This window comes from Diceros bicornis, chromosome 18 (assembly GCF_020826845.1).
Source record: "Diceros bicornis minor isolate mBicDic1 chromosome 18, mDicBic1.mat.cur, whole genome shotgun sequence".
Taxonomy (NCBI): Eukaryota; Metazoa; Chordata; class Mammalia; order Perissodactyla; family Rhinocerotidae; genus Diceros; species Diceros bicornis.
The window spans coordinates 2249257-2321345 of NC_080757.1; the positions used below are offsets into that span (position 1 = coordinate 2249257).

General features: G+C 41.2%; 1 protein-coding gene across 4 annotated transcripts; it reads left to right on the top strand.

Annotated features, from left to right (window-relative positions):
* Positions 1-24323: 24323 nt before the first annotated feature.
* Positions 24324-53397, top strand: ZNF287 (zinc finger protein 287). Of its 4 annotated transcripts, none has more exons than XM_058559586.1 (6): positions 24324-24558; positions 25555-26155; positions 26820-26920; positions 28495-28621; positions 29087-29173; positions 45323-53397. In XM_058559586.1, exons 2-6 carry the CDS (start codon positions 25753-25755, stop codon positions 46891-46893), a joined length of 2289 nt encoding a protein of 762 aa, XP_058415569.1. In that variant the 5' UTR covers positions 24324-24558; positions 25555-25752; the 3' UTR covers positions 46894-53397. The 4 variants fall into 4 exon arrangements, with proteins under 4 accessions (XP_058415569.1, XP_058415572.1, XP_058415570.1 ...); XM_058559589.1 differs by lacking the exon at positions 45323-53397 and adding an exon at positions 32019-32232; XM_058559587.1 differs by lacking the exon at positions 24324-24558 and adding an exon at positions 24575-24666.
* The last annotated feature ends 18692 nt before the right edge of the window (positions 53398-72089 follow it).

The following is a 72089-nucleotide window of genomic DNA, read 5'->3' on the forward strand; positions in this document are numbered from 1 at the left end:
ACTTATTCAATGCATTGCTTACAATCCAATCCAAACTTCCCGAGGTTAACTGATTAACTGTTTAAATTTGTACCATGAGCTTGTTATACATTAATTTGTTTTCTGAAATTTTTAGTAGCCTTCCTTTTCTATGATGCATTCTGTGCCCTTTGTCACTTCCTGAAGTTAGTCCTGTTTTAGTGGTAAGGATGCATGGCTCCTTAAATACTTTCATGGGTCTTAATTTGAGTTTTCCTCTCTTCCCCGTATGGAATATTCCCTTTCTCTTCACTGCAGGCTACCCATACCATCCTGGGAGCCTGGCCACCTGGGCAGCTCTCTCCAGGCTGCGGGCTCCTGCTGGCAGCTCTGCTTCCAGGCTTCGCCCCCTGGCAGGGCTTCCCCACACCACCCAAAGGCCACGTCGGCAGCCTGATCACGGATCCAACTTGATATTGCAAATGGACGTGGAGGATCACTGAGCCTGTGGTGTTGGAGGAGGGGAACTTCATTCACAGATACCAGGCCAGGTTGAAGACGGCCATCGGCATACAGGAGAGCCCTTTGCAGAAGAGCCCAAGGGAGCCAGGGACTGCAGCAAGGCCAAGGGCCTGATGGCCGAGTCTACCACTGAGGAGGGACCCAGCTGGCCCACCCACCTGTGTCTGGAGCCCAGAGTCGCTGCAGGACCCAAGGACCCTGCTGATGGCCCGGACGGGAGGCCTGGGCCCTAAGTGAGCCCTGGCATATGATCTGGAATTAGCTTATTAAAATTGAACTATTTACATTACTTTTGACATAGAAGGGGCATAAATAAAGCATTCATAGCACACAAAAGGTTTTTTTAAATTTTATTCGTTATATACTTTGGATATAACGAATCTTGTTTGATTTTACAGATGAGACCTAAATAGTGATCCCTTAAAATGATATTATTGGAGTGACAGGGAAGATGGTAGAGAAGGAAGCACAAGGAATCTTTTTCCCCACCTAGACAACAATTGCACTGGCAGCATCTGTCTAATGTAACTAGTATGGAACTCTGGAGTCTATTGAAGGCTTGCAACATCTAGGGGAAGGCTTGGACAGTAAATTGAGCAAAGTGCCAGCCACCCATCACCCACCCCAGCCCTGATGGCAGGCAGGGATGCACTTGTTCCTTGAGCAGCAAGCTCACAGCCTGCAGGAGCCAGGGTGGGCATACGGACCTGACCCCCAAATCTCAGGGATCTGTGTTCTGATCCCTGATTCCTGCTTCTGATCATGGAGCTGCAGACAGAGGCAGGCAGCCATTGTTGCAATTCTCACCATCATTGTTGCAAACCCCTCCCCCTCCAGGTAAAGTGACTTCTAGGAAATTTAAAGGTCCAGAGCCTGTTTGTTTCTTTTCATTTTTCCCTCTTTTCCCTTTTGGAACATAGATATTTAAGGACTAGGACATTCAAAAGCAATCACATACACAGGGGAATTCAAAAAATTACCATGCATGATGAGGGAAAGGTGTAGGATAAGAAGAGACCTCAGAAGACCTTAAGTTTACACCTCAGGCTGATCCCTGACAGAGAGAAACCCTACAAAAATGAGAAAAAAAACCCAGCAAAGAAAAGGAAGACTCTGAGTCTTGGAGTCACCACATTATAATATTCAAATGTCAAGTTTTCAATAAAATAATCACAAGGCCACAATAAAGAAAGGAAAGTATGGCCATTAAAAGGAAAAAAATAAATCAAAAGAAACCATTCCTGAGAAAGACCAGATGGAGAACTTACTAGCCAAAGACTTTAAAACAACTGTCTTAAAGATGCTCAAAGTGCTAAAAGAAGATACAAAATCAAGGAAACAATGTATGAACAAAATGGAAATATCAATAAAGAAACAGAAAATATAAAAAGGAACCAAAAAGACATTCAGGAGATGAAAAGGACAACAACTGAAATGAAAATTTCACTAGAGGAATTCAAAAGCACATTTGAGCAGGCAGAAGAAAGAATCGTTGAATTTGAAGATAGGACAATTAAAATAATCAAATGTAAGGAGCAGAAAGAAAAAAAGATCAAAGAAAAGTAGTGAACAGAGCCTGAGTGACCCATGGACACCTTCAAGGGGACCAATATATGCACTGTGGGAGTCCCAGAAGGAGAAGACAGAGGGAGAGGGGCAGAGAGATTATATGAAGGAAAAAACAGTTGAAAACCTTCCAAAATTGATGAAAGACATGAATATAAACATTCAAGAAGCTCAGTAAACTCCAAGTAGGAAAACTGAAAGAGACCCAAGACACGTTACAATCAAACTAGGAAAAGCCAGAGACAAAGACAGACTATTGAAAGCAGCAAGAGAGAAATGACTTGTCACATAACAGGGATCCTCAATAAGATTTCAAGCAGATTTCTCATCAGAAACCTTGCAGGCCAAGAAGGCAGTGGATTGATATAGTCAAAGTGCCAAAGGGAAAAACTGTCAACCAACAATCCTATGTCTGGCAAAGCTGTGCTTTAAAGGTGTGGGAAATTAAGGCATTCACAAATAAACAAAATCTGAGGGATTTTGTTTCCTCTAGACCTGCCCTGAAAGAAATGATGAAGGGAGTCCTTTGGGTTGAAATGAAAATACACTAGACAGTAACTTGAAGCCATGTGAAGAAATAAAGATGTCTGGTAAAAGGTAAATACATGGACAACTATATTAATATTATTGTAACTAGTATTACTGTATTATTGTAAGTTAGTATTATTGTATTGTATTATTGTAAGCTAGTATTATTGTAACTTTTGTCCATAGCTCCACTTTTTGTTTTCTACATGATTTAAGAGACTACTACATAAAAAATTACTATTCTTTGTTTTTGTACACAAAAATCATAAAGATGTAATTTTCTGACATGAATAACTGAAAGATGGTGGGGAAAGAAATGTTTAGGAGCAGAAATGTTGTAGGCTATTGAAATTAAGCTGGTATAAATTAAAATTATACCTTTAGGATGTTAAATGTAGTCCTCAGTGTGACCACACAGAAAAGAGCTACAGAATATAATCAAAAGGAGAAAGGAATTGAAATGTTTCACTACAAAAAATCAACTAAACACAAAACGAGACACTAATACAGGAAATAAGGGACAAAAAAGGTATAGAGCACAAAGAAAAAAAATAGCCAAATGGCAGAAATAAGTCCCTCATTATTAGTAATGATCTTAAATGCACACGGGTTATAATCTCCAATCAAAAGACAGAGATCAGCATAATGGGTTAAAAAAAAAAAAACATGTCCGACTAGATACTCTCTACAAGAGACTCACTTTACACCCAAAGACACAAATAGGCTGAAAGTGAAAGGATGGAAAAAGATATTCCACGCAAGTAGTAACTAGAACAGAGCAGGGGTATAGAAGAGATTTAGTTGCCCACATCATTGTCAACACTTAGTATGGGAAGTCTTTTTAATTTTAGCCATTCTAGTGGATGCATAGTGGTATCTCATTAGTTTTTTGTGTTTTCCTAAAGAAAAATGTAAGTAGTTTTTCATGAGTTTATTGGCCATTTAAAAAAATTTTCATTTATCAACTGTCTATTCAATATTTTGCCCATTTTTTTATTGGATTGTTATTCTTTTTACTACTGAGTTGTAGGAGTTCATATATACTGGATACAATGAATTTGTCAGTTATATATGTGAATATTTTCTCCTAGTCTGTGGCTCACCTATTCAACTTATTAATGGTACTTTTTAATGGAAAGATAGTTTAAATTTGATGTTGTCTAATTTATTACTCTTTATGGTTAAACCATTCTGACCACAGAATGCTTTTCCTATCCATAAGTCAAAAAGATATCCTGCAATTTGAAACTTCATAAATTTGACTGCTATTTTTAGGTCTATGAGCCATCGCAAATTAATATTTATGTGGTATGAGGCAGGGACCATGGATTTTCTTCCATACGGATATCTAGTTATTTCAGCACTTGTTGTTAATAAGACTTTCCTTCTCTGTTGAATTATTTTGGCACCATTGTGAAAAATCAAATGTAACAGGTTCCCTTCATTCTCTGTCCTCTTCTTATTTTTCCTTTTCTTATTGTCCCTTTCTCTTCCCTCTCCTTCTGAACAATTTTCTAAAGCCATTAGGTAGAGCTGACCCCACTTAACTCTTGAATATCCTCAAATCACAAACTCCACAGATCCTCAATCTCCAACCCTGTAAGATCCCCACCCTAGAGCCCCATACTTGGCCCCCAGAACCCAAATTAATCTCTTGCCCAGATCCCTTAGTCCCTCTACTTCACAGAGCCATGTCACAGAAGCCAACAGGTCCTCTAATATCTCAATCGGCAGTAAAAAAGACAGGAAGTCACGGTCAGGAATACTGCATTCTAATGGGTGGCAAACTAGATATAAGGAAATAAATTTAAAATGACATGGAGTCAATTGTAAGTGCTGTGAAAGAATATGAATGGAGAGAGACGGAAGTGGGATACAGTGAAGCCGCTTTGGATATTTGGTGAATTAATAAATGAGTGTTAACAGACTCACCCACAGAGACCAGGTGACTGATGTTGTCCACGATCACGTCTCTGTACAGCTTCCTTTGTCCAGCCAGGCCCACTCTTCCTAGGGGAAGTCCACAGTTACATCCTCCAGGGTCACAGACATTCTGATTCAGACGGGGCTGAAAGTTTCCTTGTGTCTTTTTTGTTTGTTTGTTTTGTTAAAAATACTTGCCATGAGATCCACCCTCTTACTAAATTTTTAAGTGCACAATACCATGTTGTTAACTACAGGCACTATTGTACAGCAGATCTCTAGAAATTACTCATGTTGCATAACTGAAATTTTGTACCCATTGAACAACAACTCCCCATTTCCCCTTCCCCGAAGCCCCTGGCAGCCACCATTCTATTCTCTGTTTCTATGAGTTCAACTATTTAAGATACCTCATATGAGTGGACTCATATAATATTTGTCTTTCTGAGATTGGCTTATTTCACTTTGCATAATGTCTTCCAGGTTCATCCATGTTGTCACAAATGGTAGGATTTCCTTCTTTTTTAAGGCTGAATAATATTCCACTGTAGGTATACACCTTTTTTCCTTTATCCATTCATCTGTCAACGGACATTTGGGTTGTTTCCATATCTTGGCTATCATGAATAGATAACTAACCTCTTTCTCAACAATGTGCAACCAAAATTGTTTCTGTTTTCAAATTTGAATAAATGTTTACATACATAGGGGAAAAGAGTTGTTTCAGATGTGGTGCTGAGGGGAATTTTATTTATCTTTTTTTCTTTTGGAGATTTCAAAAGGTTCAAGTATATTCTATCAAAACTTTAATAAATTTAAAATGGAAAAAGAAACAATTCACCATTGCCCTGTCTGGCCCCACCCTACATATTTGCTGCTCTCCCTGACTCTACAGAGGACTCACCTTGGCACCTGACACTGGTCTGATTGGCTCACCAGCTGGAAGGTCACCTCCCCACCTAGACCTCTCCCTCACCCCAATGTCCTGTGTGCACCACATTCCTAAGCCCATTGCAGCCACTAACTTGGTTTCATAGGGGAGTTTTCCCCGCCAAACTTGGTCTGGGGTGGGGGAAAGACAACACTCTAACATTCCCTCTGTTCAAGACAGCCTTAACAGAGCTTGAAACAAATCAGAGTAAGCGTTGGGAAGAAGACTAGTTTTTGGTCAATCTGTAACCCAGTACATGTCAGAGAGCCTTTGGAAATTTAATGAAGCTCAACTCCTTGAACACCACTAGGGTCCACTTTGAAGGCCAGGAGGAGAAACTTGCCCATCTTCAGCAACAGAGGTGTCATTTTTTTTCCTTAAACCAGTATATTTTTTTCCTCCCCAAAGCCCCAGTACATAGTTGTATACTCTAGTTGTAAGTCCTTCTTGTTCTTCTATGTGAGCCGCTGCCACAGCATGGCTACTGACAGACGAGTGGTGTGGTTCTACACCCAGGAACTGAACCCTGGCCACTGAAGCGGAAAGCACAGAACTTTAACCGCTAGGCCATCAGGGCTGGCTCCAGAGGTGTCAATTTAGGAGAAAGAACAGGTCTCTACTCACCTGGGGATTCACTGTCAGAAACTCAGCCACCACCCCTCTTCCTCTGTATTCTCACTCAGAAACCGTCTGAGCACTAAGCAGGCAAAGCTGGGCAAGGAGAAGCAGCCAGGAGATTCCAGTCGCATCCACAACTCCCAGACACACCAGTCAGGAATCCCCAAACCTTCACCTAGGGGTGATCCCCTGCCCAACCACAGGCGCATGCAGAGTGCTCTAAGAAATACAGGGAGCCTCCCCTTCCAGAGTCAAAACGCAGAAGGCTTTGACTACTGCTGCTCATAGGAATATATGAATATCCCCTTCTTACAGATAAGAAAATGAAAATTATAGTTTCATGCTTTAATTTGCCCTGTTCTTCAGAGGTGTTATTCAATTCCCTCCATGACCTCAAATTCTAGGAGACTCTGACAGATGTCTCATAGATACTGGCTTCCAGATGGGAGAAACCACGCCCTCATTTCTCACATTTAACTGTTCCTGGTGTGGTGCACAGGCACTGGCTCTCTAACACCCATCCCAGGACTCGGGAGCCTCACCTCCACCCGCTCTGCTGCTCCAACCCTCTGAGCATGACTGACCCCATCATCTTGGCTCCTCCACATGAGGGACGTCAGTCCCTCAGTCCTGACTCCCAGCTCTGTGCCCCATGGGTTCAGATTTCGGCCCAGGAACACTGGAATCTATTCCAGGATGAGGTGGGATCATTCAAGGACTGTCCCATGTTGCCCAATTCAGTAACTCCCACCGTGCAAGCCCAGCTCTAGAACCCCGTGCACAGGACAGTAGCAGGTGCACCCAGGTCACAATGCTACTGTTGTGTTCCACAACCTCCAAAGGGCAGCCAGCTCATAAAACACAGAGTGAAGGGGTCGGGAGAAATTTAGTTGGCTCCATCTGATATCCTAGTGAAGCAGTAGATGAAATCCTGCCCTATATCAACAACCATTATTAGCAGTAACATCCTGCATTTCACAGTTCATCTATGTGAGGTATTTGTAAACTGCAGTCCCTCCTAATACACTGTTAATAATTACGTGCACCGGCCGGCCCCGTGGCTTAGCGGTTAAGTGCACATGCTCCACTACTGGCGGCCCGGGTTCAGATCCCGGGCGCGCACCGACGCACTGCTTCTCCAGCCATGCTGAGGCAGTGTCCCACATACAGCAACTAGAAGGATGTGCAACTATGACATACAACTATCTACTGGGGCTTTGGGGGGAAAAAAAAAAGGAGGAGGATTGGCAATAGATGTTAGCTCAGAGCCGGTCTTCCTCAGCAAAAAGAGGAGGATTAGCATGGATGTTAGCTCAGGGCTGATCTTCCTCGCAAAAAAAATAATAATAATAATAATAATTACATGCACTGCATCCATGAATGATGATGATGTGCCATAAGCACATCAAGCAGAATTAACTCACCCCTTTGAACCTGAGGTGCACCAAAGAGGGGGAAAAAAACCCCAAAAACTGTATTAATTGAGACTATGTTCACGGAGATTTTACATACATATGCTTATTTAATCCTCAGGGTAAACCTGCTATGTAGGGGTTAGCTACCCAATCACAAATGAGGAGAACAGTTCAGAGAGTTTTAGGAACATAACAGAATTACATGCTAAACTACGACATGGCCAGAATTAGCATCTCACTCTGCCTTGTTCTGAAGCTCAAATTCCTAAGCATGTTCATCTTCAAGAGTTCACATCAGCCCTAGGTTTTACCTGGACTGTCAGCTCTCAGATCAATTACCTGAGGTCCCTCCCTCATGGTAACATCCTTCTGCCTTATTCACACAATCACTGCCCATGCCCAGGTCTCTCACCACATGGGAATTCCCAGGGTATTGAATCCTCTTCTCGTGTATGAGCCCCATCTCTGCTCATTTTTACTGCCCAGTTGAGTCCACAGTTACTCGTTTTAACATAAATACACCAAGGCCAACAATTCTCACGTCCCTCCCACCTTTCACCACATCCGCTGATCACAACCCCAATCCCAGTGACTCCCAGTGCTGCCTATTGCCCGGCTGCACCCCACAGAGCACAGGGCTGGGATATTGGTCTGGTCTGAACAGTCACAAATCTCTAAATGTCTTACAAACACTTCCGGCAATCCTACTAAGTCGAGCTTCTTAAGTCAACAGGCTCCATGAATATTTCAAACATTCTCCATGCATTTTGAGTTTCATACATTCTCATCTTCCCCTTAACTTTCCCACTGCAAAGATGAAATGGATAATTTGACAAGTATCTCAGTTCACTGTCACAAAATCTACAAATACCCATGCATTCTGGCTTTGTTTACTTCTTGTCTCCTCATTAAAAGTGAAGAGTCATGTCTGCCCCTAGCTGAGTCCAATTTTTCCAATTTGGATCTAACTTCCTCAGAACTTTATATTATTGATTACAAATTAAGTCTTTATCGGCAACCTCTCCATCACTCCTCTGTCTGTCCTCTCATTTTTAAACTGATTAAGTATCTATCTTTGATCTTGAAAAGAAACTCCTCTGCTCTTCTTTCTAAGCTCCAGCCCCATCTCTTTCTTCTGCTTTCCTTGCATCTCCAACCTCTGACTTCCTAGTCTCACCAATCGTCTCCTCACACGTAAATCTTGCTGTGATCACCACCCGTCATTCCATAGATACACCCAATGAGTGTTTCTCTGCCTTCCTCTTACTTGGAAACAGAATAATTGGACTGTGACCTCCTTCCAAGACTGTTCTTTTTCCCAGGGTCTTCTGACTCTCAGGCTCCTGTCTTCAAAATACTGTAAACACTTCTTGCCAGCGCCCTTTGCAGGGTCCTCCTCAAAAGCCCTCGTGGAAACATCCCAAGACCGGGTGCACCCCGGGCTGTGCCTGACTCTGCGCTGCCTTGGAAATCTCACGCGTTTCTCCCAGTGCTTCAGTTTCTTCCGCTGTTGTCTCCATGGAGACAACGTCTAAAAGCTCACGTCTGCACGCCACCCCTGCAGTACAGTCTCTGCTTGCATGTGTTGCAGGAAGATAAAATAAAATATACCCCAAACTGAGGCCCTCAAATTCCTCCTCAAATAAAAATTACTTTCCCCTTGTCTCCAGTCTCAAACAACGGCCCCACTAGGTATCCAGTAATTAATCATGGACTAACTTTTCAAACTACACAAATACAATCAAGCATTGCTGTTATCTCTACACACGCCAACACCCACACAGTCTCCCACCCCATACTCAAAATGCTCTAGCCTCACTTTAAATGTCAATTCCTCAGATAACGCAGTCGTTAGTGTCAAAATTTAAAAGATAATGTTTCCGGGCATGCCTGGCGGCATAGTGGTTAAGTGCTCTCCACTTCAGGGGCCCAGGGTTCGCAGGTTCGGATCCCAGGTGTGGACCGGTGCACCACTCATCAAGCCATGCTGTGGCGGAGTCCCACATAAAGTAGAGGAGGATGAGCATGAATGTCAGCCCAGGGCCAATCTTCCTCAGCAAACAAAAAGAAAAAAAAAAAAGAGGATTGGCAATGGATGTTAGCTCAGGGCTAATCTTCCTCACCAAAAATACAAAAAAGTAAAAAAATAGATAATGTTTCAATCTCTAAAAAGTGATTAACAAATTTTGCTGAGTTCTTTTCCACATTAGGAAGTGGACTTGATATATAATTTTTACCACCACCACTCACAATGGGGTCCTGCAAGAAAGAAAGCTGAAATTAAGGAACAATTATGTCAGATTGTCACCGGGTCATGAGAAATTTCAAATATGTCAAGTATGTCAAGTGAAAATGAGATAAGGTAGGGTGCATATTTTTAAAATATTATCAACAAGTTTGCTTCCATCAAAGTCAGGAGAGTAAATTTATAATAAATTTTCTCTGCTTAACTTAAAATAATGTGATTTTTAACATCCCTACATTACAATTTTTCAATATGTTTTCACCTACTTGAACGGTATAGGAAAAATGAAACCTTAAAATTCTAAGAAAATCATGCCACGGGAGCACTCATTTCCCCGTTCACTTTGGCTCCTTTCGGACTGGAAGGAACTGATATTTCGTCCATTCTTTTCACCACTGTCTGCGTTTCTTCCTTCTCTGAATTTTACAAAATACTCCCTCACGTTATCATTACGACGTTCAATGAGTGGCTATTGTTGTCAAGTAAGTCTTGATAAAACATTACATGAGAAACTAAAGAATAAAACATACAGGAACATTCCAGAAAATGAAGGCTTCTGCACTCGCCATTCAACAAAAATCTCCCGGGAGAGGCTGGGGACAAAGGTGCATCCTCAGCCATCAGCCGCGGACACGACTCTTCCTCCCCGGGCACACGATGCTCAAGTGGGCCACCAGAACACGCATGCGCTCTACGCAAATCAGAAAGGACCGGTTCGCGCGCCCTCTTGTGGCCTTCCAGACGCAGCGCAGGGAGTTTTGCTCTCACTGTGGCGGCCGTGTGCCCCCTGCCGGACGCCTTCGGAATCACTGGAGTTGAATTTTTCATTGCATCTAGATTAACAATTCGTGGGCGTTCATTGTTCACAGTATTCTCTTCGGATCTCTTTTCTTTATGTAAGGTCTATAGCAATGTCTCCACTTTCAATTCTTACTACTTTGAGTCTTCTCTCTTTTCTTTCTTGGTCAGTCAAGGGGAAGTTTTGTCAATTTTGTTGATCTTTTCAAACTTTTTTTTTTTGAGGAAGATTGCCCCTGAGCTAACGTCTGTTGCCAACCTTCCTCCTTTTTTCCTTTTTTCTTCCCCCAAAGCCCCAGTAGACAGTTGTATGTCATACTTGTACATCCTTCCAGCTGCACCATGTGGGGTATCTACTGTTTTTCTGTTTACATTTCCTATTTCCTGTTTTACATCCACTTTAATCTTTATTATTTCCATCTTTTTCTAACTTCGGGTTTAGTTCTTCCTTTTCTAGTTCCTTGATGTGTAAATTAAGATATTGATTTGAGAGCTTTCTTGAAGGGGATATGCGGAGACCAATCAGCAAATGGAAAGATGTTCAACATCATTAGCCACTAGAGAAACACAAATTAAAACCCCAATAAGATATCACTGTACATCCATTAGAATGGCTAAAATTAAAAAGCCACCACACCAAAAACTGACGAGGAGACAGAGAAACTGTATCACTCACACATTGCTGGTGGGAGTGGAAAACAGCACAGCCACTGTGGAAATCAGTTCGGCAGTTTCTCAAAAATGAAACATGCAACTACCATTTAGTGCAACAATGACACTTCTGGGAATTTATTCAGAGAAAAGAAGATATTATTGTTCACACAAAAAACTTTTACTCAATTTTTTATACCAGTTTTATTTGTAATAGTCAAGAACTGGAAACAACCCCAATGTCCATTTGTAGGTGAGTGGACAAACTGTGATACATCCATACCATGAAAAACCACTCAGCAATGAAAAATGATACAAGCAACAGCCTGGGTGGATCTCCAGAGAACTAGCCCAAGTGGAAAAAGCCAATCACAAAAGATTACGTACAGTATAATCCAGTTTATATAGAATTCATGAAATGACAAAAACATAGAAATGGGAGAACAAGTAAGCAGTTGCCAGGGGTTAAGCTGGGGTTGGAGGCAGGAGGGAAGCGAGTGTGGCTATAAAAGGACAAATCTGGGTTACTTGCAGTGAGGTTAATGTTCTGGATCCTGACTGTATCAATGTCGTTCTCCTCTCCAGATTGTCTCATTGAACTATGTATAGTTTTGTAGGATGTTACCACTGGGGAAAACCGGGTAAAGGGTACTCAAGGTCTCTCCATTATTTTTTACAACTGGATGTGAAATACAATGTTTACTTAAAAACAGAAACACACAAATATCTAACAGTAGGGTAATTGCTTATTTATGGTACCTCCTAAGTAAGATGTGTGTTCTTGAGCATATACTTGAAAAATTCTAAAGGAAAATACATAAAAATAGAGTGGTATGACTATAGGTGATTTCTATTTTTTATTTCACTTTTAAAATTATGACCCAGGCAAGTTTAACTCATTTTATGTAATGCAAATAGCCTTTACTCACTGTGATTCCGCAAAAACAATAAGAAAATGCTGAAAATACAACAGCTAGAATTAAGAATCCTCACCAGAGGAGCTGGATAGCCCATACACTGTTGGTGGCAATGCAAAATGATACAACCCCTTTGGGAAACAGTTTGACAGTGTCATAAAAAGTTGAACATACACCTACTATATGATCTGGCTATTCCAGACCTAGGTATTAACCAAGGGAAATGAAAGTGTGTGTCCATACAATGACTTTTCCAGGAATGTCTATAGCAACTGTTAAAAAACAAAGTTCAACTGAGTAAATTTAAAGATCTAATTGTCTTTATTAAGTGATTCATGAATCAGGCACCATCCCTTCTAGCAAGTAGAGAGATACTCCAAGGAATTATACAAGATGGAAGGTTTTTATAGGAAGGAGGGTGGGGCAAGGAAGTTACTAGCAAAACAAAAGAAAGGATTATTTTGAGCAAGCATGTCTTCTCTTTGGGGGAAGGGAATGGTAGATTGCCTCTTCTTCCTCTAGGGGACCGAGGTGGCCCATGTGACAGATTACCTCATTGGTACTGACCAGAAACTTCCAGACTGGTTGATTAAGATTCCATTTCTGAGGCCAGCCCTGGTAGCCTAGTGGTTAAGTCTGGCTCACTCCACTTCGGAGGCCCTGGTTCAGTTCCCAGGCATGGACTTACACCCCTCTGTTAGCGGCCATGCTGTGCTGGCACCCCACATATTAAAAAAAAATAGAGGAAGATTGGCACAGATGTTAGCTCAGGGTGAATATTCCTCAACAAAAAAAAAACATTACATTTCTGGGGAAGGTCAAAACTGCACTTTGGTAAGGTTTTAAATCTAGGTTTGGCATTGTGGCTTTAGCACAGGTGATGCCATTTTGGGCCTGTGGTTTTCTCTTTAACGCAACTTTATTTCAAACATACAGAAATTGGAAATACTGCAGATGTCCACCCGCAGGTGAATGCATGAACAATTGTAACATATCTACGCAATGCTGTGCTAGGCCGAACTATTGACATAGGAACAAATAGATAAATCTCAAAATAATTATGCTGAATGAAAGAGGCTGGACAGAAAATAGTACATACTATATGGTGATGCCTATTTTTTAAAATTCTAGAAAATGCAAACTAATCAAGAGTGACAGAAAGCAGATGAGTGGTTGCTTGGGGAAGGGGGTGCTATGGAACCAAGAGGAGTTTGCTTACTCGTGAGTTAAAATCAAACTCTCCACCAGAAATAGTTGTCACACAAAGTAGAGTTTATTTGAAGCAAATAGGAGAACATGTGGAATCATTTCCAAAGTTGTGTCTCCCCAAACAAAGAGAAGCAGGTCCTTTTATTTTGGGTGGGGAGTGAACATGGAAAGGGAAGTTTTGTCATCATGTGTAGAGGCGGGAATTAGCTGGCGCAGGTGCAGTCTGAAGACATGCTCTCACACATGTTGCATGTTCTGCTAATAAGGCCTAGGCTCCTCCTAGGGTGGAGATTTTAGAGTAAGATGAAGTAAAGGGCATTTCTTGGTCATTTCCAGGCCGTCTGCATAAGCACTGCCCTTGCAGTGGGGCTCAATCTTGTTCAGGCCAGTTGACGCTGGTATCTCATCCTAACAAAGCTCTGAAAAACAGCCTTGAGGAAGCGTTAAGCACCTTGAAACTTCCTTCGAGCTGCTTAGGGCATACACCAGTGACAGGACCCAGAGTTCAAGGCCCAGCTCTGCCCCTACTCACTGGTGGTCTTCGCTAAGTCGTGTTATCTCTCTGAGGTTCCGTTTCCTTATCCATAAATGTGACCAATGCTCTCAACCTATAACATGGAAGAAAACACGTGGATTGAATCAATCTCATTACTGTGTGGGACCTCACACCAGCACAGGCTGGGAAACAGTTTGTGCCCGTGTATCCTCACCTCCCTGGTCTCTCACTTCCCCTCTGGGAGGTGGCCTTGGGCCCTGGTGCTACTGGGAGTTGGGCTGAGGCTGCCTCTATTTCTCCCCAGACCTCCATCGAATTTCATCCTGTGAAGTCTCCACTGAAGTACATGCACATAATCCCTGAAGACAAGCGGCCACAGAGTGAGGGGACTGAAGACATCTTACTGGAGAAACATTGCCCTGTCCTAACTTAAAACCTTCTATTCACAGCCATTGTGTGAGGATGGGGAGATTTGGATTATAATTTTTTGTATTGTTTTGATGCACTAAAGGGCTCATTAAAATGTTTACCATACAAGCTTTTCTTTCCATTATTAGATAATCTTTAATGTTTTTCAAAATCATTGTCTAATTTTCTCTACAAAGTATTTGCACAGATGGTATCTTATTCATGTGTTCCTAGGTTCCTATTTTTGTTTTCATTCTTTTACTTTTTCTTTGGATATAAGATTGAAATTCTTTCCTAGGAAAAGTTAAAGAATGAAAAAAAGACTTGAAGTATCTGGTAATGCATTAACACGATATTATGCAGCGTAAAGTTTGCAAGAATAAGGACACTACAAAGAATACTAATATAATCTTTACCAAGATTCACTTATTTTCAATATTTTTCTCCATTTTCCATATTATTTGTGCCTGCTTAATTTCTTCCTCAGGACGTAGATACCCACGAACACACATAATATTTTTCCCTAAACTATTTGAGGTAAAGTTACATATGGCATCGCCATTTATCCCTAAATACTTCCAAGAGTTTTTCCTGAGAATTAAGATACCCTCTTATATAACCACAGTACTGTTATCAACTTCTGCAACTTTAATCTCAATAAATACTTCCATCTATTCTGCTGTCCCTCGTGTAATTTTTCAAATGACTCACATGTCCCTTTTGCCCCTCAGTTACAGGATCTAGTCTATAGCCAGTTATGCCATTTAATTACAGAGTATCTTTACTTTCCTTTAATCTGGAAGATTTTTACGGTCTTTCTTTGCGGTTTATGATCTTGGCATTTTGCTAGTATAGATTCCCCACACTCCTCATTTTGTAAAAGAACATTCCACAGTTATCTATCATTTTCTCATGATGAGATTCAGGTTATTCTCTCTCTGCTGAAATACTAGATGATCCTGTATCTTGTTCAGGGTTTCATATTTGGAGGCACAGAATGTCCATCCCGCTCCCAGTGAATGTCAGTTTTGATCACCTAATCAAAGTTTTATCTGACTTCTAGAACATATAATCGCCATCTCCTTCCCTGTAACTAATAAGCTATCTATGGGGAAATACACACAGCGAGAGGAAGGTAGTCTATGAACCAGGAAGCCGGTCCTCAATAGACACCAAATCTGCCTTTGCCTTTATCTTGGACTTCCAGACTCCAGAACTATAAGAAATAAATGTCTATTGCTTACAAGCCACTCAGTGCTAGAGTCGGAAAACCACCATTTTTCCACCATCATAGTAAAGATATTCTTGCTTGACCTATCTTTGCTATGACAATGGTTTTCCAATTCGTGCACTCTCTGTGCCATAGCTACTTGACTCCAGAATCCCATTTAATCCTCCTAAAAGACCTATGAGATTAAGCAGTTTGAATAATATTTTTCTCTTCATTTTACAATTTAGAAAATGAGAGCTTTGGGGGGTTGAGTGACTCACTTGAAATCACATGAGGAGCCTAAGGCAGAATTGGGACTCAAATCCTGGTCTTTCCCTTGTTTAGGGCACTCCATATTGGCCTCTTTACACTCTCCACGTAATAGGCGTGTTACAAGGGACCCTAGGTTGGAACACTTGAAGAGAACCCCGAAGACAGGAAAGATAAACTCAAACCCCAAACACGTGTCCATTCCAGTCAAGATCAATTTCTCACCTTTCCATGATGAGAAAGGATAGAAGCATCCTATGTTATTAACTTGCCACCAAGTGGCTTGATGGGCTCCTCAAGGGATGGAGATATAGCGGGTGGTCAGCACTGCTCTCTCTTGTTGGTAGGTTGGATGTTCAAAGCAGCAATAGTTAGCTCAGCCTTGGTGAATGGGAACTCTTGGAGATACAACCGTGTATAGCCTCCATTCCTGCTTCCATGGGTACTCTGTTCATGAATGCATTGTACCAGCACTGGGGTGGCAATAACAGAGATTTGCTGATGACAACTGGACAAGTCTTCCTGTCTTACTTGGTGGTTCACTGCCTCTTCTGTAGTAGATCCTCTCTGGTGAACGTTAATACATGATACAAAGATTGTCACACTCCATGACTCCTCCAATGGATCCATCCACGTGCCTCTTCCCCCAGACCTCCTTGTCTGCCATCTTTCAATCTTATGGGCCCTTGACTAACCATCCAAGCAAGTCATCATCACCCATGAGCCCAGGTATATCCTTACCTCTGTCCACTTCTCTTTCCATGCAAAATGGATGACCAAGTGTACCACCAGAAACTCTGTCCACTGGAGCAATATCCTCTCATCAATGTCCTCCAAGGCCACTCCTACTTGGGGCATAAGGCAGAAGCAGTCTATTTGCAGCTAGCACCTACATCTCAAACCAACTCATCCATAAACAAAGTTTGGGCTTTTTTTTCCTTCATTAGTTAGAAATAAGTCCCCCACCATCACATGGGCCAAGCACTGAGGGAGGTGTGTCTGTGCATCACTGTTGGATGACATGAAGATCTGGACCACCTGCCTGCAAAGCTTACTCGTGCCCTTTGGTCCTACTTGTGCCCTGTATCAACTATGTCTTTTATTATCTGTGTTCTGATGCTTTGACATCTGGGGCCTTGCTGATCCTGGAGGGACCATCCCTCCCAGGGTTAGCCAATCCTAGAGATAGTGAACAACATGCTTTTCAAATGCTAACCAATTAGCCCCCAACTACCTTCTTTATCTCCTGGCAGCTATCCACCTGCCCTAATCGCCCCAGGGCGAGCCACCAGACAACTAGAGACAGCTCCTATGACCAAGAGGCCACCTAAATTATTCAAACTAGCCAATCCTAAATAATCTTACCCTGCGTCACCCGTTCCTTCCCAAGGAAACCACAATAAAGGCTCTCGCACACAGCTCCCCCTCTCTCTCGGGCTCCTAACCGTCTCTGGCACTTCTGTATGTGGCCCTTGTGGCGTAGCATGACCCCTTTCACTTGGGATCTGTGAGTATTACAAACTGTCTTTTCACTGGCAATCATTCTCTAATCCATTGGGCTTACCATACCTAAATAATAATAAAATCTGTACTAAAGCATTGCCAAACTCAGATATAACACTTTCATCTTTTCTATGGGTTACTGCTACACCCACCAAACGTTACAACTTGGAGAGTCTGACAAATCCCAGCTCATAATGAGCAGTTCACACAATGTCTCATGGTCAAATGTTCAATCTTGACCAGACCTGATGACATGCCAGTAGCTGATTTTTGAATGTGTATAATTCTATGCTAAAGATGACAAGATCTTGTTCTATAATCTAGAGGTCTGTTGTGATTCTCACAGTGTGGCTTGCCATAATGCCACATGGTCTCTTTTTCAGCCCAGATACCTCTAATACTATAAGGTCTACTGGGTCATCTGGCCCAAGTGGCAGGCTGCTTGTACTGCAGCCTAGACCTGTTGCTGAGCCTTTTACCGTTTCATGCGCCACTCAGAGCTGACAGGCTTTGATGTCACGTAGTGTATGGGTTGGAACAGCGTGCCAAGTTGGAATATTCGCTTTCAGAACCCAAAGAGTTCTATTAAGTATCGTGCTTCCTTCTTAGGAGGTGGGAGTGCCAGATACAATAACTTGTCCTCTACATTGGAGGGAATTCCTGACATGCCCCATACCACTGGACCCCTAAAAATTTTACTGCTGTGGCAGTCCCCTGAAACTTTGTAGGATTTACCTCTACCTTCTGTGGTGCTTGTGTTTTACCAGGGCCTCCAACATGCCTGCCACTTCTTGCTCCTCTGGTAGATGAACACATTTGCCAGATCAATGGCAAAGCACTTGAAGCTGTCTTAATCTGTTCTAGCAAAACAATTGGAGTGACTTCTTCTTCGATTTTTATAGTAAGTCACTGTCATCCTCCAAGATCCATCTGGTTTTTGGAGGGGCCTAATTGTTGAATTAAATGGGGATATGATGAGGACCATCACCCTGTACTCCTTGGGTCCTTAAGAATCTCTGCCATTCCCTCTGGGATGTGGTGCTCTTTTTGGTTTCCACCTTAGACAGGGATGGGGTAGAGAGGCAGTTTCAGAGTATTCCACTTGGCCTTCCCCATTTTGATAGCTCTTACCCTACAGGCCAAGGAACCAGTTTGACTTGTCAACTATAAGTACATTTATTTCAATTGTGCATTCAAGGTCTTGGGAAACTACCACTGGATGGGACAGTGAATCCTGTGGACCTGCCATAAGACAGACCTCCATTTATCACCTGGTTCCCACATTCCTCCATTCTAACAGAGATCATCGTGATGCTTCAGGTCCCTAAGTATAGCCTTGAAACTTGTCAGTACACCTCTTTTCTCAGTGTATCTGAGTAAATAGCCATCTGTCCCTCTTGGGGGAAGTGCTGGGAAAATCATTACCATGTATACTTGATGTGGTGTTGCAGGGTCCTTCCTTCTGGAAATGTGGCTTCTTCAGTCAACGGGTTCTGGGTCTGAAAGTGACCAGGGTCTGGAAATGGGGCAAAAGATTGTAACATTTTCTTAACGTCAGCCTCTTGATCATCTATTCTTTATTTGATTTGATTGTATAGAGTTGAGCACTACTGCCTGTTGTCTGCCCATGCATCTTGTGTCCACAGAGACACCATGTTCTATTAATTGTCTCCATGACTCTCGGGAGATAAAGCACTCCCTCCAACTCTCCCTCTCCCTGCTTCCACTTTAATCTTACTGCTCATTACGCTCATCCAGCTCGCCTAGTTTCTGAAGGTCAAGTGCCACCCTCAGGGAGCCCAGTTCTGTAACAAATCCTCTACTGTCAGCCTCAGCCTGCAGAGGACAGCCAGCCACCAATGAGCTTCTCAGTGATGCTGGTGCCCTTGCCAGCACATTCTTTATCTCAACACAGGGTCTTCCAGGCTTTCCAGTGAAGCGCTATCAGCTGGCACATTTTCCAGCCTGACATAAACTCTTCCTCCACCTTTCGCCAAGCAGTTCTGGTATTTCTGCTCAGGGTGAAGCCATCTGTTTCTCCTACCCTCCAAAAGTCCTTCCAGCAGTGTGTTAGCACCATTAGCACCATCTCCTGGCATCCTTGCCAGAGTGTTTAAATCCCGTATCACAGGATTATTGCACAGCAGTAATCCATAACAAAGCAGCATTTTATTTTTTTAATTGACGTATGACATTATATTAGTTTCAGATGTACAACACAATGATTCGATATTTGTATATATTGTGAAATGATCACCACAATAAGTCTAGTTAACATCCATCACATCACATAGTTACAAATTTTTTTTCTTGTGGTGAGAACTTTTAAGATCTATTCTCTTAGCAACTTTCAAATATGCAGTACAGTATTATTAGCTATAGTCATCACGCTGTACATTACATCCCAGGACTTATTATCTTAAAACTAGAAGTTTGTACCTTTTGACTACCTTCACCCATTTCCCTCACCCTCTGCCCGCCCCCCCATCCCCCATCCCCTGCCTCTGGCAATCACCAATCTGTTCTCTGTATCTATGAACTCAGTTTTGGTGGGGTGTTTTAGATTCTACATATAAGTGAGATCATACAGTATTTGTCTTTCTCTGTCCGACTTATTTCACTTAGCATAACACCCTCAAAGTCCATCCACCCATGCTGTCGCCAACGACAAGATTCCATTCTTTTTTATGGCTGAATAATATTCCATTGTGTGTATTTAACCACATCTTTTTACCCATGCATCCATCGATGGAAACTTAGGTTCCTTCCATATCTTGGCTATTGTAAATAACGCTGCCATGAATACGGGAGTGCACATCTTTTTGAGTCAGTGTTTTTTTCCTTTGGATAAACACCCAGAAGTGGAATTGCTGGATCATATGGTAGTTCTATTTTTAATTTTTTGAGAAATCTCCATACTGTTTTCCACAGTGGCTGCACCAATTAACATTCCCACCAACAGCGTGCTAGGTGTTCTACATTCTCCATAGCCTCGTCAACAGTTATCTCTTGTCTTTTTTATAATAGCCATTCTAACAGGTGTGAGGTGATATCTCGTGGTTTTGATTTGCAGTTCCTTGATGATTAGTGATGTCGAACACATTTTCATGTTGGCCATTTGAACGTCTTCTTTGGAAAAATGACTATTCAGATTCTTTTCTTGTTTTTTAATTGGGTTATTTATTTTTCTGATGTTGAGTTGTATGAGTTCCCTGTATATTTTGGATATTAATTGCTTATCAGATGTGTGGTTTGCAAATATTTCCTCTCATTCCATAAATTGCCTTTTCATTTTGTTGATGGTTACCTTTGCTGTGCAGAAGTTTTTAGTTTGCTGTAGTCCCACTTGTTTATTTTTGCTTTTGTTGCCTTTGCTTTTGGCGTCAGATTCAAAAAATCATTGCAAAGACCTATGTCAAGGAGCTTATTGCCTATGTTTTCTTCTAGGAGTTTTATGGTTTCAGGCCTTATGTTCAAGTCTTTAATCCATTTTCAGTTAAGTTTTGTGTATGGTATAATATAGTGGTCCAGTTTCATTCTTTTGCATGTGGCTGTCCAGTTTTCCCAACACCATTTACTGAAGTCCTTTCCCCATTGTACATTCTTGGCTCCTTTGTTGAAAATTAATTGACCACATATTAATGACCATAAACTCTCCAGTGCTCACTATATGATCCACCCTCCTTGATGCAGCATCCTCAGGATCCAGACCCATACAGTCTCCTGGTTCCCGCAGATACAGATCGGTTAGGGCCTGCAGCAACTTCAGGGGACAGTCCTCTTCCTCCTTTATCAGGCCCAGCATTGCCCCTGTTGGGTTTTTTGGTTACTTGACCCTAGCAATTGGTCTAGTGGTCAGGACGGGGGGTAGTAGATCCTGAGAGGGGCACAGGTTTTATTGCAAAGTAGAAGCCTCTGTCTGCATCATCTCCAAGCAAGACTGGGAGGAGTGGGCCACTTTTGCAGGCCCAGAGAATTTAGATGGATTGGTGTTTCAAGGTGTTTGCTTGTTTCAATCCAAATATCCCCATCCTGAGTCTCAGGGTTCTACTTCTTTCCAAACAAGGTCCTAACCTTGGCACAGCAAACTTTATGGAGCTGAGAATTCAACCTTATCTGAAGTTATGCTGCTTGTACATTTTGCCATCAGACTTCAAGCAGCCCTCTGATTTTCCCACTTTCCCTTAAATTGGTAATTAATCACTCTCAGCATTTCCTTGTCGACAGCCCCCACTAATATCCATTCAATTCCATAGTCCTTAAAATTGCCACTTCCCTCAATCTCATAAATACCTGATATATAGCACCCACCTGTGCATTCCCTTCCATCAACATCCTATCCCAGTTCGACACCAGTGACAGTTTTAACGATTATGCTGCTGCAGCCTGACACGTGCTATCAGTACTCCACCAATCACAAGTGATAAGGTCTTCATTGCCAGCAAACTGACTGGTGATCTAGCAGGAAAATCCTATTTTAGAGTCTGCTTTCCTAGGACCACTGCTGCTACCAACTGTTGTAGGACAGATTCCCTAGAAACAGATTCTGAGATGGAGAACAGCATGCAGGATCTTGTTCTTTAGAAAAATACCTACAAAGGAGTGATGTAAGGGGGATTGGGTCAAGGAAAATGTTGAAATTCTGTGTATGGTTGCAACAGAGGCCTCATTTGATCCTACAGGGAACTCAAGCCAGGATGGCCCTATAGAGAGGTTGCAAGTTGAAGCAAGGGGACAGGTCTTTGAACTCCTGCAGTGAGCACCCCTGGATGTGGATGGCCCCTGGGGAGTAGATGAAACCTGCAAGAGACAGCTTCCCGCAGCCAGGACAATTCCCATGGAGATATGTAGTTGTGAGCCATCAACAGCCGAACACACTGGCACCTGGGGGAACAGGTACCCAGGTACCCCAGCCCTAAAGGGGGATCCTAGCAGCCCTGCACAGTGTGCTCTAGAGAGTGTATTAAAGTTTCCAGCTTCAGTTGTTAATTCATATTTTGCTCCCTGCAGTTATATCAGTTATTGCTCAGTATCTTTTGAGGACTTATTGTTACGGACATATATTTATGTAGATATATCTCCTCTGTCAATTTTTCTTTTTATAAGTGGATACCATGCTTATTTATTCCCTTGTGATCTTTTAAAATTCCTTTTTGTCAGTTATTAGGATTAGTACTTGTACCAGTCAGAGTTCAGCCAGAGAAGCAGAATCAGCAGGACATATACACTGGGAGATTTTCCACAAGGAATTGGCTTACTCAGTTGTGGAGGCCAACTAGGCAAGATCAAAATCCGTAGGGCAGTCTTTCAGGAAAGGCAGGCTGGAAGCTTTGTCCATAGTTTCTTCTTCATCAGGGAAGCCTCAATTCTGCTTTCAAAGCCTTTCAAATGATTGAATAAGGCCTAGATTAGTGTTTCCTTGAGTGGCAGGAGCCTGCAGCCTAGCTAAGTTGACATTATCAAAGACCAACATATTACTCAACTTTCTTTTTGTTCAAATTTATCTGATGTGGGAATAGTAAGACTCTCTGACACTCCTCCCCTCAAGAGACAGGATCTCTGTTTGCCTCCACTTGATTCTGCACAGACTTGTGACTGCTTTGACCAAGGGTATGGCGGAAATGATGCTACGTGACTTCCAAAGCTATGTCATAATCAGCCATGCAGCTTCTCCCTTGTTCACTAGAACACCTGTTCTTGAAGCTTGGAGCTGTAATGTAGGAAGTCCAACCACCCCAAGTCCTTCATGCTGAAAAGGCCACATGTAGGCACTCGGGTCAAATCCAAGCTGAGCTCATCCTTAAGCTTTCTCAGCCCACATACGAGACACGTGAGTGAAGAAGCCATCTTGGAAGTGGACGCACTCTGCCATCAATCCCTCTCAGCTGAGGCTCCAGACACACTGGAGCAGAGAAGAGCCATGCCCACTGTTCCCCTTCCAAGTTCCTGACCCACAGAGTTCATGAGCGTAATAAAATGGTTGTTCTTTAAAACCATTAAGTTTTGGGGTGGTTTGTCAACACAGCAGTAGATAACAGGAACACCTGGAATATGTTTTTCTATCCTTTTATTTTCAAATGTTTTTTTTTAAAGGCACTGACTTTTTTTTAATAATTTTATTTATTTTTTTTCCCCCAAAGCCCCAGTAGATAGTTGTATGTCATAGCTGCACATCCTTCTAGTTGCTGTATGTGGGACGCCGCCTCAGCATGGCCGGAGAAGCAGCGCATCTGTGAGTGCCGGAGATCTGAACCGGGCCACCAGCAGCGGAGCACGTCCACTTAACCGCTAAGCCACGGGGCCAGCCCATTTTCAAATGTTTTATTTATTTTGTGTGTGTGTGTGAGGAAGATCAGCCCTGAGCTAACATCCGTGCTAATCCTCCTCTTTTTGCTGAGGAAGACCAGCTCTGAGCTAACATCTATTGCCAATCCTCCTCCTTTTTTTTCCCCCCAAAGCCCCAGTAGATAGTTGTATGTCGTAGTTGCACATCCTTCCAGTTGCTGTACGTGAGATGTGGCCTCAGCATGGCCAGAGAAGCAGTGCGTCAGTGCGCGCCCGGGATCCCAACCCAGGCTGCCAGTAGCAGAGCGCGCGCACTTAACCGCTAAGCCACGGGCCGGCCCATTTTCAAATGTTTTATGTATCTTTGTTTTATGTCTCTTATAAACAACCTACTGTTGGATGTTGTTTTTTCCCCAATCTGAGAGTCTCAGAATCAGATTCTGAGGGGCTCAGAACCTTTAACAGAGAATGTTTATACACAAAGTCGGAACCAGCACTTTGGGTCTTTCTGCCATTAGACCCCACATCTTCCGTGCCCATTCTTCCTCCAGGAACTCTGACACTAGGTTTTCTCTGGTTAATTAGCACGGGGCTTCAACCTCCACATCCCCATCCCCCAGATGCTAGTAGCTCCCCGACCTCCAAGTCGTCTAGCAGACCTGCCTCTGCCCAATGAAACTTTAAACTTCCCTTCAGAACCTTTCAGGCTAACGAGCAAGTCATAGTGATGGGTGGAGGAGGTTGCCATGGAGACAGGTCCAAGGAACAAGGCTCGGGCGGGGGAGGACCGAGACACCGCTTCCGATTGGCTCAGCGGGCGCGCAGCGTTCTCTTTGTGCACATGCGCAGTGGCGCCGAGGCGAGGTCGCGGCGAACGCGAGGCGCGGTGGCTTCCAGGCCGGGTTTCTCAGGCAGGACCAGGCTGGGACGTGGGGCTCCTGGCCGGCACACTTTGTGCTTTCCGGGGAAGGGAAGTGGCGGAACCAGAGGCCCCTGTGCAGCGCGGGACTGAGCCCGCCACGCAGGCGCCCGCGCCCCCGCCGCCATTGTTGCCCGGGGCCTCTCGGGCCGCTCCGGCTGCGGGTCCGCCGGGTCCCAGCGGCAGGTAATGATGTCGCGGGCGCCGGAAGCGAGTGTCCGCGCGGTCAGGGCCAAGAGCCCCAGCCCGTCCACGCGTGGGCGCCCTTCTCGCGGGTGCGCGGAGGCGAACACGGTATGCATGCTGCTGTGGGGGCCCAGTCCCAGCGCAGCGCATCGCCAGGTCCTGACTTCCCCGCTGCCTGCGACCCTCCGGGTAAAGAGGAGATAGGGAGACCCCCTGGGGAGAGAAGGTGACAGAAGGCGAGGCGAGGCCGGCGCATCTGTTCTGCAGGGCCGTGTAAACAGGCTTGGGTGACACGGCAGTGGTTGAGAAGGGCTCAGATTTGGAGCCCGTGGACAGGTGTTTTCGGTTCTTCTCCAGGTCAGGCCTAGTCTGAGGTTTTCTTCGGGATCCTGGTTGCAAATTTATTCCTAAGTAACTGTCTCCTGTAGAAGCACTTAATGGGCTTTAAATCACACCAATCTGTTCTACTTCTTTCCAGTCCAACCGGCTTGTCTCCCCAGCCCGCAGACAGTGAAAAGCTAGAATAGGCTGGCATTAATATGCAAAGCGAGTAAATGGCTCGCCCTTTTTTCCAGACAGTTCCCTTGGGAACCTTTAGCACTTTGCTGAGAAGAAATTCTCCTCATAGTTTGTTCTAATAGATTTGTTCTGTTGTATTGAGAGCTAATTAGTCATTACAGCTTCTGTATCATCAATGACTGAAGCATTTTTTTCTGTAAAAAATGTTTAATTTCTGTTTCAAGTTAGAAGTTTGATCTGTCATTTTGCTCATGATTCAAGTCTTTGCTTCTATCACCACCTTTTTATGACAGTCCCAACCCCCTCCCCCAGCAAACTGCATTTATGTTACAAGTCTAAGGGTATAAGAGAGGGAGACCAAGGTAAAAGTCTGTATGTGTTTATCTGTGCACACTGGGTAGTCTGTTTCTGTTTGTGTACGTGTATAGTAGAGAACACCGGGAATTCTTGAGCTTATGGTCTGTTCTTGTGTTTCAGGGTCTCTTAACCATCCCTGCAAATTCTGGGCTCCAAATTTGCAACTAAGGTGGCTAACTCTACCTTGACTCTGTTCTGCCCCTGGCTGCAGCAGCCGTTGATATAATGTCTTTGTGGCTCTAGCATGAGACTTCAAGCAGTTGGCTCTCTACTGGAGAAATAAAGGATATTGCCAGATTGACTCTCCTGTCTGTAGCCATGTTAGCCCCAAGCAAGAGGATGACCAATTCTTCACGCTCCCAAATCCTTCTGATGTGGAAGCCAGACAAGGCTCAGTGTGGACCCCACAATGTTGAAAAGGAAACCCTTGCTTCAAGACTCTTGCGTGACACTGAGACCTGCCGACAGAATTTTAGGAATTTCCCATACCCAGACCTGGCTGGTCCTCGAAAGGCATTGAATCAACTCCGAGAGCTCTGCCTTAAGTGGCTGAGACCTGAGATTCACTCAAAGGAACAAATCCTGGAGCTGCTGGTGCTGGAACAATTCCTGACCATCCTGCCTGGGGAGATTAGGACTTGGGTGAAGTCCCAATACCCAGAGAACAGCGAAGAAGTGGTGACTCTGGTGGAGGATTTGACTCAGATTCTAGAAGAGGAAGGTGAGAATTATAGAGCAGAGAGGGGAGGAAACCTGGGTAGTTAGAGAAGACAACGGGCACATCAGAGAGCAGCACTTTAAAGAAATTGGAGAGAACGAAAGTGAGTGAGTGAGTGAGAACAGGCTTTAACATGAGCCCCATGCTGCATGGTGTTCCTCTTCAGATTGCTTGGAACCAAACACATTATCTAAACCCAGAGGAGATGTGTCATAAAATAATGACCAGACACAACCAAATTACCCCTGTGTGAGCCCTCAGTAAGTTTACCTGCAGAAGTTTGAACCATTCTGCCAATAAATCATTTGCCTTATGAATTTGATTTTATAGTAACAGACTTCCAAATAGGTAGAAAGGGGTCCAGAGAACATTTTCTTATTAAGTAAAGAGATAACTCACAAAATTTACATCAATAAGAATTTGGTATAAAATTGTGAATTTGGTACATATACTTAAGAGTCCCAGAGCAGACTTGTTTTTGAAGCCTACAAATGATGTTTCAGGACAAGTTATTACCCCTTCCCTCTGATTCTTTGAAGTAGGGGTGCTGTTTCTGGTTTCCTTCTGACTTACCACTCTAAGAAAATAGAGGCATCGGTTTGGTGAAGGGTTCCCTAGGCTGTTCATATAGGATGAATCTCCATCATGGTATCTTTCTCTTCCCTAGCTGCTCCTCAGAACTCAGCTCTTTCCCAGGAGACCCCAGAAGACTACCCCAAAGGAAGACATGCTTTCCAGGCAGGATGGCTAAATAACTTGGTGACCAAAGTGAGTTTTAGTTTCTTCTGTGATTTTAAAATGCCTTCTTGGTGTGTGAGGACATTTTCTATCCTGGCTCTCTTAACTTCTGTGACCCCAAAGGTCCTATCAAGGACCTAAGCCTCAGTTTTTCTCCTTAACTCACCCTGCCCGTTAAGGTAGGTGAATGCCCTGTATGGGAAATGGGATCCATTGCCTTCCCTTGATATGCCTTTCCTCACTTTTTGACTTTAAGGCAGCAATATCTCATAGAGGTTAAGGAATCAACCTCCACAGCCAGATGGATCTAGGTTTGCTTCCTGATTCTGCCACTGAACCTGTGATTTGGGGCAATATATTTAACTGCTGCTAGCCTGAGTTATTCAACTCTAGTAAATAGAATATTCCTCTTAGATGATGAGGATTAAATATTATGAGATTTGTTAGCCTGGATTATAGTAAGTGATCAATAAGCTCACAGTAAGATAAACAACAGTTACTAATATTATTTTTCCTCATTAACAAGTAATTAAAGGCCATGTATTATGTGGTGTCACTGTTGATCATGAGTCTGTGTTACTTTAAGGAATAGCAACTCAGGCCACCTTAAGAGAAAGGTTCACTGTAAAAATATACATGGTCTGAAATTAATAACCAGAGTGAAATTATTATTTATAGATAATATGAATGTTTACCTGAAAAACCTAGGAAAATCAAGGGAAAAACTGTTAGAAACAATAACAGAAAATTTGACTAAAGTGACTGCTACAGAAAATGGCTTACAAAAATTAATCACTTCCTTATGTATACATAAAAATCAGATAGATGATAAAATGAAATAAAAGATTCCATTCAGAATATTACCCCCCCAAAATTTATCAGACTTGTTAGCCTGGTATACATAGTATAAATTTTGTAGTACCTTCATGCCCTGTATCATTCTGTAGGACATGAAAGAAGCCTTGAATATTATAAAACTGTCAGTTCTCCCTAGATTGTAAACTTAATGTGATTTCAAACTCCCAATACAATTTTTTAAAGAAACTTATAAAGCTTATTTGAAAAACACATAAGAGTAATTAAGAATATTTTTTTAATAAAAGGAAGAAGAGCCAAGAGGGATGGTAACCTTACCAGTTGTGAAATGTATCTAAAAGTACAGCAGTTCAACAGTATGGGTTTGGGTACCAGTTTTATTTTAAAAAGGAAGGAAGGAAGTGCTCTTATCATCATAGAGTACACAAAAATATCTTAAAATTTCAAATTATAACTGAATTTATTCTTAAGGCAAAGCTTGAAAAGGAAAACCATTCAACTCTGTGTCATCTATGTTTAAAACCTCCCTTTCTTCTTTAAGATGAAGCCTCCAGTGTATGCACTAGTGGCAATTGAAAGTGATAAATTCTACTTTATTTTCATACTTCCCTTGAGGGCCATTGAGGTATGCTCATCCATACATTGAGTGAAGGTCTTGACTAAATAACCTTTAGGGTCCTACGAAAGCTCAAGATTCTGTGATTCCTACCACCACACACGCACCTGGTGTTATCACTATCCCCTTCCTACTTGTCTTGAACCAAGTTAAGATATATTTGATGTTTTAGGAATCAATGACATTCAAAGACGTGGCTGTGGATATCACCCAGGAGGACTGGGAGCTAATGCGTCCTGTACAGAAGGAATTGTACAAGACTGTGACGTTACAGAACTACTGGAACATGGTTTCTCTGGGTAAGCATCGTCTGTGCCCACTCCTCCTCCCAGCAAACCCACCAGAGTATCTTTTCTGTCCTTGGTTGTTAAAAATGGGTTGGGCTTCTAAGTACTTTGCTAAGAATGGGGCCTACAGATGAATGTGCTCATGCCATTCGGGCACAGACATAGCTATGTTCCACTCCCTTTTCCCAAATGAAAAATCAGAAAAAACTATGAGGCACAGCTTCACAGGGCCACCACTCAGTGCCGTGCCTTGCCCACTCCCTGCCTCCCCCGTGGTCTCCATGCACATATCCTCCAGGATATCAGGAAAGTTTTATCCTGGCTCTGAAAAGGACAGGGACCTAATTCATTAGATCATGTCCATGAACTATTGTTTTCCTATAGAGATCTGTCCTTATGAATAAAAAGAAGTCAGGTAATAAAATTTTAACAACTGTTTATCTCCCAGATAAAACTCATTATATTCCTCCTGAACAGGACTTACAGTGTACAGACCAACTGTGATTCCCATATTGGAAGAACCATGGATGGTGATAAAGGAAATCCTAGAAGGCCCTAGTCCAGGTGAGAGACTAACCAGCAGATGAGATTGTTTACACTTAAGAGCCTATATTATCCTAAGTGTAGTGAGTTATATTTTTAAATATGGCCAAGTCACTTTCCACAAAGACATCCCAGCCTGTCGAAAACACTGAGCTGTTTGGCATTGCTTCCTTTACAGAGGCCATCTTCAAGAAGAGATTTTCCAAATGTCATTTTTATACCTATCCCCCGTGTCTCTCATTTTATCCTTCTCCATGACCCCTGGCTCCTGTCCCTTAGAGCTTTGTCAGGGATCAAAAATTTTAAAATACATAAAGCCAGATATATACAGACAGAAGTCTCCCACCTGTCTACCACATTCACACGGTTCCTACACCTCCCCAACACACAGCCACTGTTATTTGTTTCTAGTTCATCCTTTCAGGGATTTATTTTCCTTTGTTTGCATATAAAGCCAGTATAAAAGTATTTTTCCTCTATTTTCTGATATAAATGCTAGCATACTGTACACACTGTTTTGTACTTTGCTTTTTTTTACTTATAAGAATATCTTGATAAGTGTTCCAAATGAGTATGTAAAGAGCTTCCTTGTTCTTTTTTTAAATATCTGCAAATTTTATTTGTAGATATTGTAGACAAATTTTATTGTGCCTCATAACTTACTGAACCTATTCTCTATTGATGGACTTTTTGGTTATTCCCATTCCTTTCTTCCTCCCTAACAGCTTCATTTTAAGATTTCAAACCTGCAGAAAAGTTGCAGGAACAGTACCTTGAACACCTATATATTTTTTACCTGGAATCAGGTAAAAAAGATTATCATCATTTAGCCACTTGTGTTTTATCTCTTTACACACACACACACTTCGGTTTTGCACTGAACCACTTGAAAGTTAGTTGCAGGCATCATGACATCTCACCCCTAACTGTTTCTGCATATGTGTTCTCAGAACATGAACCTTCTCCTACATAAGCACACCATTCTCTCACTCCAAATATTTAACATTTAGACAATAATGTCAACTAATGTATAGTCAAATATTCAGATTTTCCCAACTATCCCAAAATATCCTTTATAGATATTTTTCTCCCCAGTCCAGGATCCAGTGAGGAATCACATGTTCCACTTGGTTATCTTGTGTCTTTAGTCCCTTTTAATCTAGAACTGTTCCCCAGCCTTTTCTTTTTTCTTTTTTTTTAATCTTTCATGATATTGACATTTTTTGAAAGATCCAGGCCAGGTTTTTTTGAGAATGACCCACAATCTAGATTTGCCTGATTGTTTCCTCATGATTAGATTCAGATTAAACATTTTTGCCAAGAATACTTTATAGATGTGTACTTTCCATCGCATTTCCTCAGAAGACACATAATGTTAATTAGTCTCATTAAGGGTGATGTTCAGTTTGGTTAAGGTGTTGTCTACCAAATCTCTCCATTTTAAAGGTGCATTTTTTTCCTTTGTAATTAGTAAGTAATCTGTGGATTGATACTTAGAGGCCACGTGATTATTGTATTCTCTGATAACCCTTTATTTAAGGTTTTCAGTATCCATTGACCATCCTTACTTTATTACATTGCTGGTTGCAAAATGGTGATTTTCTTTTTTTTTTTTTTTTTTTTTGTGAGGAAGATCAGCCCTGAGCTAATATCCATGCCAATCCTCCTCTTTTTGCTGAGGAAGACTGGCCCTGAGCTAACATCCATTGCCAATCTTCCTCATTTTTTTCCCTTTTTCTCCCCAAAGCCCCAGTAGATAGTTGTATATTGTAGTTGCACATCCTGCTAGTTGCTGTATGTGGGACGCCACCACAGCATGGCCAGACAAGCAGTGCGTCGGTGCGCGCCCGGGATCCGAACCTGGGCCTCCAGAAGCGGAGTGCGCACACTTAACCACTAAGCCACAGGGCGGGCCCCACGTGGTGATTTTCTAGTTCAGCCATATCTTCTTCTTCTTCTTCTTTGTTTTTTTTTTGTAAGGAAGATCAGCCCTGAGCTAACATCCATGCCAATCCTCCTCTTTTTGCTGAGGAAGACTGGCCCTGGGCTAACATCTGTGTCTGTCTTCCTCCACTTTATATGGGATGCCGCCATAGCATGGCCTGACAAGCGATGCCTTGGTGCGCGCCTGGGATCCGAACCCAGGCCGCCAGCAGCAGAGCGCGTGAACTTAACCGCTACACCATGGGGCCAGCCATATCTCCTAAATGATTAATTGCATTCTTTTGTAAAGAATAGTTGTCCCTCCTCCCACCCCATTTTTATGTCTATGTAACACTATGGACTTATAGAATTTTTAAAAATTCATTGTTAGTCCATTAATTCTAGTTTGGGGGGGGTTGTTTTTGATACTCAATTGTGCCAAATTTGGGAAATGGGAGCCTTTTTTTAAATTGAGATATAATTCACATATAACATTATATTAGTTTCAGGTATGCAACATAATGATTCTATATTTGTATACACTGCGAAATGAGCACCACAATAAATCTAGTTACCATCCATCACCATACATAGTTACAAAATTTTTTTTTCCTATGATGATAACTTTTAAGATCTGCCATCTTATCAACTTTCAAATATGCAGTACAGTATTATTAACTACAGTCGCCATGCTGTACATTACATCCCCAGGATGTGTTTATCTTATAACTGAAAGTTTGTACCTTTTGACTCCCTTCAGCCATTTCGCCCACCTCCCCACACGTGCCTCTATGAATCGTCAATCTGTTTTCTCTTTCTGTGAGCTTGGTATTTTGTTTTGCTTTGTTTGTTTTGTTTTTGTTTTTTGTGTGTGTGAGGAAGATTAGCCCTGAGCTAACATCCGTGCCCATCTTCCTCTGCTTTATATGGGACGCCGCCACAGCATGGCCTGATAAGCAGTGCGTCGGTGCACACCCAGGATCCGAACCTGTGAACCCTGGGCTGCTGAAGAGGAGTGCGCACACTTAACCACTACGCCACCGGGCTGGCCCCTGTTTGTTTTTTTGTTTTGTTTTTTCAGATTCCACATAAAAGTGAAATCATACAGTATTTATCTTTCTCTGTCTGACTGAGTGAAATAACTTAACATAATGCCCCTAAAGGTCCTTCATGCATGTAAATAGCAAGAGTCCATTCTTTTTTATGGCTGAGTAATAGTCCATTGTGCATATATACCACATCTTCTTTATCCATCCATCCATCCATGGGATCCATGGACACTTAGGTTGTTTCCATATCTTGGCTGTTGTAAATACTGCCATGAACAAGGGGGTGCATATATCTTTTCAAATTAGTGTTTTCATTTTCTTTGGATAAATACCCAGAAGTGGAATTGCTAGATCATATGGTAGTTCTATTTTTAATTTTTTGAGGAAACTCAAAACTGTTTTCCATAGTGGCTGCACCAGTTTACATTCCCACCAACAGTACAGGAGGGTTCCCTTTTCTCCACATCCTCGCCAACACTTGTTATTTCTTGTCTTTTTAATAATAGCCATTCTGACAAGTGGGAGGTGATATCTCATTGTGGTTTTGATTTCATTTTCCTGATAATTAGTGATGTTGAGCATCTTTTCATGTGCCTATTGGCCATCTGTATGTCTTCTTTGGGAAAATGTCCATTTGGGTCCTCTGCTCACTTTTTTTTTTTTTTTTTTTTTTATAATTTTATTATTTATTTTTTCCCCCAAAGCCCCAGTAGATAGTTGTATGTCATAGTTGCACATCCTTCTAGTTGCTGTATGTGGGACTCAGCCTCAGCATGGCCGGAGAAGCAGTGCGTCAGTGCGCGCCTGGGATCCCAACCCGGGCCACCAGCAGCGGAGCGCACGCACTTAACTGCTAAGCCACGGGGCCGGCCCTCTGCTCACTTTTTAATCAGATTGTTTTTTGGCTGTTGAGTTATATGAGTTCTTGATATATTTTGGATATTAATCTGTTATCAAATATATGATTTGCAAATGTTTTCTCCCATTCAGTAGGTTGCCTTTTCATTTTGTTGATAATTTCCTTTGCTGTGCAGAAACTTTTTAGTTTGATGTAGTCCCACTTGTTTATTTTTGCTTTTGTTGCGTTTGCTTTTGGAGTCAGATCCAAAAAAATCATTGCCAAGTCCAATGTCAAGGAGCTTATTGCCTGTGTTTTCTTCTAGGAGATTTATGGTTTCAAGTCCTACATTGAGGTCTTTAATTCTTTGAGTTAATTTTTGTGTATGGTGTAAAACAGTAGTCTAGTTTCATTGTTTTGCATGTGGCTGTCAAATTTTCCCCACACCATTTATTGAAGAGATTGTCCTTTCCCCATTGTATGTTCTCACTTCCAAAAATTTTCATAGATTAATTGACCATATATGTGTAGATTTATTTCTGGGCTCTCTATTCTGTTCCATTGATCTGTGTGTCTTTTTCTGCCAATACCATACTGTTTTTATTACTGTAGCTTTGTAATATAGATTAAAATCAGGGAGCTTGATGCCTTCAGCTCTGCTCTTTCTCAAGATTGCTTTGGCTATTTGAGGTCTTTGGTGGTTCCACACAGATTTTAGGATTATTGTACTATTTCTGTGAAAAATGCCATTGGAATTTTGACAGAGATTGCATTGAATGTGTAGACTGCTTTGGGTAATATGGACATTTTAGCAATATTAATTCTTCCAGTCTACGAGCACAGAATATCTTTCCATTTATTTGTGTCATCCTCAGTTTCTTTTATCAATGTCTTGTAATTTTCACTGTACAGGTCTTTTACCTCCTTGGTTAAATTTATTCCGAGGTATTTTATTCTTTTTCATGTAATTGTAAATGGGATTGTTTTCTCAATTTCTCTTTTTGATAGTTTGTTGTTAGTGTATAGAAATGTAACAGATTTTTGCATATTGGTTTTGCACCCTGCAACTTTACCAAATTCATTTATTAGTTCTAACAGTTTTTTGGTGGAGTCTTTAGGGTTTTCTATACATAGTATTATGTCATCTACAAATAGTGACAGTTTTACTTCTTTCTTTCCAATTCGGATGCCTTCTATTTCTTTTTCTTGCCTTATTGCTGTGGCTAGGACTTCCAGTACTATGTTGACTAAAAGTGGTGAGAGTGGCATTTTGTCTTGTTCCTGATCTTAGAGGAAAAGAGCTTTTCACCATTGAGTATGACGTTAGCTGCGGCCTTGTCATATATGGCATTCATTATGTTGAGGTACATTCCCTCTATACCCACTTTGTTGAGAGTTTTTATCATAAATGGATGTTGAATTTTGTCAAATGCTTTTTCTGCCTCTATTGAGATGATCATATGATTTTTATCCTTCATTTTGTTAATGTAGTTTATGATGTTGATTGATTTGCAGATGTTGAGGCATCCTTATATCCCTGGAATAAATCCCACTTGATCATGGTGTATGATCCTTTTAATGTATGGTTGAATTTGGTTTGCTAATATTTTGTTGAGGGTGTTTGCATCTATGTTCATCAGGGATATTGGCCTATAATTTTCTTTTCTTGTAGTGTCCTTGACTGGTTTGGGTATCAGGGTAATGCTTGCCTTGTAAAATGAGTTTGGAAGCATTCCTTCCTCTTCAGTTTTTGGAAGAGTTTGAGAAGGATTGGTATTAATTCTTCTTCGAATGTTTGATAGAATTCATAAGTGAAGCCATCTGGTCCTGGACTTTCGTTTGTTCGTAGGTTTTTGATTACGGATTCAGTCTCCTTACTAGTAAACGTTTTATTCAGATTTCCTATTTCTTCATGATTCTGTCTTAGAAGGTCATATGTTTCTAAGAATTTATTCATTTCTTCTACATTGTCCAATTTGTTGGCATATAATTGTTCATAGTAATCTCATGACCCTTTGTATTTCTGTGGTATCAGTTGTAACATCTATTCTTTCATTTCTGATTTTATTTATTTGAGCCCTCTCTTTTTTTCTTGGTGAATCTAGCTAAAGGTTTGTCAATTTTGCTTCTCCTATCAAAAAACCAGCTCTCAGTTTCATTGATCTTTTCTACTGTCTTTTTAAGTCTTTATTTCATTTATTTCCACTGTGGTCTTTGTTATTTCCTTCCTTCTACTAACTTTGGGCTTCATTTGTTCTTCTTTTTCTAGTTCCTTGAGGTGTAAAGTCAGATTTTTTATTTGCGATTTTTCTTGTTTCTTGAGGTAGGCCTGTATTACTATGAACTTCCCTCTTCGAACTGCTTTTGCTGCATCCCATAAATTTTGTCTTTCCATTTTCATTTGTCTCAAGGTATTTTTTGATTTCTGTTTTGATTTCTTTGTTGACCCATTGGTTGTTCAGTAGCATGTTGCTTAATCTCCACATATTTGTGATTTTTCCAGTTTTCTTCTTGTAATTGATTTCTAGTTTCATACCATTGAGGTCAGAAAGGATGCTTGGTATGATTTCAGTCTTCTTAAATTTATTAAGACTTGTTTTGTGGCCTACCATATGATCTATTCTGGAGAATGTTCCATGTGCACTTGAGAAGAATGTGTATTATGTTGCTTTTAGATGGAATGTTCTATATATATTAAGTCCATCTGGTCTAGTGTGTCATTTAAGGCTGATGTTTCCTTATTGATTTTCTGTCTGGATGATCTATCCATTGATGTAAATGGGTTATTAAAATCTACTCTTATTGTATTGCCATCTATCTCTCCCTTTAAGTCTGTTAATATTTGCTTTATATATTTAGGTGCTCCTATGTTGGGTGCATAAATATTTATAAATGTTATATCCTTTTGTTGGATTGACCCCTTTATCATTATGTAATGCCCTTCTTTGTCTTTTATCACAGTCTTTGTTTTAAAGTCTATTTTATCTAAGAATAGCTACCCCAGCTTTCTTTTTTCCATCCCTGCACTTTGTCTATGTGTGTCCTTACATCTGAAGTGAGTCTCTTGTAGACAGCATATAGATGGGTCTTGTTTTTTTGTCCATTCAGCCTCTCTCTGTCATTTGATGGGAGAATTTACTACATTTGCGTTTAAAGTAATTATTGATAGGTATGTACTTATTGCCATTTTGTTAATTGTTTTCTGGTTGTTTTGTAATTCCTCTCTTTTCCTTTCTTCTCTTGCTCTCTTCCTTTGTGGTTTGATGACTTTCTTTAGTGTTACGGTTAGATTCCTTTCTCATTATCTTTTGTGTAACTACTGAAGGTTTTTGCTTTGTGGTTACCATGAGACTTACAGATAATAACCTATATTTGTAACAGTCTATTTTATGTTGATAACAACTTAAGTTTGAACACATTCTAAAACTCTACATTTTTACTTCCCCTACCACATTTTATGTTTTTGATGTCACCATTTTATGTTTTTGGTATCACATTTTACATCTTTTTATTTTGTGTGTCCCTTAACTAATTCTTGTATAGTTATTTTTATTAGTTTTTTCATTTAACCTTCATACTAGCTTTATACATGATTAATCCACTATGTTTACTATATATTTACCTTTACCAGTGAGATTAATTCTTTCATATGTTTTCTTGTTACTAAATAGCACCCTTTCTTTTCACCTTAAAGTCCCTTTACCTTTTCTTATAAGGGCAGTTTAGTGGGGATGAACTCCTTTAGCTTTTGCTTGTCTGGAAAGCTGTTTATCTCTCCTTCAGTTCTAAATGACTTTGCTGGGTAGAGTATTCTTGGTTGAAGTTTTTTCCTTTCAGCACTTTAAATATATTGTGCCACTCCCTTCTGGCCTGAGAAGTTTCTGCTGAAAAATCTGCCTATAGTCTTATGGGGGTTCCTTGTACATAACAAGTTGTTTTTCTCTCACTGCTTTTAAGATTCTCTCTTTATCTTTATTTTTTGACATTTTGATTATAATGTATCTTGGTGGGGATCTCTTTCAGTTCATCTTATTTGGAACTCTCTGGGCTTCCTGGATCTGAATGTCTGTTTCCTTCCCCAGCTTAGGGAAGTTTTCAGCCATTATTTCTTCAAATAAGTTTTCTGTCCCTTTGTCTCTCTCTTCTCCTTCTGGAACTCCTATAATGCAAATGCTTGATGTTGTGCCATAAGTCCCTTAAGCTATCTTCACTTTTTTGAGTTCTTTTTTCTTTTTGCTGCTCTGTTTGAGTGAGTTCCACTGCCTTGTCTTTGAGATCACTCATCCTTTCTTCTGCTTCGTTTAGTCTGCCATTGAACCCCTCTAGTGTATTTTTCAATTCAGGTATTATATTCTTCAGCTCTATGACTTCTGTTTGGTACTTTTTTATATTTTTTGTCTCTTTATTGTGGTTTTCACTGCGTTCATCCATTCTTTTCCCAATGTCAGTGAGCATCTTTATGACCATTACTTTGAACTCTTTATCAGGTTAATTATGTATCTCCATTTCATTAAGGGTTTTTTCTGAGGTTTTATCTTTTTTTGTTGTTTGGGACATATTCCTCTGTCTCCTTATTTTGCTTGATTCTCTGTGTTTGTTTCTGTGTATTAGGCAAAACAGCTAGTCCTCCCAGCCTTGAAGGAGTGGCCTCACGTAGGAGATGAACCTCATCATTCATCCTTGCCCTAGCTCTTAGTTGTCTCTTGAACCTTTGTGATTGTCCAAGCAGCCTGATTTATTTTTAATAGCTCTAGTTGTTGAGGGTGTGCCAAGACCTGTCAGTGTTCCCGAGGGAGGCATCTCAGTCAGCACCTAGTTCCAGGCTGACCGGAAGCCAGACCCTCAGGTCGCAGCTATATATGTGTATATATACAAATATATACAGTCCCATGGGACCACAATTGTAAACGCTGCTGGCCTCCAGACCAAGCGATCTGGAGGTATCTCCTATACAACAATTGCAAAAACTTGGGCTCCAGATTAGTGTGTAAGCTGCTTTCTAGGAGGTGCCGATGAGCTGTTGCAAGGCAGAGGCAGAGTGCAAAGATGGCATACCCTGTCCTACCTTCCCTAATAGCACTTCTGTAGTCTCTGGATATGTGGCAAACCTGAAGCCTGCCCTCAGGCTGAATGCAGCTCCTAGACAAGTCAATAGGCCTTTCACAGAAAGACTGGGAGTATGTTTTAGTCTGCTGTCTGTGCAGTGTTCTGCGGGTGATAGCCTGCCAAGAATTGTCTCCAATTATTACAGTCTTGTGGGACCCAAGAACACAGGCCCCGCTGGCCACCAGAGCCAGGCGACCAAGGAACGTCCCCTGTGTGGCAGCTGAAAAACCGGGGCACCAGACGCGTGTAAGAACTCCCCTCCAAAACACACTGGCACTCTGGAGCACAGGAGAGGGAGAGCGTAAAGATAGTGCCTGCCTTTTGAGGTCTCTGGAAGGGATTCCAGTCAGTCCTTAGGTCTGTAATTAGTAGCCTGTCCCTCAGGCTGCAGCTGTGATGATAAGCTTATAGGTCTCTCTCACAGAGACTGGGCTCCTGAGTCTGTTCCCTCTTACTGTGCCCTGAGATAGTAGCTGTTTAAGAACTATTTCTCTGTTGGTTATAGTCTTGTAGGACCTGTGAGCGCAAGCCCTGCTGGCCTCCAGAGCCAAGTGATGTAGAGGTGTGCCCTGGCAGCAGTTGCAAAAATCAGGGCACCAGACAAGGTATAAGCTCCTTTCTGGAAGATAGCAGGAAGCTGGAGTGAGGCAGAGGGAAAGCACCAAGATTGCGTCCACTGGACTCTGTTTCCTGAGAGCACCTCTGTAGGCCTCTAGGAGTATGCCAGACCAAGAATCTGCCCCTCGGGCCAGAGCTCCTGGACAGGCATGTAGACCTCCTTCTCAGAAAGACTAGGGGTATGTTTCAGTCTGCTGTCTGTGCAGTCCCTGGGGATGGTAGTCTGCCAAGAACTGTCTCTTCAATTGTTATAGTCACATGGGTCCCAGGAACACAGGTTCCCCTGGCCTCCAGAGCCAGGCGCTCAAGGTGTGTCCCCTGGGCTGCCACTGCAAACACTGGGGCACCAGACATGAGTAAAACCTCCTTTCTGGGAGATACTGGCACCATGGAGCATGGCAGATGGAGAGCACAAGGACGGCGCCCATTGGCTTTAGTTAGGCAGAGGGAGAGTGCAGGAATGGCACATGTCTGCCAGCTTTAGCAAGGCAGAGGGAGAGCACAAAAATGGCACCCACCAGCGCCTCTGTCCCCGGAGAGAATCTCAATGGTCCCCTGCCCCTCCAGTAGATGCTTTAAGATTAGCAAATGAATCTCCTTCACGTATAGCCTGGGCACTTTCCAAACTGCTGCCTCTGCACTGGGCCCTGGGGCAAATGAGTCTGTGCATGAGCCCTTCAAGAGCAGTCTCTCAGTTCGCTACAACCCCCAGGTCTTGTGGACGCGAGCCCCATTGGTTTTCAAAGCCAGACGTCTTGAGGACTTATCTGTCAGGTGCAGGTCTTAAGGGCTGGGTTGCCTGATGTGATGTACCAACCCTTTGCTCCTCAGGGACAAGCTCGGATTTGTGAGATCCCTTCCAATTGTGGGTCGCCGTGCTAGGGTGGGGTTTTTGGTGAAACCGTGTCTCAGCCTTTCCTACCCACCTTGATGTGGCCCTTTTCTCCTTTGATGTGAAGCAGCTCTTCAGTTAGTTTTCAAGTCTTTTTCAGAGGGAATTGTTCCAGATGTAGCTGTAGATTCAGTGTGTCTATGGGAAGAGGTGAGTTCAGAATCTTCCTACATCACCATCTTGGACCACCTCAGTAGGAGCCTTCCAAACCAAGTCCAGTGAACTTTTGAGATGTCCCCATTTGTCTTTGAGCATTTCCTTGCTTTCTGGCACAGGATGTTCTTTAGGCTCACCTTGTGCCTACCTTAGACCTGGAATTTCTCTAAGAAACTGTCGTTCATTTTAATGGGGAATAAGTACTTAGAAACCAGGATCTGGGCAGTGAGTATACTCACTACCATGGGTACCATTGCTTTTAGATCTGTTCAGTGGATAGAGCTGGGAAAAAAATATATATATATATATATATGTGTGTGTGTGTATGTATGTATGTAGTTTTTTTTTTAATCATGAGTTCAAAGTGATAACTCTAATTCAAATCCAACATTACAAGGATGTTCCATTTTGTTTTTTTGTTTTGTTTTGTTTTTTTTATAATTTTTTCCCCCCCAAAGCCCCAGTAGATAGTTGTATGTCATAGCTGCACGTCCTTCTAGTTGCTGTACGTGGGAAGCGGCCTCAGCATGGCCAGAGAAGCAGTGCATCAGTGCGCACCCGGGATCTGAACCCGGGCCACCAGCAGCGGAGCGCACTCACTTAACCACTAAGCCATGGGGCCCCGGCCTGGATATTCCATTTTGTACCTTACATATTTCATTTTGTATTTCCTTTCCCATACAATGAGTAACCTGGTTCCCAACAACATTAGTATATTTATTCACTTGCTCTATCATATAGTACACACAAAAATGGTTTCAGAATTATATCAGTATCACTACTAATAAACTAGGTACAGTTAGAAATTTCTTGAAGTTTTGTCCTTAGAATATATTCCACTAAAGGTATACAGAATTCTGGGCTCAAAAGTTAGTTGAATTCTTTCCTTCTGGATATCTTAATAGTTTGATATACAGTTAAGGTTGTTCAATTCCATTTGTGTTCAATTTTAATGTTTTCTTGTTTTTTTATTTTTTATCTAATTTTATGTTTTTGAGTATGTAAAAACATTAACATGGTTCAGAAGTCAAAACTCTATTACATAGAAAGGTATCCACTCCCACCCTTCTGCCTGTCCCCATCCACCCCCTGTAGGTAACCATGTTCATTTGTTCCTGGTTTATTCTTCCTGTGTTTCTCTTTGCAGAAATAAATCATACATATATTTTTATATCTCCCTTTTTATACAAAAGTAGTACACTACACTCCTTTGCATTTTGCTTTTCTATTTCTTTTATTGTAAGACACTGACATATCTTACAATGTGGATCCTAGAATACAGCATTAACAGTAAATTAAACAATAATGACAGAATATAATATGCCACCTTAGAGTGAACTGTTTCACTTTTTTAAACTTTATCTCATTTTTAAACTTCATCTTTCTTTAACTTTATCTGGTCATTAGGTATTTTAAGGGTCATAGTACTTGAAAAGCTAATTCTTCTCACAATTTATGGCCTTATTTGCCTTAGTTGGCAGAATGACACAAAATACACGTATAGCACACTAAATTCTTGGGGAATGATTTCAGCACACTCTCAACACTGAGAAAACATACATGGCATAATGGAAGTAAGCCTGGACTAGAGTCAGGATAGTCCTCTGGGAGGGACTGCCAGTCTGGGACCACTGTAAGTTGACTTCTCAGCATGAGGAATTTTTTACATCATTCAGGTAGCATGAATTAGGACTGTAAATCCACAGGAGGGGGCAGTTTATGCTTAGGTATTTTGAAGGCAGATTTTTCTCCCACCAAAGAGCACCAAGACAGAAAGGCAAGTTCCTTTTTTCCTTTGTAGAGATGAGATTTTGGGGGGTTTGTTTGTTTTTCTAGCCTGTCCTTATACAGAGTGTAATAGTGTCAGCCTCCTTCCTTGGTTGGGCTCCAGACTTTGGCTTCTGTCCCCTGAGCCCCTTGCACCGTCAGAATGGAAGCTTAAGGAGGATTGAGGAGTTATCGCAACAGGATTGAGGAGTTATCTCAGGCAGCCAGCTTCAACTCTTGCTAACTTTCTGTCTTCTTGCTTTTACTTGATTTTTGACCTCTGAGGATTTTACTTTCTTATCAGCTCAGAGATACATAATAAGTTGAACTTTTGCTTAGGATATCTAATCAGTCATGCTTCAGGAAATGGGAACTTTGATAATTCACCCAGATAGAGTGGTAGTATTGGTCTTCCATGGCCATTCCTGTCTCAGAACTTCTATAGTTCCTTATATTTATAGAGGACCTATCCATTCTTTCAGGTTCAACTCAAGTCATACCCTCCCCCTCAAAGCTTTCTTTTTTTTTTTTTTAATAATTTTTATTTATTTTTTTTTCCCCCAAAGCCCCAGTAGATAGTTGTATGTCATAGCTGCACATCCTTCTAGTTGCTGTATGTGGGACGCGACCTCAGCATGGCCGGAGAAGCGGTGTGTCAGTGCATGCCCGGGATCGAACCCAGGCCGCCAGCAGCGGAGCGCATGCACTTAACCGCTAAGCCACAGGGCCGGCCCTCAAAGCTTTCCTTGATGACCTGAGTCAACACTCATCTCTTTTATTAGGAATATTATACCACTGTTTGGCCCTGCTGACCAACAGATTCTGCTAACCAATCCTTTCTGGTTAATTATATGCACATATTTAAGCTTTAGTGATTAATGATTTCAATTTCTAATAAACTGATTGGTTTAAATTGTATGCTTGTCGTAGCAATTTCATGGTCATCATTCCAACTTGTTACTTAAAGCTTCTTGATTATAACTCTGGTACTTTTCAGATATATGGAACAGTCTGTCATAGACTGATTCTGATTACATAGAAGTTAAACTCAGCTTCTGGTCCTGTCTCACCTTTTTTGTGTGTATATACACACCTACCTCTACAATCCATTAACAGTCTCATTTTGGTTTTTTAGGGGCGAGTAACAAATCCTGGTTTGAGGAAGGAGTTTTTAATTTTTTTCTTCTATAAAATTAATAGAACTACATTTTTAGTACTTAATAGCAATAAAAGTAATATAGCCAATTTATTGAAAATTTAAAAATATTTTTAAAAAGCTATAATCTGATTGTTAGCATTTTGATAATATTTGTCTAGTTCTAATGAGTCTTCATGCTAGTTATGATACTGTTTTTTCCATTTAACATTACTCCTAAGCATTTTCTAGTGTCAACTCTGATTTTTGGATTTGAATCAAAATAATAAAAGTAGTTTGTAAATTCAAGCAGTACAAGGAAGCAAAATGAAATATGTCTCCCTCTCCTCACCTGTTACCAGGACCTTCTCCCCTTAGATTACCACTGCCTGTGTGTATGTGTATATATGTGTATGTGTATCTACAATACATATAGCATATCTTTATACAGATGGCATCTTACTCTGCATACTGTTATATACCTCTTTTTTCACTTAATATGTCCTGTACACCTTTTCATACCAATGTACATTTTTATCATTATCAATATTCCATTGTCCCCTAGGCCAACTAGTCCTTTATTGATGGATGATCCTGTTGAATGGATATATTTACAAAGTTATTATACTTTGATCTGCATCTTAGAAAGTTTCTGAACTACCTGGTACCATTTTTGCTACATTATAAACTCCAGGGCTGGCCCCGTGGCTTAGTGGTTACGTGTGCGCGCTCCACTACTGGTGGCCTGGGTTCAGATCCCGGGTGCGCACCGACGCACCGCTTCTCCAGCCATGCTGAGGCTGCGTCCCACATACAGCAACTAGAAGGATGTGCAACTATGACATACAACTGTCTACTGGGGCTTTGGGGAAAAAAAAGGAGGAGGATTGGCAATATATGTTAGCTCAGAGCCGGTCTTCCTCAGCAAAAAGAGGAGGATTAGCATGGATGTTAGCTCAGGGCTGATCTTCCTCACAAAAAATAAATAAATAAAAAAAATAAACTCCATATTTGATTATATTTTATTATATAATTCTTAACATTTGCAAGTTCTGTGTTTCCCACCTGACTTCAAAGGAGAAAGGTATTGTAACTTAAATTTGTTTTAAACCTTCATAATGAAAACATAACAGGCATCACAAAGACATACATGATTGCTTTGCAGCCAGGTTTGGGGTCAAAGTTTGTTTGTTTTGTTTGTATATATGTGTGCTTTCATTTGAGTTCACCTTTACAACAAGTTATTGTCATTTATTTTACCAAATCAGTTTCTGAAGGAAATACAAAAGAAGCATAAGCCATTTCCAGAGTTTACGTCTAGGTTGGAAATACAAGAAATGCACAGGGCCAGCCCGGTGGCACAGTGGTTAAGTGCGGGCACTCCGCTGCAGTGGCCCGGGGTTTAGATCCCGGGCGCACACCAACACGCCACTTGTCAAGCCACGCTGTGGCAGCGTCCCATATAAAGTGGAGAAAGATGGGCACAGATGTTAGCCCAGGGCCAGTCTTCCTCAGCAAAAAGAGGACTGGCATCGGATGTTAGCTCAGGGCTGATCCTCCTCACAAAAAAAAAAAAGAAATGCACAAAATTGTGAAATAATACTATAAGGCCAAGTTTTGTCACAGCTCCAATATTATATTAGGTTGAACCATTAGAAACTGCTGATATTCAGACATACTGACCTACAGAAAAGGCAATTTCATATGATTCAACCTATTCTGTACTGTAGGATTCTAAGGAGAGAGGAACATGAGCTGGGCCATGAACATCTTTTTTAATAGGTGGAGACGGTAGCATAAGAGAAGGCCTAGAGTCTGGAATTAGCATGGCACCTGTAGAAGATGATGAGGAAGTACTTTTGAGTTATGTAGATAACTTTGAACTTTAAGTTAAGCTGAATATGAGGTGTGGCAGAAGATATAGTAGAATAGAAAGGCTAGATTATTTTGGGACTGAAGGCCAAGTGGAGGTATTTTGAACTTTATTTTTCTCTTTCTTGAACTTTTGTCCGTTAAGCCACTGATCCTCAAACTTGAGTGTGCATCAAAAACTCCTAGACGGCTTGCTAAAACAGATTGCTCAGCCCCACTCCCAAAGTTTCAGATTCAGTATGTCTGGGTGGGCCCCAATAATTTAACATAGTCCCAGGTAATAGTGATGTTCTGCCACTGGTCTGGGGACTGTACCTTCGAGAACCATTGCTTTAGGCTATAGAAGAATTACTAAACATATTTAAGCATGGAAAGCACTCCATGAAATTGCTTTTCAATATTATGTAGGATTGTGCAGAGTAGATTGGAAGAATGGGTGATGACATGAGTATGCCTACTTTATGATTATTATATAAGCTATAATCTATGTAAGTAATTATGTAATTAAAGTCATCCCAAGTTATCCCACACAGTCTTCACTGTTTTCACTTCTCTTAGCTCTGTCATCTGACCTAACCTATTTTATTTACTGTGTGTCCATGTCAAATAGTAAGAAGCGTCTCCTTTTTCAACAATTTAGTCTCCTGTTTTTTTTCCCTTTTATTCTCCTTTCCCAAGCGTTAAGGACCATGTTATCAGGTTGTCAGAGACATAGTCTTTTTAGGCATTTTACTCATGTTCATTATTTTGTTTCTGTTTTGGCAGTTTCCTTTCTCCAAATAGAGAAAAACTTTTTATATTCTTTTTATTTCAGAATGGGAAACAAAAGCCCAAGAGTGTACTCCAGCTAAAAATATTTCTAAACTCACAAAGGATGGAACCAGGACCATCAAATTGGAAGAACCATATGACTATGATGACAGGTTAGAGAGGCGAGCAACAGATACTTTCAGGAAAATTCCCACTAATGAAAGAGATTTCAGTTTAAAGTCAGTCCTTTCACAAGAAGATGATCCTACAGAAGAGTATCTTAGTAAATATGATATATATAGAAATAATTTTGAAAAGCATTCAAACCTAATTATACAGTTTGGTACCCAATCAGATAATAAAACTTCTGTGTATAACGAAGGCAGGGCAACCTTCAGTCATGTCTCATATGGTATTGTACATAGGAAAATACTTCCTGGAGAGAAGCCTTATAAATGTAATGTGTGTGGGAAAAAGTTTAGGAAATACCCATCCCTCCTGAAACACCAAAGTAGCCATGCCAAAGAGAAATCTTATGAATGTGAAGAATGTGGGAAAGAGTTTAGGCACATCTCATCCCTTATTGCACATCAGAGAATGCATACTGGAGAAAAACCATATGAATGCCACCAGTGTGGTAAAGCCTTCAGCCAGCGCGCACATCTTACTATCCATCAGAGAATTCATACGGGAGAGAAACCCTATAAGTGTGACGACTGCGGGAAAGACTTTAGTCAGCGTGCACACCTTACCATACATCAAAGGACACATACTGGAGAGAAACCATATAAATGCTTGGAATGCGGTAAAACCTTCAGCCACAGTTCATCACTGATTAATCATCAGAGAGTTCATACTGGAGAAAAACCTTATATATGCAACGAATGTGGGAAAACTTTCAGTCAGAGTACACACCTTCTTCAACATCAAAAAATACATACTGGAAAGAAACCATATAAATGCAATGAGTGTTGGAAAGTGTTTAGTCAGAGTACTTACCTTATTCGACATCAGAGAATCCATTCTGGAGAGAAGTGTTATAAATGTAATGAATGTGGAAAAGCCTTTGCTCATTCCTCAACTCTTATTCAACATCAAACTACTCACACTGGAGAGAAATCCTATATATGTAACATATGTGGGAAAGCCTTCAGCCAGAGTGCAAATCTTACTCAACATCATAGAACACATACTGGAGAGAAACCATATAAATGCAGTGTGTGTGGGAAAGCATTCAGCCAGAGTGTACACCTTACTCAACATCAGAGGATTCATAATGGAGAAAAACCCTTCAAATGCAACATATGTGGGAAAGCATATAGACAGGGTGCAAATCTTACTCAGCATCAAAGGATTCATACCGGAGAGAAACCCTATAAATGTAATGAATGCGGGAAAGCTTTTATTTATTCCTCATCACTTAATCAACATCAGAGAACTCATACTGGAGAAAGACCCTATAAATGTAATGAATGTGATAAAGATTTTAGCCAGAGAACATGCCTTATTCAACACCAGAGAATTCACACAGGAGAGAAGCCCTACGCATGCCGTATATGTGGTAAAACCTTCACCCAGAGTACAAACCTCATTCAGCATCAGCGTGTTCATACAGGTGCCAAACATCGTAACTAACATGTGGGAGACTTCATTTAGGTTTTACAACTTAATCATTTAAATTTTATTTTATATGCTTTGTGTTAAAACATTATTCAAAAGAAACCCAAAAGAAGTGCAATATATGTTAGATATCACACAGCAGAAGTATCAGAATTAGTAACATGGATATAACCTATTTAAATTTAATGTGAAATTTAAAAAGAAAACTTCATTCACTTCTCAACCTTTATTTGATGTCAGTTTAATTCATTCCAGAAAGAAACCCTATGAAAGTAAGAGTACTCAAAAACCTATAACTCAGCAACTTTTACTGTATTTATTTCAAGTACTTCTTAATGAGGCCTTATGAGTGAAACTTGGGAAAGCTTCGATCAAGTAGCGATTTCACACTAGAGAGTAATCCTGGGATGACAGGAAAGAAAAGGCTGCTTTCAGGCTCAGATATCATCCCAGCTGTGAAGCCTTAAATACGTAAAGGGTCCCCTCCCCCTTTTTACTTCCCTGTTCCCATTATGTCATAACTGCCAATGTGGAACCAGTAGGTTTGCCAGAAATGTTGAAAGTATCTTAAATACTTCTGTGTGACCACTGTTTAATTACCTTTTCCTTTAAATACTGAAATATTAAGGGAAGAGAAGCTTAGTGAAAGATCTGGTAGGAAAGAGAAACTAATGTGTATATAACTCTTAGACGTGTACAAATTTAGTTAAATGCAGAAATTAAACACTCAAGCTTAATTTAATCTTTAAAACATATTAACCTTAGTTTCACTAGGTTTTGACATGTGTGTCATCCTGAAGGAAAAAATAAGAATACAATTCCCATTTTTCTCACCTGACTCCTAAATTCATAATTTAAGGTTCCCTTTTGACTGTTTTACTGTAGGAAGTCCATTTCTTCCATTGAAACACATGTCTCTTGAGTGCCTACTGTGCTCAGGCCCACATTTTCTAATTGGATCCTTTCAGGGCTTCTTATAGTGCTGCAAGTCACAGCCAATGTAAGCAACAGAAAGCTTTCTCAAGTAAAGAAAGATAAAGAACATGGTCTTAATTACTGTGTCATGGAATGAGCCTAAGAAACCTGCTAAAATGGGTTGCCAGATGGGACCCTGTGCCCCAAGACAAGGAATTAATGAAAGCAGCTACCTAAATAGTGTGAGAATAAGTAAATAATGGAAAATAGCTTTGAGTTCACTGCAGAAAGTAGGTCAGGGAAAAAATCAAGGTGAAGACTTGAAAGAATATACATAGGTAACTGTTATAACATGACGTTATTGGACTTGGTTTACCTAAGAAAATAAGAGTGACTAATTGAATAAAACAAAATTCAGCCTGTTGTTTATATGAAGAAACTAAAAATGAAATGACTGATTTTAAAGGAATAATTAGAATTGGTACTTCTTCATACTTTTAAGTAAAATGGGATTACTCTTAAAATAGGAAAAATTTTCAGTGGAAAAAGCATTGATGCAGAAACTATCATTGATGCAGATAATAAACTGAGTTTGTGGGGTCCTAAACAGCATAAAAGGAAAACTAGCAGAAATACAAATAGAAATAGGTAAAAATACTACAGCAATCCCCCCTTATCCGTGGTTTTGCTTTCTACAGTTTTAGTTGCCTACAGTCAGCCACAGTCCAAAATTATTAAATGGAAAATTCCAGAAATAAACAATTCATAAGTTTTAAATTGCACGCTGCCTGAGTAGTGTGATGAAATCTTGTTGCCGTCCCCCTCCATCCCACCTGGGACGTGAATCATCCCATTTGGTGGATCCCCAACCATCGATGACATCATGGCTCAATGATCGTTCTGACGCATCACAAGGTCAGCAGTAGCCTAACACTGTCACAATGCCTCCGTCATTCACCTCACTTCATCTCTTCAGATAAGCATTGTGTCGTCTCACATCATTACAAGAAGGGTGAGTACAATACAATCAAATATGTAGAGAAAGACCACATTCACATAACTTTTATTATAGTATATTTTAATTGTTCTATTTTATTATTGTTAATCTCACTGTGCCTAAATTGTAACCTTTATCATAGGCACATATATATAGGAAAAAAACAATAGTACATATAGCTTTCAGTACTATCTGCAATTTCAGGCATCCACTGGGGGTCTTGGAACGTAACCCCTGTGAATAAGGGGGGACTGCTGTACTGTATTTAATATCCACAGCATTCCACTATCAGAATATAAGACCATATTCTGAGAGCTGAGATTCTATCTTGCTCTTGTTTCTTCAGTGCCTTGCATATGGTGGTCACTATATGTTGGTTGAATTAATGAATAAATAAGTAGGTAAATTAGAGTTAAGTAATAAGGTAAAATTAACATATGGAGTGAAATTGGTAGAATTTAAAATTCTTTTGTGCATACATACAAAAAAATATAAATATTGGTGATTTACTGGGTAATAGGAACTACTAAAAAATGATGAAGCAGAATCCCCAAATCTTAACAATGGGGATATTCCTAAAGAAATCATGGGACATCTTTGCACAGGAAATTTTCCTGAGCGAGATGAGGAAAAACTGATATAAATCCTGGTGCCATACATATCAGTTTGAGCACGTATTGACCATGCAGCTTCATTTGGACATTACTGTTCTTATAAACATCCTCCAAACCCAAACAGGTGCTGAAGGGAAGACCTGGGTGCTAGCATCTTAAAGGCTTTCTTGTTGAGTGTTTTCTTCAAGAAGTTGCTTTCCCTTGTCCTCACATTAGTTAACCTTGATGTCATGAAATCATCATTCACAAAGTGCAGATTGTCTCCAGGTTGCATAATACTCAAATTATGCATATGCCATAGTTATGATGTTAAAAAATAACCGTTGTATTTAAGATGCAGTTTTTGTAATGCCACTTCATAGCTTAAACACCACTTTTTTCTCCTGGCGTGAATGTGTGGAGTATTCAGAGTCCATAGCGCCTTTCTTTGAATTCATTTGTATTTCCTGCCTTTGTGTGTTTTATGTAAATAACGCATTTATAAAGTCTTCCACTAATACACTGAGGCAATTAATGCCCTTATAAAATGATAGTATAATAATAATAGTGGAGAATCCTAGATTTTTCTGTATTTTTCCCCCTTTTATAGTTGTCTGACCCACAATTCAGGTTTTTTAGCAGATAGTCTTATTTTCCACAATTTTTTATTATGAAAATGTTCAAATATACAGAAAAGTTAAAGAATAATAAAACGAACTGTATATCCACCACCTAGATTAAAATTAACATTTTGCCATATGTTTTACTGAACAATTAGAAAGTAACTTACAGACATGACATTTTACCCCTAAAAACTTACGTATGCATCTCATAAAAATAAAGACACTCTTTTATGTAGCCACACTACCATTACATACCTCAAAAATGAACAGTAATTCCCTGATATCTAATGCTTATTAGTCCATGTTAAGTTTTCCCTGTTGATCCAGTCAAGTTTCACATATTACATTTGATTATGTCTGTCTCTTCTATCTAGAACAGTCTCCCACCTTTGAATTTTTTGCAGGACTTTTTTTTTTAATAGAGCAGGTCAGTGGTAGAATGTCTCACATTCAGGATTTATCTGGTTGTTTACATGTGGTCTGTTTATCTTGTTCCTGTATCCCCTGTAGTTTCTATAAATTAGCAGTTAGAGCCAAACACTTGATGGATTCAGGTTAAACATTTTTAACAGTTCACAGATGTATTTCATATTGTATCACATCAAAAGTCTCAATATATGGTTGACTCACTATCAGCGATGCAAAATTTGATCACTCGATTGAAGTGGTAACCACCATATCTTCTTAACGTAAAGGTATGTTTTCCTGTTGCAATTAAATAATCTGTGGACTGACACTTCAGGAGCATATGGATGGCCTATTTACCAACAACCTTTCACCTGGTGATTTTGGTATTCAATGATGATGATCCTTGCCTGAATCAATTATTTCATCAAGATTTGCAAAATGGCGATTTTCTAGTTCTGTTACTCTTTCTACATTTACTGACGGGCATTCTGTAAGGAAGAGCTTTCCTTCATCAACTGGGAATGCACTAGAGGCAGGGTTGTGCTCAATTCTTTTCCCTTAATTACCAGTTTTCAGAGTAAGGAGTTGGTAGTGATGACAGATGATTCAATGTGTTACAATCAATTATGATCATTGTTTCTGATGCTCAGATTATCCCAGATTTGGCCAGACGGAACCCTTGAAGTAGCTCTTAACGTCTTTTGACATTCCCTCTCTAGTCTTTGGGCACTTAAATTGCCTTCCAACACAGGATATCTCAGGTTCACCTTGCACTTTCAATGCTCCACATATGGAATGAGCCATTTCTCCAGGAATCCCTGGCTCTTTTTAATAGGCAACTATTTAGAAACCAAGATCTGGGCACTAGGCATGCTCATTGCTACTGGGGTATCATTAGCAAGTAGCCTTTGACTCTTTTTACAACCATTCAATTTAGTCTCCATAAAGACAACTCTTTGCACCAATTTCATCAGTTACATAATATCTAATTTTGTAATGGGAACTATAATTACATACTGGGACAGACTAATTTAGGAGCAAACAACTAAGTCTTGTTAAGCCTACAACTAAACTGAAGAGAACAGAAGTGTTACGTATACTAGAAAGCAGCAAACTTAACCACAAGAGGTCTTGTGCCAAGGCTATCAGCAGATTTTACAGAGGAAGGGAGCTTCTCAGTTAATCTGGCAATTGGGTTAAGTAGAGAGCAGTTAAGAGAGCAACTAAATGCATGATACATACTATATTGTGTTTTAACTATTACATATCTTGATAATTTACTGTATAAGCTAATCACACACCTTTCCCATCACATTCCTTAAGGCAAATTTCTGATCTAAATTTGAACTGAGGGTCTGTTTCATGCAAATCTAAGTGCTAGTTTTTCTTGCTAAACTTTTATTTGGTGCTTAAAACATTAAGGCTATTAGATTTCATTCTTTGACTATCTTTTGCTATCAATTTACTTGCATGTGCCTGTAAATGTAATTAGGCCTCTATTTCTGTTATTCTCCTCAGGACTCTATATTTCACTATAATTATTAGACCCTTAGAAACTGTAGCCATTAAAAATGGCAAGCATGTGCACTACAGTGATATGTATAAATATGTGTGTAGCTTGTAAGCAACATTGAGTCCTCTGGATGGATGGGGAAAGTGATGCCCCTGATGCTGAAGTGTCTTGCCTGAGGTCATATAGTCATACAGTGACAGAATAAGAATTGGAACCCATGGCTCCAGCACTTAGTTGAGTTCTTCCTGTAAAATAATGTTAAATGAAAATTCAGAGCACAAAAAGTATGTACCTACAATTTTATAAAATAATGTATTTTGATGAGATTAGAGCATTGAAAGTTTTTTATTTGTTTTGTCTTCCCTCCCATAGAGTTCCTTAAATTCAAATCTTTAAATGAGAATAGCCCAACAAAGGATGCACTCCCCGACTCCACTCCAATTTTGGTCTCCCACCCAGATCTTTCTCAAGTCAGAACCACATAGTCATTGATCACCTGGAACTATCTCAAAAGTGCCTTAAGTGGTTTAATTTAAAACTGAATTGTTTTCACCCCAAAACCTCTTTTTTAATTCACTGTAACTTTGACAGGGAAGCTAGAAGCCACTCTCTTCTTCACCAGTAGTTGTTTTAGTCCTATTGGTTTTACCTTCTATATATTCCAGTTCATTCTCTCTTCTCTATCCCCACTGCCACTACCTCTTTTCCAGCTTTTAATCAGCTCTCATTTAGATTATTTCAGACCCAGGTAAGTGTTCACCCTGCCCCTGACCTCACCCCTTTCAATGTATCTTCTGCACTATTGGCCAAAGTCATCTGAAAACATCTCACTAGGACCACCACGTACAGCTGTACAGCTTGAGTAGTGAATAACCATACAAGGTGGCCCTGCATTTGACCATGTCACAGTTTGCTTTGGTATCTTCTCATTGTCAACAGCAAATGGATCTCACTCTTAGCCACACACAGAATGACCTGGGGAGCTTTTAGAATTACCAATGCCAGGGCCCCACTTCCAGGAATACTGGTTTATTTCATTTGGGATGGGGCCTGGTTATCAGTATTTCTTCAACTCCCTGGGTGGTTCTGATGTTCTAAAGTGGAGCAAGGGCAGAAGCAGGGAGACCAGTTAGGAAGCTATCACAGTAATTCAGATGAGAAATAGTGGTGGTCACAGGAGAGGTAGTGAGAAGTGACTCAACCCTGGATATATTTTGAAGGTAGAGTCTATAGAACTTCCTTATGAATTGGATTGGGAAGTGAGACAGAGGAATCAAGGATGACTGTCTCAGGGCTGGCCCAGTGGCATAGTGGTTAAGTTCACGCACTCTGCTTCGGCAGCCCGGGGTTTGTGGGTTCAGATCCCAGGCACGGACCTACACATTGCTCATCAAGCCATGCTGTGGTGGCGTCCCACATACAAAATAGAGGAGGATTGGCACAGATGTTAGCTCAGGGCCAATCTTCCTCACCAAAAAAAAAAAAAAAAAGAAAAAGAAAAAAGATGACTGTCTCTCCTACTGGAGAATGTGCTCCTACAAGGCAGAGACTATGTCATTCATTTCTGTATCTCCTATACCCAGCACAGCACCTGGCACATAGTAAGCCCTCAGTAAATGTTTGATTAATGCATCTCTGCAGGAACTTTTGCACAAAAATCAAGATTGTATTCTCTAAAAAAAATTATTTTACATGTCTGTCCAGAACTGTGAAAGGTCTGGGATTTTACCCAACTTACTAGCTAATAAACTAGCCTGTTATTATTTCATAGATGCTGTCAGAAGACATGAGATTCCTAGTTCATAGACAAAGAACTCGATTACTCATGGCAAAAGCAGTTGCCAGACTTCACATGTGAGCCAATTACCCATGGCCCCCGCCCCCAAGTTGCAAGAAAGGGACAGAGGTGGGCCTAGATGGATTCCAGCACAAACAGTGGGCTGCATTACAGGAAAGCAACATTGAGCTTGGGGGAATCACTACTTTTATAGTGAACTGGTAACAAGCATGGGAATCACTGATTTTATAGTGAACTGGTAGCAAGCATGCTCTTTGACCTGGGGAGACACTGACTCTGTATTTGCTTGCTGTTTTACAACCTTGAGAAATGGCCCAGGTAAAGAACAGATAAAACCTTGCATTCTTGGCATACCCAGCATGAACACGTAGGGATGCTCAGGGCCCATGGCATACTGCCTCTCCCAATAGTGTCTTTTCTAGTGTCGAACACTGGAAATTTCCCACCGAGAATGTGGGAGCCATTCTGGCTTATAGGTATAGAAGATAAGAGGCAAAATGAAGTTTCTATTTCAAGTCTACAAAGTAGAAGTCTTTTCCTGAAGAAAAATCTTAGGTCATACCAAAATAAGATGCATATCCAGAGGTTGAAAAGTAATGATCTCACTCCACTGTACAGCGACTAAAAACTACACCTGGAATACTACATTAATCTGAGCATCATATTTTCCACTGGAGTATAATATATTACGTTCAAGTAGTTGAAAATAAAAGAATAATTCCTGGCACATGAAATTCAAGTTTCAGTGTCAATAAATAAAGTTTTACTGGAACACAGCCACACTCATTCCTTTAAGTTTTGTCTATGGCTGCTTTCCTGCTACATCCGCAAAGTTATGAACCATAGAGAGACCGCAAAACCTAAAATATTTACTATCTGACCCTTTATAGAATGTTAGCCAATTGCGTCTACACAATGGAGCGGGGGTTTATTGGTTAAGCCAAACACCAGACAAAGTAATAAAAGGTACAATACTTATATACTTAAGTATATACTATATACTTATAGGATGTGGGGGAGGGGAGTGAGAGTGTCAGGAAATGGAAGTAAAAGGGTATGGAGGCACGTGGCCAGAAGTCCGGGTAAAGAAGAGAGGGGTGGTAAACAGCCTCTTCAGGAAGCAAGCAATCGACGTGGCCGAGAGAACCCGGGAAGAGCAATGATGCCCTCTGCCGGCCTTTCCCTGCCTGCGCGCCTACAGACTCTCCATCTGAGGCATGCGGTAAGTGGGGAATGTGGGGTGAGAGGGTTATCCGAGCGGGTTCAAGAGGAGAGGTCTTCCCCTTCTGGAGTGCCAGTGTTCACAGACTCGTTTTCCAGTCTTGCGAAAGGAAACGTGGGTTAAAGTTAAGCACTTTGTTCCTAACGCGCCCTGGAACTGGGGCGTCCCTTTCCCTAACTTCAGTCGCTCACTCAAACAAGACTGCAGGTAGAGTAGCTTCTCAGAAGTGAGTCCTCTTTTCACTCTTAACTGTGAAATTCTTTGTAACCCCCACTCCCCATCGATGCCCAACTTCCTCCCGCCTTCAAGGGGCTGCAAGTCCACCCATGTCAGCAGGGTGACCCGCTCGCTCGCCCCGGGGACGGCCCGCCGTCCGGCTGAATGGGAAGTGACGGACATGGGACCAAGCTCACCTCCTGCAGGGAAGGGTTCGGACCTAAAGTTCGTTCAAAACGGCTTTGGGAGCAACAGCTGCCCCCTCCCCCAGCAACTATGATCCGGGAGCCTTCATGACGGACAGCTCTGCGGCCCAGAGACAGACCCAGGCAGAAGCCCAGCTTCCGGCTGGAAAGGAATTCTGGGACACTGGGCGGGGCCAGACGCGCCAGCGCTGCTGGGAAGTGTGGTCTGTAGCCTCCGCAGCGCAGGCGCACCTCGTCGTCTCGCCCCGCCCCGCACGTTCCCGAGCGCCTGTGCTCTGGCTCACCTTGCTGGGAGGAGAGGCGGCAGACGGGAGAGGAGGTGTCCACCTGCCGCCCTCGGTGCACTCCCGGACGTCTCCAACTGAGATGCTTTAGGGAGCTCAGCTTTCAGGTTACGGAGGGACTTGACAGGGTTTCTCCAAGTAACCGCGTTGGCCCGCATTATAGCAGTTACCATCATCTCCCTCCAAGATTGCAGCAGCCTTCTCGTTGATCTCCAACTGAAGCCTCATGTTACCTGTCGACCTGCTTCAACAGTCATCCAGTCTCGTTTCCAATCTGTAGCCCGCCACACTTGCACCACCTGCACACACCGCCCCAGTTATTTTGAAACCAATCTCAGCGTCATATTATTTCACCTGTATAAATTTCTAAAGATGGAGATTGTTTTTAAAGATAGTGACATATCTTTATTGCATTTAAAAAGATAATTCCTGAAGATTATCAAATATCAAGTGAGTGTTTAGATTTCCCTGCTTGCTGTAAATTTTTTGCGCTTTTTTTTACAGTCTGTTTATCTGAGTCAGGATCCAAATAAGTTCCACACTTTGAAGTTATGTCACTTAAGTCTCTTTCAATCTACAAGTTCCACTGACATATCTCTTTTATTTCTTTCAATATATTTCTTGGAGAAACCGGGTCTTTTGTCCTGTAGAGTTTCCCACAATCCAGACTTTGCTGATTAACTGGGGTGATATTTTCTATGTTCTTCTGCTCCACGTGTTTCCTATAAACTGATAGCACAAGAGGCTTGATCCAGATCAAGTTCAATTTTTTGGCAAAAATACTTCATAGGTCTGTGTTCTTCTATCAGAAGGCACGTAATGTCTGCATTTCTTTTTTTCTGATGTAACCAATCATTGATGATCATTATATAGATCCATTAATTTATTAGGGGTTGCAAAATAGTGATATTCTAAATCTATAATTCCTTCTTCATTTATAAATTGGATTATTCCTGTAAAGACAAATTTCCCCCTCATCAACTAGTGGGCTACTCTGGGGTACAGTTTATATAGGAAAGTGATAAAAGTGTGATTTTCCTTTCTTTAACAGCTTTCAAAATAAGTTTATTCCCTAGGATACTCCAAAAGTGACCAAAGAGATTTTTGTTTATTTAGTTGTTTGCTTCCTTGCTTTTTTTTTTTTAATTTTTATTTATTTATTTATTTCCCCCAAAGCCCCAGTAGATAGTTGTATGTCATAGCTGCACAGCCTTCTAGTTGCTGTATGTGGGATGCGGCCTCAGCATGGCCAGACAAGCAGTGCGTTGGTGCACGCCGGGGATCTGAACCCGGGCCGCCAGCAGTGGAGCGCCTGCACTTAACCGCTAAGCCACAGGGCCGGCCCATGCTTCCTTGCTTTTTAAGGGTCATTATGAGTTCAGGTATTTAAAATATTTAATATGTTCAAATTCACTGCAGTTATTATTTTTATTGATGCTCAAATTGTCCCATCTTTGACCTGTGGAAGTCTTTTTAGGTTGGTTCCTGAGCACTTTAACATAATTGGTTATCTTTGATACTTATTTGTTTTCTGAAATAAGGTGTCCAGGTTCATCTTGCATACTTCCTGCCCCAGAGCTGGTTTTAACTAGTTCTTCAAGGAGCCCTGGTTCCTTTTAGTGGGAACAGGTATTTAGAGACCACAATCTAGGTGCTAGAAGTGTTCATCATTAGTGAATAGTGTTGTTTCTCGGCCTTTTCCAAATAAATAGAGATAGAGTTCAAACTGATATTTCCAATTCAAATTCAGGACAACAAGATTTTGACTTCACTCATCAATCTTAACATCTGTATCTCGACTCTCCCATGTTGAAAACCCAGATTCTCAATTATACCAATAGAAGTACTAATTTGCTTTATCAAACAATACATAAACAAGTCCCAGAACAACCATAACATTACCACAAACAGTATTATTGAAAAGTTTAAGAATTTTTTAAAAATTATTTCCTTTTATTATACCCTTGTCCTTACATTATACCCTACTACTGATGTACAGTCAAATTTGTGTGTATGTGTGTGTGTGTGTGTGTGTGTGTGTGTGTGTGTTTCAAATTAACGTATTTTAAAGTAACTTGGAATAATTCCTCTCTGGGTGTTATAACACCAACTCGAAACACAGTGTGGTAGACTAAATAATGGCCCCCAAAGATATCCAGGTCCTAATCCCTGGAGCTTGTGAATGTTACTTTATATGGCAAAACAGGTTTTTTGGACATAAATAATTAAGGATTGTGAGATGGCAAGATTATCCTGGATTACCTGGGCTTGTCCAATACCTTGAACACTGCTGCTCCTCTCCTGTGAAGAGTGCAAAGGTGGTTGAAGCATCCCCTCTCACCAAAGAGTGGGATCAGGAAGAGAAGTTCTTCCTCTAAGGATGGTGACAAACTTCTAAGCAGTGTATTGGTAGCAGTCAAGATTGAAGAGATGGCCTGGGGCCTTGGACCATTGCTGCCTCCTACTTACTCAAAGAGTTGAAAAAAAGCCATCCAAAGAACTATCTTCTAGGGGCTGTAGGAGAGGCATCTTATGAATCAAAGGAGAGTCAGGTCAGAAATGTGAATTCATTCTTTAATGGTGAAAAGTTTTCCAGCAGTATACTGTTTGATAGCAGGATTGAGAAGGCAGGTGTCCAAAGGTACCTGACTTTCTCTGCAGTGTGACTGGGCTGATCACAGTTCTCTCTCGTCTTTCTTCCCCACTCATATCATGCCCAGTCTCCAGCCCATCACACTACCACCACTGCCCCATACTCAGCAAAAGGAGGGAGAATTAGCTCTGCATTTGCAGTTCCTACAGATTTCAGTCCAACATACCAAACAGATACTTTACAGATACTTAAAAAAAAAAAAAAACACACCACCACCGAAGTCTCCTCACAACAGCAGAGACCCTCCAACCCACCACAGCAAGCATGATCCTCCTCCTGCCTGAGCCCAGGCTTAGCAGATGTCCCTGGGGAGGAAAGCCTCCCTGGGAAGGGTTCATTGCTCTCTGGAATTCAATGCTTTGGACTTCTTTGCATCCACATCTCATCCATGTGTCCTTAAAAATGTCATTTTTAAAGTTTATTCCTCTTTTCTACTTGCTGCAGTGGGGGTGCTGGTCTGTTGCAATCTGTACATCTGACTAGAAGCTATTCCAACTATTATTATTTGGAAAAATAAGAGTCTTGGAAATATAGGTCTCTGATAGAGGGGAAGGATGCCAACTAGAGGAAAATGGGAGTATTTCCAGGCATGTTGGCTTTTTAATAATGAATTTAAAGAGAAGCAAATTCTCATGACTGTGTAAGTTTTCTTTGAAACAAGCAGCAGTTTTTTTGTTTGTTTGTTGGCGTTTTTGTTTGTGAGGAAGATCAGCCCTGAGCTAACATCCATGCTAATCCTCCTCTTTTTGCTGAGGAAGACCGGCCCTGAGCTAACATCTATGGCCAATCCTCCTCCTTTTCTCCCCCAAAGCCCCAGTAGATAGTTATATGTCATAGCTGCACGTCCTTCTAGTTGCTGTATGTGGGACGTGGTCTCAGCATGGCCGGAGAAGCGGTGCGTCGGCGTGTGCCCGGGATCCGAACCCAGGCCGCCAGTAGTGGAGTGCGCACACTTAACCGCTAAGCCACGGGGCCCGCCCACAAGCAGCAGTTTGAATGTAGGCCTGGAGAAGGAGGCCACTTGAGCTCATCTAAAATTTGAGTTTTGTGAGGTAAATAAGACTTTTGTGAAAAAGTTGGAGGCGTGGCAAGAAAGTAAGAATAGTGAGGAACCGTGTGACCAACTTTGATGGGGTGGGGACTGAGGGACAGTGACAATGTGTGGGGTCAATGGGTGGAGCTCTCTCAGAGGTAAAAGGATTTGAGCATTTTGAGTTCTTGAGCAAGTAAGCTGATGTACCCACGTGGCGGTGAGAGAATGGGGCTCTGATATAGATATTCCAGAGGTAGTGGAGTTTCTGGTGATGGCAGGGGCTGTGGGTGCACAACTCAGTGTGAGGGCTGAGGTCAGCGGCAATGAGATGCTCAAAGAGCACCGGGTCTGGGCAGGGCTTGATCGCCCTGTGGATACTGACTTCACTGAGCGTGAAGCTAAGGCTGGGGGCTGACACGGAGTTTGTGAGCAAAAGTCCTCAGTCAATGAGGTGGGAGGCGGGGTGACCAGCAGGTCTGTAGGGAACAATAATACGGCAAACATGAAGCTGTATCCATGAGGTTTAAAGGAAAATAAAGCAAATTATTTTCATGTTAAACTTTGGTTAAACCTTTTGATTGTGCTGTCCTATTCTCTATGTATTTTTCTTGTGAGGATCAGAGAAATGGAGAGTTTACGGAGTAACAACATGTTTATGATGTGCAGTGAATGTAGATATTTGCAATTTTTCACATAGACATCTAAACTTAAAAGAAAATAAAGAGAATGTTTAAAATGCAATTTTTGTATTTTGAAAATGGTAATATCCAGGAGAATTAAAGTAGGGTGGAATCATTGTTTAACCAATCACTCCTTATCTAAGAGAAAAGCCTATCTTTTAGTCTGTAAAAATCTTTTTACCAAGTATAAGGCATCCTGGGAAAATGTCTCTGACAACTTTAAAAAGTAAAAGTAATGAAAATCAGTATTGTTCAAAGGAGCAGCTTTGTTCCAGTCTTTCGTCTTTCACTTTGAGTGGGTAAGGATTTGACAGCTCTAATGCTCGCTGCTGCTAAATTGTAAAAGAGGGTAGGGAATACAGTGAATTTAATTAAGGATTTAGAAATTTAATTTATCATCACTTCCAGGGTTTGTGAATATTACCTCCAGCAGAAAATTCCAGCTCTGGAACGGAGCACCTTCGGGCTTCTCTAAGTCCCAGTGGCCATTCCTGTGCTGTGGTGATGGATCCGTCCACAATGACCCTGTGTCAGCAGGAATGTTGTTGCTTTGACTGGGCTGTTGGCCAGATGCAACAATATAAATTTAAATACAATGTCTATGATATTAGGATATAATAAAAAATACACATTTTGAGATTTGTCCTGAGCTCCTGACCAGAGCTCCTAAAACCCTTGCAATTTTCTAAGTGGTAAGAGAAATAGGAACATCATTTGTTATATTTGGGGTTTGTGAGTGATAAAGGTGAAAAGAGCATCTTTTGTTATTCATAACATTACTTGAGTTTATGTTAATGGGGTGACTTTTGTAAAGCCCCTAAGGATGGGGAGCTGGTTGCCAGGGGAACCAACCATGCGATTAGAGGGTTGGAATTTTCATCCCCATCCCATGGGGACCTCTGGGAAGCAGAGACGGGCTGGAGATAGACTTACTCATCAATGGGCAGTGATTTAATCAATCGTGGCTATGTAATGGTTAAGGAAAAACTCAGTTTTTCACTTCCTATGAAGGAAAAAACCCAGTTCTTCCTGCTATGTCTTTCTTTCCGGTGAGTCTCCTTTACTACCCACGAAACACCTCACTTCTGGTCACCAAATGCCCATGTGGAGCTTTTTCCTCACATCAAGCAATTCTCTGTGACACCAACTGGATGTCCTACAATTTTACTGGATTCTGACACTATCTACCTGGAGAGAGCGTCAGATCCCACAGGTTAAGGGCTCAGTCCCACAAGACTGTTTCCCACTTCAGATGCCGTTCACAAGCCTAGGTTATCACCTGTGCTTCTGACCAACTGGCTATAGATGGGAAATTCCAATGACCCCCTCCTCAGGTTCGATTAATTTGCTAGAGCAGCTCACAGAACTCAAGGAAACACTCACTTATATTTACCAGCTTATCAAAGGAGATGATAAAGGATATAGTTGAACAGCCAGATGAAGAGATACACAGCGTGAGGCCTGGGAGGGTCCTGAGCACTGGAGCTTCTGTTCCCGTGGAGTTGGGGTGTGTTACCCTCCCAGTGTGGAGGTGTTCACCCACCTGGAAGCTCTCTGAACCCCCTATTATTGGGATTTTTATGGAGGCTTCCTCACATAGGCATGATCAATTATTTGCTCCACTTCCAGCCCCTCTCCCCTCTCTAGAGGATGGGTGATGGGGCTGAAAATTCCAAGCTTCTAATCATGGCTCGGTCTTTCTGGTGACCAGCCCCCATCCAGGAGCCCACCTAGAGTCATCTCAACAAAACAAAAGATGCTCCTAGGGCTCTTATCACTTAGGAATTTACAAGGACTTAGGAACCTGTCATGGACAGAGTCAAAGACAAATATTAGAACAAGAGATGCTCCTAGTGCTCTTATCACTTAGGAAATTTACAAGAGTTTTAGGAGCTCTGCGCCAGGAATTGAAGGCACAAAGACCAATATGTATATTTTCTGTTATCTCACAGTAGTGAAGCCTCCATAAAAACTCTAAACAACAAGGGTTCAAAGATCTTTCAGATTAGTGAACATGTTGAGGTCTGGGAGAATGGCACACCCAGAGAGGGCATGGAAGCTCTGCACCCCTCCCCCACACCTTGTGCCATGCATCTCCTCCATTTGGCTGTTCCTGAGTTGTGTCATTTGTAATAAACTGGTGAACATAAATAAATATTTCCCTGAGTTCTGTGAGCCGCTCTAGCAAATTATCAAATCCTATGATTGTAATGAATGTGGAAAATACTTGTTTGCATTCATATTTTATTCAACATCAAGAAATCCACTCTGCAGAGAAATCTTTTCAGTGCAAAATATGCAGAAATATTTCAAGCAGAGTACCCACCTTATTCTACATCACAGAATTCAAACAGGCAAGGAAGCCTTTGAATGTAAGTAATGAGCTTTCAGCCAAAGCTCATCTCTCACGCATCATCAGAGAATTCATACTAGAATATATGATTTTAAAACAAGGGTAAGAATTGTAGGAATGCCTCAGTCCTAGATCATCCCTTACACAGACTCGGAGAATTCATACGGAGAGAGGCTATGCATGTACTGAATGCGGGCGGTGTCTAGTAAAAGATCATCTCTTACTTCCTGTCAGAGTATCCAGACTAGGGAAAAACTCTCTGAATATCATGAATGTAGAATGTCTTTCCGTGATTACAAAATCTTTTGTGAACATTAGAAGATTTCTACTGGAGAAAATCTTGTGAATGCATTATATTTGAGAAAATCTTCACTTAGAGCATTGAATTTATTCTGCATTTGAGTGCTCACACCAGAGAGGGACCCTACAAATGTAATAGCTGCGAAAAGCTTTAAGTCATAGCTCATCTCTTATTGCCATCAGAGGAGTCCTATTATGGGAGGAAAACCCTGTAGTTGTCCTGAATGTGGCACAGTTATCAAACAAAGTAGGTATCTTATTGAAGATCAGATCAGAGAATTGTACTAGAAAAAGATCTTACCAATGTAAAAACTGTGAGGAAATCTTTTCACCAAAGTATACACCTTCCTAAACAATAAAAAATTCATAGTAAAGAAAAATCTTATGATTATTAATTAATTAATGTACAAAGACCGATGTGATCATTCAGGCCCATTTTGACCTCAGAAGATTTTTACTGGAAAGAAATCCCGTGAAGTACATGCAAAAGCTCTCAGCCAAGACTCACACCTCACTGCATATCTGAAGATTAACTCACAGAGGCCTTCATCACTTAGGTATCATCATGTAATATGTGGTGGAAGGAAATTTTAAAATGGTGTTGAATGTGAGAAATCCTCTAAGATTTTCTCTCCCTGTGTTCTCAGTATGTTCTCAGATGCTGGTAAAGTTGAATAAGTCAGAGGGAAAGAGGGCTATTTTTTAATGTACAGTCATGAAAATCCAAACTTTCTACAAAATCAGAAACGTATTTGCCGAAACTAAAATTACAATATTTAGTTTAATGAACTTAAAAATAACCTTTTAGTGCAAAAAAGGATATACACACACACATTAACCTATAACTATGTTTCTAACAGTATATTATCTTCCCAGTCTAATTACTAAAACTGTTTATTCCAATGAATAAATAAATAGCCTTTAATCTCATGGTAAGTTTTGAAGTTTTGTTTGGCCCTAAAATATAGTAGTCTAAGTTCTTATCTATTTCTTCTTTGTTCTCCAACATCAAGCTAGTCATGATTTTTTTTTAATGTGGGCACGAACTCTGGGAAATTTGTGAGGAATTCCTAAATCACCAATCAGAACTTCTTTTGTTGTCTATTAAAGTTTTATAATGACTTTTTTATTTTAGTATCTTAAACTCCTAGGTAATATCACATAATTTGTTCATGAATTCTCTTTTTGGGTGCATCGAATCAAAATGTTAAATAAGATATTAATGAAAAATTCTGGAATGGATTAACATTTCAATGTTTAAAATATAGTCAGTTCTAAAAAATAAATAAATTTAAAAAATAAAAATTAAATTAAAAATATATAGTCAGTTCTTCTATAATGCTTATTTTGAAAATTTGTTCCATCCCAATTGCTGTATCAGGAAACAATTTAAGCATAATGCAAAGTTTGATTATAATGCAGAGTTTGATTCTGTGTGATTTCATCCATGAAAAACATGAAGCGAATGCAGAAAACTGCACCCAGCACACCCACGCCATGTTCAGGAATATACAAAATACACACACACACCTCAAACATCCACCACACATCCATACGTGATGTTACAACTTTCCATCCAATTTCAGATAACCCTCTTTCCACCATTTCACAATAAATCAAAAGCTGCAGCCCTTCGGATGCCCACTTCCACAAGCAAAATTTTTCAAAGTAAAGTACCATTTATTGTAGTATTTCTGTATTTCCTAAACATCTAACAAGTGTAAAACTGTGCTACCATTTTACACTACAGCAAAACTAACTGTGTGGCTACAGATGGAGCTACAGCTTAGGGGCTTTTAAAGAATCTAGTCATCTAGTAGCTAAGCCTTTGGCGGGTTCAACAGCGAGCAAAAGCTTGAGCAGAATTAAGACTTCTATTATATACACAGCTAAGAGGGTTATTCTATCTTAGAGACTTACTATCTTATTGCTTCAGGAAGTACTCATTTTCAGAATAGGAGCAAAAAAGAAAGAGGAGGAAAGTAAAGTTATTGGATACAGTTTTGGCATCGGCTGATGAAAGTAGGAATGTACAAGTTCTCAGTCAGGAAATACAGCCTTCCTTTCCTTCGCACAGGCACATTAGAGGGAAGCTACCTGAAGACGTGGTTAACAACTGTCCACAGCTCCGGGCAGCCTCTGTTTTCTTCCGGAAATAGATTCCATTGTGTGGAATCACACATTGCATGTTGGGCTAGAGGAAGAGAAACGTGAAAGAAGACCGGGACAAGAGGCATTTTCTAATTGGACACAATGATTCATACACAGCCGGGAAACGCACAAGCACTAAGCGGAATGTTTAGGGAAGTAGTCTTAAGACTTTTTGAGCATACATTTCTATTAGTAAAAATAGCTCTGTGCACTCACCTTCGATATAGGTTGTATATAGGTTATATTACATGGTTCATTCATGCACTCACACCTGCTTTCACACTCTGACTCCCAGGAGGAATCTAGAATATGCAAAATGCTCCTCCCTCCACATTTCCTGGTATAAGAAGGAGATTCCAAGAGCGAGATGGAACCAGAAGTTACCTTACTTTTTTGCACGTGTGTTTGGAGGTTTTTCTCTCACCGAGATGAATTTTGGAAATTTTATAGGTTACTCTAGATATACTGCTGAAGCAACAAGATTAGAGAAAGACCAACGGGGATCTATACCGTGTTGATGTAAAAAAAAATGAGTAGTGGGCTAAGCAGTCTGCTCAGGCCCACACAGAAGGTGAATCTGACCAAAGGCGTCACCGATCTCCCAAGTGGGTCCATCATTGCATGTCTGCATTTCTTGAGGCCTTCTGCATGCCTAAGTTTGTCCAGCAAAATGTGGTGTGAATCCAGCCGAGATTGTTCTATGGAAAGGCAGGTGGTCCTAAGCCCTGAGAAGCATCCACGAAGAGGTGAACCGAAATGCTGACCCTGAACATCTGATGGCCCAGCCAGTGGATAAACGGTGGTCTGAGGAGGAAGTCGTCTACGGGGACTGAAAATCCAGACAGTGTGAGCATGTTGTTGATTTTTCCCAAAGGGTAGATGCAGTTGATCTCCTTATCCTTTTTCTTTCCCCTCTGCCTCTCTTTCAATTCACTGATTGTTCTCTTTGAGCCTGTCAAGTGTCAAGTTTATCCCATACGTAAAGTAACTATTTAAATTTTAATAACTTTTTTATTTCCAAGATGTGAAGATTTTTAGTTGTTTCTTTGTAACATCGCCTGTTCCTGCTTTGTTTCTGATTGCTTTTTAATAATTTCTTGCTCTTTTTTAAAATGAAAGTTATTCCTTTTTTTATCTCTCTGAGCATGCCACACACACTGTACTTATATCGAAGTTTTTATCAGTCTGTTCCAAAGTGTGAATTTGGAGTGGATTCACATTCCAATTTTTTATTTTTTGGAAAGTTTTTGTTTTTATTTTTTCTCTTTTACTCTGGGCTCACGCCTTCCTATCTAGTGGTTTTGCAGTTGCTTCCGCCTGACCCCAGGCTCAGACATACTCTTACAGTGACATTTTAGGACTCTCCTGCTCCATGCTGGTTTTGGAGTTATGCAGAATGAGGTAATAGGCCAACTGGTGACTTGGTTGCAAGGCTCATCTGTGTCTTCCTACCTCCCCAGTCTTGCAGCTTATGAAATGCCATCTCCCCAGGTGGCAATCAGTAATAGTTGTTTGTTTTTTCCCAACCTCCTTTCATGACCTGTTCTGCCCCTCACTTCCAGCAGCGACCTTGTGTGGAACATTTTTAGTTCTCTTTGTCCCATAGGATTCAAACTCCCAGCCATTTCTACTGACTTCCGGACCAGAACACAGCACACCCGAGGCTGCAGACCTCTCTGCTTTACATTTCCGCTCTTTTCTGCCTCATCTTTTCTATCTTCAAGTATTCATCTGGTCTTTGAGTTTATTTAGTTATTTTGGGTTTTCTGTTTCAATATGTTATCTGTCACTGCTGTATGTTTGGTGCAGAGAAGGTACGTCAGAGCATGAACTCCCCATCATATCCCCTGCCTTTCCTCTCTGCCTCAGGTTTTGATGTCTAGCGGCTACTATGCACGAGAGGTTTTGTGTCTATTGATGCAGCGGTGTATCGGGTGTGCTTTCACAACCCACCCATTTACCAGATAGTTTCATCAGCTGCCAGATCTTTGATGAGATGGATGGGGAAGGCTCTTTATGGGTAGATTATTTCTGAATGACTTAATAGATTTTAAGTGAACCAGCTCTCTCTTTCCTGCCTGGAACCACTAAAAGAGATGTTGGATTACAAAATTGGAGAGATCTGTTCCAGATTTAAATGACCTCCCTTTCTAAGACATTACTTAAAAGGAATGCACAGCAGCCAAGTTGTTTTTGAGAGTTGAATCAGTGATTTTGTAATAACCACACTTGATTACGAGCTTATTAGGCCATCTCATCCCAGAATATGTAACACCAAAAAGCATGTTACTGCCTCGCTAGAGGATATCCAAGCCTGTGGATGACTGGGGTAAAGCTGCACACATTGGACCTCAGTGACCACCTACAGTAGGATGCCTCTTATTTAGGAAGTTGCTTTTCCCCAACCCAAGGCAGATCCTTCACCCACCAGAGTAAGGGAGCCCACCACCCTTCTGGAAGGAAGCAAATATGGCCCAGGGCTCACGGATTTTGGAATCCAATTGCCTGAGCGTGAATCCCAGCTCTGCCACTGGTTGGCTCTATGAAATCGGGCAAGTTAACTCTCTCTGCCTTCATTTCCTCATCTGTTGAGAAAGGAATAATAATTGTCCTCCCTCCTGGAACTCTCTAGAGCATTAAATGAAATAATGTGTGTAAAATGCTAGCCTGGAATAGTACGTCTGTTCCTCAAAAAATTAATAAATGCAGAATTACCATATGATCCAGCAGTTCCACTTCTAGTTATATACCCAAAAGAATTGAAAGCAGGAACTCAGATATTTGTACACCGATGTTCGTAGCAGCATTATTCATAATAGCCAAAAGGTGGAAACAACCCAAGTGTTCATCAGAAGATGAATGGATAAACCAAATGTAGTATATACATACAATAGAATACTATTCAGCAATAAAAAGGAGGGAGATTCTGATACGAGCTCCAACATGGATGAAGCTTGAAGACCTTATGCTAAGTGAAATAAACCAGGCACGAAAGGACAAATACTGATTCCACTCATATGAGATAACTCAAGTAGTCAAACTCATAGAGACAGCAAATAGAAGGGCGGTTGCCAGGGGCTGGGGAAGAGGAGAATGAGATTGTTTAATGGTTACAGAGTTTCAGTTTTGCAAGATGAAAAGAGGTCTGGAGATGGATGGTAGTGATGGTTGCACAACAATGTGAATATACCTAATGCCACTGAACAGTACACTTTTAAATGATTAAGATGGTAAGTTTTATGTTATGTGTATTTTACCACAATTAAAAAAAAAAGATCGCGGGCCAGCCCAGTGGCACAGCGGTTAAGTGTGCACACTCCGCTGCGGCGGCCGGGGGTTCGGATACCAGGTACGCACTAACGCACCGCTTGTCAAGGCATGCTGTGGCAGCGTCCCATATAAAGTGGAGGAAGATGGGCACAGATATTAGCTCAGGGCCAATCTTCCTCAGCGAAAAAAGAGGAATATTGGCGACAGATGTTAGCTCAGGGCTGATCTAACTCACCAAAAAAAAAAAAAAGATGAAGAAGAGCCACATGACAGTATTTGCATTTGCTATAAAATTACTGTTCATTTCTTAGTCCAATAAACTTTTACTGAACAAACATTCTCCAGATCCTGTGTCAGGCACTGTTGCTCCCAAGAGGAATCAGACACTGGCAGACATCTAAACAATGTGTGCGATAAAGTGTTCTGGGTGATAAAATGACATGAGTGGCACAGGAAAGCAAGTAGCCAGTTCTTCTTGGGAGGCCACAGTGAAAGTGAGGAAGCCTTTCTGGAAAATGTAACCTGTGCCCTGAATCCTGAAACCTGAAAAAGTAGTCATCAAGCTTTGGGGATTGGGGAGGGAGAAATTTGAGCAATACCAGAGGCCTGACATGTTCTGGTGTGTTCATGGCCGTGCACTTGGTTCCACTGGGCTCTAGGTGACAGAGGAGGCCTGGGCCAGCAGCAGATGGAGCTCGAGAAGGAGGCAAAGGCCAGACCACAGGGGCTTCTGGGCTGGGCAAGGTGTTTGGACATTCACCTATAGGCAATGGGAAGGGACTAAAAGGTTGTTTAGCGAGGGGGTGACACAATCACGTTGGAGTTAGAGCCATCACTCAGCACCAGAAAATTAGTGATCCTATTTGTTCATTGTTGTTTCCAGACTAAATAGCAACTGGTAAAAAGCCAAAAAGGCTAGTGTTTTCAAGCCTGCTCAGAGAGAATGATACACATGGGTCTGTGAAACATCAAATGCTTATTCAGACTCAAATTGCTCATAATTGGAAGGAGTACTTAGCTATTTGCACACAAATCTCAGTCTGACATAAACCTGTTACACTGTGCCACTCTAGCAGCAGAGAAAATTTCTCTATTCCTTTTTCTCAGTGGTGTTTCAAATTGAGCTTTTTTGATTATGACCTTGTATTTCATCTCAATCAAGTAGCTTTCCAATAAAAAAGACTTATGTAACCGTTTTTCTTAATGTTCAAGAGCCTTGCATATTCCTAGTGAATCAGGAAATTAATACTTTATACTGGCAGCTACACACAAACCTAGAGTTCATTATGGGGACTATTCAGGGACTGTGAACAACACAGACCCTGAAGCTTGTCCCAAAGATCTCCGTGGAATTTGAAGGAATCTACATCAGCTATAGCCAGAAAACCTAGTTCCTATGAAGTCAAAACAGCGTTCTTGGGTTTCTAGGAGATGAAGCAAACTATTAGCATCCTAATGCTTTGCTAGATGGTAGTACTTCTTGTTTTCACCAGGCTGCAAGGAATTCTCACCATTTATTCAAGGACAGCCCATTTCATGCAAACAGATATCCTTCCTAGAAATCTGCCCACCCTCTGGTTTGCCATATCCATACAGAACAAGAACTTGCCAGGTGCTTACAAACATTGTCTCGTGTTAGGCAAGGTATCAAAAAAAATCTTGTTTCTCAAGGAAATTTTAGAGAATCTGCACCAAATAACTCAGAAAGTCTGTTGTTTGCAAACAGGCCAGTATGGTTTTGAGTTGTGCGTTGAGTAAAGTGAAAAGACTTAAAGAGCATTACTTTGCGTGCTGCTCTGGCTGTGACAAGCATCTGCAGAATCTCCTAAGCATTATTCCCATCGTGGGATTCGAGAGTCAGAGGCTGGAGTTTGTACCACTCAGTTCTCTCTGAAACTTCAAGTCGGCACCTCAGCTAATCTGTCCATCAATTTTGTGAGCAAAAACTAGCAGCAACCCCATAAGCTTCCCAAGTGACAAAGTGCGAGCCCGTTATTTCACTGCCTTTCATCCCTGGTTGACAGAAGATTCTGATTCTTGTTGTCTAGAGCAATGGTTCTCAATCAGGGGTGATTTTGTGCCTCAGGGACATTTGGCAATGACTGAAGACATTTTTGGTGTCATGACTGGGGTTTGGGGGAGTGGGAGAGGACGTGCTACTGGTATCAGATGGGTAGAGGCCAGGGATGCTGCTAAACATCCTACATCACACAGGGCAGCCTCCCTCCCACACCCAAAGAATTATCTAGTCTAAAATGTCAATAGTGTCAAGATTAAGAAACTCCAGTCTAGGGCCAGCCCCAGTGGCCTACTGGTTAAGTTCGGCACATCCAGGTTCAGTTCCCAGGCATGGACCTACACCACTCCTCTCTCAGTGGCCATGCTCTGGGTGGTGGCTCACATACAAAAAGAGGAAGATTGGCAACAGATGTTAGCTCACGGCAACTATTCCTCAGCAAAAAAAAAAAGAAACTCCAGTCTAGAACTAGAATCCAAACAGCTGAGTGCCTACCACTTAGTCCACTCAGAAAGTCAAACTTTTCTGCCCACCAAAATCATTCTCTTTTTTTGTAGTGACGCAGGTTATAGCAAGGTGCAAGACTAGACTACATTTCCCAGCCTCCTTTGCAGTTCAGCATGACCATGTGACTAGTTCTCACCAATAGAATGCGACCTGAAGTGATGTGTGTCACTCCCGCCAAGGCTTCTAAGAATTATCTTTCCCCTTCTGCTGGTAAAATGTAGATGACAACTAGGCTATGGTAGAGCCACAAGTTGGATCCTGGGTCCCTGAATCACCATTTGGGAGAGAGCCACTCATCAACTAAGAGTACATGCTGAAGTCTGTTATGTGAATGAGAAATAAATTTCTTTTGGTTTGAGCCAATATATATCTTTGGGTCTACTTGTCACAGCAGCTTAGCTCATCCTAACTAATAAACAGCCATTCCCCAAAGCCCATTTTGGCCCTAGGAGCCTTGGGGAGCTGAGACCTTTGAATGAGGCAAACATGGCAGGAATCTTTCCCTTGAGGTTAGCTCGGGGTTCCCCAACCTCTAACTGGCAGGGCTGCACATGTCAAAGCCTGCTATTGAGGGCCCCTTCTTTGCTCAGCACAGCCTCGACTCCAGCAGTAGGTTGCGATATGATCCCATCTCTGTGGGACTTCAGTCCCATCAGAATGAATAGGGCACTTTGGTTGCAAATGGCAGAATCTCAACCAGAACCAACTGAGGCAAAAAAAGGAAGAGGTTCAGATAGCCCAACCACAGGAAGCAGCTGGGTGGGCCTGGTTACAGGGACAGCTGGAACAGCAGGACTCTCTTTCTCTACCTCTTACCTCCACTGTTCTGGGTGTGTTGGCTTCATTCTCACTTTCTACAGTTAAGCCTCTTCACACAGGAGGGAAAAGACACATCCTTGAGCTCATATGCTCATGCCTGGCCAGAGGGGAAGGGTCTTCCCTGCCTCTAGTTTGAAAAACCCTGGGAGGGACTTTGGTCGAACATTCTGCAGTGGCTGGAGCAGGATGTGTTATCAGAAGTGAGGAATGCGTGCTGCTCCGACGTAAACCATAGCCGTACACACATTCTAGTAAATTGATGTCTGCTCACCTTCCCCTTCCACCTTCCCAGTGACCATCTTTGCCTCCAATCCCTGCTGCTCTGAGCCAGGGAATCAGGGTGTAGCCTCAGTGAGCATTTCACAGAATTCTTTTCCCCACAAACCCTTCCCCACCACTCCTACCATTGGCAGCAAGCGTTGTCCAAAATGTGACAGGAGAGAAAATTCTAACTGTGGAAGAAGTGATAAACCATAAAACATAATGGCACATGAAATCTGCTATGTGACTAAAGTTGGAAATTTTTCAGCAAGATAAACTGACAACCATATATTTCAAGTGATCTCTCTGCAGTTTCTACTGGCTCGTCCTAGTTTAACTCATTCATAGTGTTTATCACACTCTGCAGTTACTTGGCTTATTTCTTCACTTAT

Excerpts from the sequence above, each read along its gene's own strand:
- ZNF287 (XM_058559586.1), top strand. The coding sequence starts at position 25,753 with ATGTTAGCCCCAAGCAAGAGGATGACCAATTCTTCACGCTCCCAAATC. Across the intron at positions 28,622-29,086 it reads CTGGAACATGGTTTCTCTGG|GACTTACAGTGTACAGACCA; the intron begins GTAAGCATCGTC and ends CCTCCTGAACAG. Across the intron at positions 29,174-45,322 it reads CCTAGAAGGCCCTAGTCCAG|AATGGGAAACAAAAGCCCAA; the intron begins GTGAGAGACTAA and ends TTTTTATTTCAG.